This window comes from Cupressus sempervirens, chromosome 1, assembly GCF_028749045.1.
Source record: "Cupressus sempervirens isolate cs-2001-9-10 chromosome 1, ASM2874904v1, whole genome shotgun sequence".
Taxonomy (NCBI): Eukaryota; Viridiplantae; Streptophyta; class Pinopsida; order Cupressales; family Cupressaceae; genus Cupressus; species Cupressus sempervirens.
In genome coordinates, this window is record NC_143118.1 from 144,562,875 (window position 1) to 144,634,963 (window position 72,089).

Consider the following 72,089-nt stretch of genomic DNA (forward strand, 5'->3'; position numbering starts at 1 on the left):
ATACCCCCAATTGGTGAAGAAGAAGCTCTCATATCACAACAAGGAATATAGAATCGTAAATGATGCCTTCATTTTTGTAATCATCTAGTTCATTGAGGGAGATTATGCAAAAAGGATGTTAGAAGAGGCAGCAACTAAGATTATGAAAATAAGTGCCTCTGCATCTAATTCAAGACATTCACTTTCTTATGCATAGTAGGTAGAATTTTAAATCCTAAGAAGCTCCTAAGGTATTCATGTGATAGAATTATTTTTCTAGAGATTACAGGACAACTCTCATCTGCATATGATAGAGTAAGGAAGAAACATAGGAAGACCTAGGTATGGTGCATCACTATAGGCCCATTTAGTGTCAAGAAAAAGTAGGATATCATGACTTTTGAGTTAGAATGGGATGAGTATCACTTGGAGGATTATAACTCCCCTCATCCATGTTTTGATAACATTGGTAGAGTTTAGTACTTGGCAGGGAAATAGGTCAGAAATGAAGATGCCATAGAGGATCATTGGAAGAATGTAGTAGATGACTATGAGATCTGAATAAGGGATTATTATAGAATGACTCTTTATTTGGCAGGCAGTGCCTTGAAAGTCAAGGTCCCATTAAATATTTTGTAACAAGACACTGAAGAGGTCTTAGATCCCTTATATAACTAAGATAAGATATATGATCAGCCTATCATGAATGTAGAGATTAATATATAAGAAAATGTGGATCATATTAATTATAGGGTGAGACATATCATCCCATTAACCAAGGAATGGATTAAGAGACCATTAAAGCTAGATCCAATTCCACAAACAATATTTTTCTAAGCTAAAACCCACCCAATGGAATATAGGGGACTAAAAACAACAATGTTGACATTCATAGCCCAGTCTCCAATAAGTCTAGAAATGGTTCATTAGCTTGATAGAGAAGTTGGATACTTCATGCCACAGAAGGGTAAGAATAAAAGGAAAAGAGCTTCCCCTAAGAAAGATGAGCCTAAAGAGGAGGCAACTCAAGTACCTAAGACCCAAGGGGCAACAATTGTAGAAGTCATTCAAACTCAGATAATCTACTAGTACTACCACTAGAACAAGGGAAAGAAGTTGAAGAAGAAGCACACAAAGTTTCTTCACCTACCCAAGAGGAAAAAGAATCTCCATCAACTCCCAAGAAGAAAAGATGAAAACTATAGCTAAAATAATAAGGAGACAAAAAGTCATAAAAAAGGTTATTCCTTTTACGTCGGTCCTAGAAGTTATTCTAGAAGAAGAAGAAAAGGATGACAAAGAAGAAGAGGATAACCTTCCCTTTAGTTAAAGGACTCATCTTGCTAGGGCTATAGAGAAGGAGCTTCACTATAACATTGGCATCCATTCCAACACAACCTATTTAGGATACAACATTAGAGGATGAGTTACAATAGTGGATTTATGAGTAGGAGGACCAAGTGGTTGATGTCTTTAAGATGCTAGATTTTGATTTCATGCCTAGATAGGCACTGAACTAGAAGGTGAAAAGATAAGGGATATATCAAAAAATCAACCTCTACAAGAGGATTGGAGTTAATTACTTTCTTCTCCACAAGGACCTCTAGGTGCCCCACCATCACCAACTTGATGTATCTTTAGTGGATCAAGGTTTAGCAACTCCTCTCCCTTTGGTCATTGAAGAATAGGTGCAACTAGTACAAGAAGAAGAGACACAACAAGGACCCCTTGATGAAGTATCAGAGGAGGGGTAAATAGATGAGGAACCCCAATAGATTTCCCAAGATAAAAAGGTGACGATTATGGACTCAACAGACGCATAGATGCTCAATGTAGATCTCTCAGAAAAGGAGAAGAGTATGGAGAGGGCTAATAAGGGAAAGGGCCTAGTGATACAAGCCCCATACTCATCTAATCATAAGTCTTTGATTTAATATACTCCAAGATAATTGAGAAAAGAGGTGATGGTTAGGGTTAAAAGACAACTATAGGGTTAAAAGCTACCTTCTTTGAGAAAATGTCAATAGCATCTTCTGAAATAGAAAATAATGTTACATCTGTGCTTGGCCAAATGAAGAAGAGCATATATCAAATCACTAATTAGTTGACCCGGTTGAGGTTGTCACACTGATAGAATAAAAAATTTCAAAGGAGAAATCATGGTCCCTGTAATGACAACAACTATGGTCAGAACTACAATAGGAAATTTAGGGGAAACAATAATGCAAGAAACAATTCTAATCCTATGATTGCAACAATGAGTTCCAAAGATAGAATCAACAATGGAATACCCATCTGAACAATGGAAGTATTCATGTGGATATTAATAACAACAATAACCAGTATGTGGACATCAATCAAAATGAAAATAATTAGAGTGTACAAAATGTTGATGGCACATATTACAATGGAAATCAAATAGTAAATCAAAATCCAATAGGAAATAACAATGGGTCTCCCATGAAATTCAATACTATGATGCTCAAATCCAATGATTATTCATAGAGCATAGAAATGGAGCAACCATCCAATGAAGAATTCTCTTTTCCATTCTATTAGGAACTAGATACTCAACTTGAAGAAATTTTTGCCTTCTACAATGATAATCAAAATACTTATAACTTGAGAAGTCAAAATGAACCTGTGACTGATGGTATTCCTCCCATATTACAACCAACTCCTCCAGACCTAAGGGAAACTAATAATCTAGTACCTATCAGACCCTTATATGGAGGATAACAAAATCAAAATTAAGGAAATGTGCTTATAATCTCTAAAAATCCTACATGGTCTACTAAAAAATATAGTGTAGTGGAATATTTGAAACAAATGAAGGTCAACATGTCCATGTTCAATATGTTTCAAAATAGTCCCCATTAATGAGAAGCACTGATGAAAAATCTTGATCATACAAAGGAACCCCATAGTAAGAATATTGTTTCACAAATGAAAATATCTCAAGAGATCAATGCTTTGGAGGCAATACCAACTATGTTTAAAGACAAGGTTGAGGTGCCCCATTCTTGCTTAGCATCAAAATATATGGGAAGAATCTTTGCAATTGTCTAATTGATTCAAGAGCTTCTTGCAATGTTATGCCACTTTCGATAGTAGAAAGGTTGGGCATCACTCCTCAGCCCTCTAATCAAATAGTGATACAATTGGATAAAACATAAGTAAAGGTCATTGGTGTGTTGAAAGATGTTTGCATACAATTGAAAGTGGACCCTCAAATTCAATACATCATTGATATACATGTGGTTGAGATTCTTAAAACATATGGATTGATATTAACCAAAGAATAGAAAAAATGCCTAAGATGATGCTTTTCTATGGATTTTACTCAATTGTTGTTACCTTGCAAATGGTTAAATAATTAGATAAAGACCGATGTAGAGCTAAAATTAAAAAACATGATTACAAAATACAATGCACAGAATGAGGTGGCATTCATACAATCTAATTTAGGCTCTTACAAAGTGATGGCTTTTGATACAACTTCAACTCAAATATGAAATGATCAAGATGGAAGATCCATGTTTCCAATCCCAAAGAAAGAGACCATAACATAGTTCATAGAAAACATGGTGGCCAACTTACAATGTTGCATAAAGTTAGTCATTCAAAGTTCAAATGTTCACATTCCCAAGAAGCAATTGCTAAATTATTAATGCAAATAATGGAAATAAAGAATGGTAATGGTCCAAAAGAAATATCCATAGAAAATCAAATTTCTACAAACATACTTGAATTTGTGAAAAAAGTTGGAGAGGAAATTGAAGATCTCAATGTATCATATAGTGATACCTCTTCAAATGGTGGAGGTTTGGTTTTTTCCCCACCAGGAATTATCAAAGTCCAAAGAAGGAGATGATACATAAAGGATGGACTTTATTATTCATTCATCCTAAACCCAAAGTGGAGGAGATTATAGAACTGATTAGAAAAATTCAAGACAAACAAGACAAACATACACTTCCTATATCAAGAAGTAACAATGGAAAATCATCAAGTCCACCCCATGAGAGATTACAAATTATTCCCAAGAAACAATCATTTTAGGCCCAACTGAAGGAAAATCTAAGGATGAACGAGCATAAATCTAGGAAGCCCAAAGAAGATCTGATCTAGACAATCCACTTCGACAGTTCCAAATGTAAATTGGGAGCTGGCGTAGGTATTCAGTTAATCAACTCAAAAGGTAAGCCTTTCTAAGTAGCATATTGATTACAATTTAGATGTACTAATAATGTTTTAGAGTATGAAGCATTGATCCAAGGACTTCTTTTTGCATTGGAGAAAGCAATCACAACTCTCATAATCGAAGGAGATTCCCAGTTGGTTATAAGACAAGTGAAATTGGTATGCTCATACAATAATAGGAGGTTGCTTATACAAAATGAGTATGGGATCTAATTGATGATTTTGAAGCTTTGGACATAAACTCCATTCCAAGGAGGAAAAACATGGTAGTAGATGCTCTCTCTATCTTAGGCAATGCATTACAATCAATTAAGAGAACAAAATTGAGAAGATTTTTAGTAGAATTGGTTGTAACCCCATCTATCCTAAACAATATTATGATTTTCTAATTTTTTCAAGATGATCAACATATACTCAAATTTATCATGTGCAATGGCCACTTTAAAGGGAAAGATATTGATGACTCTCTAGATGAAAAACCTGAGGATGATGAACTTGAAGATGAAGATGAGATTCTCAATTTGAAAACCAACACTATTCCTAAGGGCATGGTTGAGTTGGAGTGAATTTTTTATTATAATGAGTTAGAACTTAACAAGAGAATGGTCAAAGAAAATGGGATCGAAGAATGTGATTCATACAATCTAGGTACCAATGAAGACCCAAAAATGGTAAGATATTGTAAGGCATGCAATGCTCAAGAAAGGGAGGACATGCTCAAATTGCTCACAAAATAAAAGGATGTCATTTCCTAGAGCTATGAAGAGCTTAAAACATATGATCCTAAAATCATTATGCGTGACATTATGTTAAAGCTAGATTTCAAGCCTTTTTGACAAAGGAAAAGACCTATTAATCGCATTATTGAACAACTAATAATGAAGGAAGTTAAGAAGTTTCTTGATGCCAAGATCATCTTTCCCATACACAATTCTACATGGGTGCCTAATTTAGTGCTAGTGAGGAAAAAGACTGGAGAGATTCTTCTTTATGTATATTTTCATAACTTGAAGCTTGCATCTCAAAAGGACAATTACCCTTTCCCTCACTAGATAAAGTACTATAAATTGTCAATGGATCCAAGATGATGTCTTTCTTGGATCAACATTTGGGATATAGCTAGGTGATGATTGAGGAAGTGTTCAAGATAGGTATTCAATAGATGTCATAAATATGGCATATCACTCAATCCCAAGAAGTGTTTGTTTGGGGTTACTAAGGAAAGCTCCTTGGCCACATCATCTTTGAAGCTGAAATCTCCATTGATCCTAATAGAATTGAAGCTATTTTGAAGTTGTTACCTCTTCCTAGTCAAAAAGAAATTAAGTCTTTCTTTAGGAAGATAAATTTCATATGAAAGTTCAAAAGCAGATTTGTAGAGATAGTTTGCCCCCCTAATGATTTACTCAAAAAGGGAGAAAAAAAAAATGGATTTCAAAAATTAAGAAATCATTTGAGGATATTAAAGTTGCAATATCCATGACCCTAGTGCTAGTGAGTCTAGATTATGGACTACCTTTCAATATATTCTTTTGGTTTAGAACATTCGTGTGCTTGGATTCTTAAGAAAAAAAGGATAAAGAAGATGAAAGACCCATTTCTTTTATGATTTTCCCTCTAAAAAATGTCAAGTTAAATTATTCTAGCCTTGATAGACAATCCTTTTCTTTGATCAAAGTGGTAAACAAATTCTACCATTATATACTAAGGAGCAAGGAATATGCGATTGTGCCTGATCCTGTGGTTAAGACATTACTGATGCAAAATGAACTAGGTGAAAGGTAAGGAAAATAGATGCCAATCCTTCAAGAATTTTGTAATAAGGAAAGGATTATCAAGAATGATAACTGATAACTAGATCAACAATGAGAATAAATTCAGATTTGATGACAAAATAGATGTGGAAGGTCAAAAGAAGATTGTAGCATCTCAAGTTGATGTTGAAAAAGGTATAATAATAAATGTTTGGTAGTAGGATATTGTTTACTATCTTTTAAAAAATTAGTACCCCAATTGGATGAATACTTCACAGTGTAGGGGACTCAAAATGAAGTGTGAATCTTACATGCTACAAGATAGGAAATTATACAAAAGAAACTATGAAGGGATTTATCTAAAGTGTCTAGGACGAGAAGAAGTAAAGGAACTCTTATAAAAATTTCACAATAAATATGGTACAAAGCATGCTTCAATAGGGGCTACTACCCATATGATTTTTAGATTAGGTTATTTCTAGCCCACAATCTTCAAGGACACTTTTGAACATGTGCATACTCACCACATTTGTCAAACTAGTGCTAATAGAGATAGACATCTTTCAATACCATTACAACTAGTGTTTGAGGTACGCCCCTTTGCAAAGTGGGGGTTGGATTTCATTGGTCTAGTGAACCCACCATCATCAACTAGACATACCTTTCTTCTCACACCTACTAATTACTACATGCAATGGGCAGAAGCTAAGACTTTCAAAAATTGTATGGCAAAGGTGGTTATAGACTTCTTGGAAAGACACATTGTTACCAGATTTTAGATTCCATTCTTCTTAGTATGTGATAATGGATCAGGTTTTGCATCAATATTCCTTAATCAATGGCCACTAGAAAATTTGGTTATTATCAAGTTCTCCACAAATTATTATCCACAAGGGAACGATGTGGCCAAATCTACAAATAAGAACTTGATCATGGTAATAAGACATTTGTTGAAGGAAAATCCTAAAGATTGGCATACTCAATTGAAATATGCACTATGGATAGACAAAGTCAGGGTCAAGAATGCTTTGGGAACATTTCCACATCTAATTTTTTATAGATAAGAGCCAGTATTCCCACTTAACCCCATGATCACAGTTTTGAAATTCATGAGTGGGTACATTAAAGATGCTAATAGGGTTTGCATCAGATTGATGAATCTCTTAGAAATGGATGAGAAATAGATAGCTTCTTTAGAGCATATGTTGAAACATCATGTTGTCATTAAGAGTTGGTGCAACAAGTAGGCCATGATAAAAAAAATTAGAATACCCTACCTTGTACTTCTGTGGGACAAGCCAAAAGAAAAGTTGCACAGCCACACTAAGTTTCAACACTTGTAGATTGGTCCTTAAAAAATCGTGCAAAAATTCTAGGAGAAAATACTTTTAGGTTGATTTCCATACAAGGGGAATTGGTTTCATTTCCAATCAATGGGTAGTTCTTGAAACACTATTTTGAGGGAAAAAAATAAAAATTTAAAAAGCTATTCTACAAGTATGTTTATTTTTGCAAGTGTTTTTACTCTCAATTGTGTGTTTACTTTCAAAGTTGCATCAGTCTGAGGGTTAGGTGCACTCAAGATTTTATCTTTACATATCTCATTTAAACCATTTTTTGATTTTGACTTTTGGGAAGAGGTATTTCTTTGTCAAAATATTTAAATGATTTTGTTTCTTATACTAACTAAAGAACAGATGTTACTTGTAGTAATAGAGGACTTTTAGTCTTGAATTCACAATTGTAGATCAAAAAAATTTCAACACTTTGCAAATTTAAAGTTCAATTAGCTTAGGTGTTTTTGAACAAAGGTCAATGGTAGCAAGGGATAGTCCAAACCCTGCCGACTCAAAAAAAAGGGTCCTCTCGAACAAATTGCTAAGATCATTGTTTGGTAGGAGAGTTTCCATAAAGTTCTTAAAAGAGGAATGCAAGGGATATTAACTAAATATTGAATCTAAGAAATGACATCAATATCTTGGCCACATAGTTAAAGCGTGGTCAGGGTATAGAAAGAAAATAAAAAAAGAAAAATGGTGTTAAGAATGAAAGATTCTACAACATCTGAGAAAGGTAACCTAACTATAGCGATATGCACTTCAAATAGGAAATCCAATATAGAATAATTGCTTCATCCAAGAATCAAATGGTGACATGTGAGCTATGTGAAGAAAACATTTAGAGGATTGCCTAGGACTTCAAATGAAAAGTGATAACCCATTAAGAGTCTTTAGGACTAATTCTCTCATATGATTAGACAAGTGATTGATAAGTGTATTTCATGAGGGTTCACAATGAATTAACTAGTGGGGTGAAGATTGTTTCCAATCTGTTGGAAGCTTTTGATAGATTGCATTCTAAGATGTTGAAGAAAATGGATACACTAAACTTGGAGAATCAGGATTTTGAGGTTTTTACTATGAAGTAACTCAAAATATGCTTGGAGTATTTAGGATTTAGTTGGTATTTGACACATATTAGAGAAATATTTACTGATGAAGAAATACCTTTTTCATTTCTTTCCCTTTTGTCAAGGCTATTTGTTGTAGTTTCGCAATGCACACCCTATTTCTACTAGAAATGGGTACCCCCTAGTTTAATTTTTTGCGTTCTAGTCCCCTAGTCTGGGGTTTGAGTCTTTTTTAGGGGTCTACCTGATGTCTAAGCTTAGTCTGGCCCTCTGTTTGAAAATTCAATTTACCAAAAATTGGAGTTTAAGGTGAAAATTTTAATTTTGTATGTAAAAGTGTGCATTAGTGCATGTAGCACACCTAGCATACCCATCAAGGTATGCTAGTGTGTTAAGTTGAGTAGTGTGGAGCACTTCTCTTTCAATGTGTACACATGTACATGTGTGCACCCCCAAAGGGTGCACTCCATCTTGGGCCTATAAAATCTCAGGATCCCCCTACTTCTCCACATTCACTTTCTCCTCCTACACTCCAGTGAACATACCTCTACATCTTGTGAGGTGCACCCATCTTCAAAAACCTGCACACACAAACACAAAACACTAAGTTAGAAGGTGTGCACCTTGCACACCTATCCAAGGAGCACAAGGTGCACACTTTTTTTCACAAAAAAAATAATAAAGCATTAAAAAATGTAAAACATTCACCATAATGAAAGGTGTGAATATGTGTCTTGACATTACAATCATGTTTGTTATTAGTGACATACACTTATTTAGATTGTAAGTATCTATTGAGCACATTGTATAGTTAATAGTGTTAACCAAGCATTTTTGGATCTAATGAGTTCTACAGTTGCTAGTGAGTTCAAGGGACAGTATTTAGTTTGTGCTAAGCAGTTACTACTAAGGTGTTGATTAGTATTATAAACTAAGCATCTCAATGTATGCCAATTTTATCAATGCAAACCAAGTTGTGTAGTGGTTACCGAGTTCGCAGTTGATGTGATGTGAGTCTAGTTTTAATCAAGCCACTCAATGTTAACCATGTGACTTAGCTTATACCAAGCTCATAGTGATAGCATTGACTGAGCTATGTAGTGTGAATCAAGTGATTCAATTTTTATACCTAGTTTCACAATATTTTCCAAGTCACCAATTCAGACTGAGTTGAAGACTACTTGGAAGTGATCAATATGGACTGAGCTTCTACTACTAGTGAGTACATGACAATGTCGAGCATTGATAGTGGATTTCAAGTATTAAAACCTCATCGAGCTAGTCTTTAGAACCTAAGTTCCTGTAGTTGGGTTGACTTTGTGGTTTTTGCATAAACTTGTATTATGGCTAACTTTGTAATTTATAAATTGGATTGGTATATATGTAATGTATTGTATCACATCCAATGTATAATATGGAAGTAATTTAATAAGCATAAAAGAGTAGAAGATTTAATTACAAGGGCTACAACATCACAGCAAGGTGATTACTATACTCAAAGGAATCTCATTCAACAAACCAAGTTGCAGATCAAAGATCAACTACTATTTCATCCTGATAGGTAGATCAATCAAATCCTTTCACAAGATAGACATAAAAATCTTATGTAAATCTCTTTACCAAGTGCATACTTCATTGTATGTTTGTAAATCCTTTTGTAAGGTGGACCTAGTAGTCCTTATTGCTCCTAATAGGGAAAATTATCAGAAGTGGTTATTGTAAGCCTTAACAAGCCAAATTTATATTGTAGTACTAAAGCTTATGGGTATCAGCCCCACCCCATTTTTGCTTTCTACTTGGAAGGTTTCTAGGTCAAAATATTGTGTGTCAAAGTGTTATGAATGCTTTAATGTTTTACGTTTTTTCATGCATTCAATTGGATTAAGTTTTATTGGTTATTGATTCACCCCTCCCCTCGCAGTAACTTATCCTATCATAATATTTGCAACAATTAGTATCAGAGCTTTTTGGTTCTGAGGAAAGAAGTTTAACATCTTGAGAAAAGATCAAAGGCTATGGAGGTATTCAGATTTGACAAGGCTATTGACAATGAGAATCTAGATTTTAAATTGGCTATTGGACAACTCAAGAAAGAAAAAGAGAAACTCTCTCCATCACTGAAAAGAAGAAAAGATCTTGCAATCCAGATGAATGACCAACTCTACATTGAAGAAAGAATTGAAGACATCCATTCAAGAAATTTAGATGAAGTTGATGAAGCAATCAAAGAACTATTTGAAGAGAATAGTACTCTTCAAGAAAAAGTAAGAAAACTAAGAAGAGAGTAAGAAGTTCAATCAATAAGATTGTGTGAAGTCATTGAAGAGAAAAATAGGATAAAAGAAGTGATAGAAGGAAAGAACAATGAATTTTAGCACATATCCCTTTAATAGAAAAACTTCATTAATCATCTCACCAATGCAAATGAAGAAATCATGAATCTAAGATCAGAGAATGAAAGATTACAGAATGATCTTAACATTGAAAGGGAAAACCAATGCGAGGATGATGAAATCTCAAGAAAACATGAATCAATTGAATGAGAAAAGCCATTACAAACAAAAGGGAAAAGAAAGAATTAGATATATAGAAGAAGGTGAATTATCCAAGCAAGGAGCTCAAAAGAATCAAAGACCTACTTGCAGTCACTGTGGTAAGATAGACCATACATCAAACAAGTGTTGGAGTAATGAAAAAGACAAATTCAATGGAAAGTGCTACAATTACAATCAGCATAGTCACAGGGTAGTTGAATGCAATGAGAAACCTAAGTTTGAAGGCAAATGTCATAAATATAAGAAGCATGGGCACGAATCCTTAGAATGAAAAACTAAAATATTGAACCTAGCAGAATAGATTGTGAAAGCTATGTTTTGTCGAGACTATAACACTTGGTGCAAATTTCATTACTATGGAGAATTTGGACACATTGGAATGAATTATGTAAAACAACATATGAGGACAAGAGACACTACCAAAATATGTTTCACTTGTACATAACTTGGTCATCTTGTCAAGAACTCTATGAATAATGGAAGAATTGAAGATGAAAAGAAGAGAAAAGCTAATAACATTAGAAAGCAAATGAGATAGCAATGGGTTCCAAAATATTCTAAGAATACAAGTTTGAGCAATGACGATAATGTCACTCAAGAATTGGGTGACTCCACCATTTCCAGTTGATCTCTCATAGGAGAACTGGGACTAGGATTCTGAAGATATCTCACATTAGTTCTAGTTAGCAGAATGAAAGATCCAAATTAGTATTCAAGATGCAAAGGGATCACCAACTAAATTGGTGCTAGTCTTTACTGAGTATGGTTAGATTGCAAATCTTACCGAGTAAGGTCAGGTTGTAAGACCCTGTTGAGCAAGGTCAAGAGCTAATATATTTGTTGTGTGGTTACTGAGTCGTGAAAGACTCTGTCAAGAATTCAATGCAAGTTAAGTGGATGAAAGTCTATTGTTTAAGAAAATAATCATACCATGAATTTATGGAAAATTTTGATGAAAAAGGGAGAAATCGAAGTCATTTCTCACGCAAATTTTTGAGAGCTATCTGTGCAAGGTGATCTTTAGAGAATTTAAGTGATTTGAGAAAGTTGTTATTAAATATTTTTGTATTGTCTCAAAACTTACTAAGTGAAGATGGCATCCATGAGTAGAAAATCTAAGAAAGGTGTAGATATATTAGTTTGAGGGGTGGAGTGGAAGGCACCAGATTTTAAGCTAAGTCCTTTCATTGTAGAAACCCTAGATTTGAGTGGAGCGCAGTCACAAATTCCACCAAAGGTATTGTTGATCAATGATATCTATTCACATTTTAAATGTGTTATTCAAGATATTGGAACATTGGAGATGGATGAATCATTTAAAGAATTATGTGTTAATGGAATGTTGAAACTAGAACATCAACATCTTGAAACTAAAGGTTTAACTCACATTCTTCATATGCCATGAGATTTTCAAATAAAATGGATAGGATATATTCTCACAATGTGCAAAATGGCTAGATATGGTTGGAAGAACCTATTTTTAATAACTAAGAAGATTATCCACAAGATCATTGGCATTCCCATGTTGACAAAACAAAAAATGACCAAAACCCTAAGTTGGGTTGAACTGGAGATGAAAACCATTGTCGAGTGGGATGGAAGCGGAATTAAGATCAGTTGTGTTACTAACATGGAACTCAAGTTCAAGATACATGTCATCACTCACAAGATTTATAGCTCGAGAAAACTAAATAGTGTGTCATGAGAAGTAGTGGATTTAGCATACAAAGTGGTCAAGAATAATCTGTCACTTCACCTTTCTGAGTTGATGCTAAACCAATTCAACAAGAACATGGAGAGTATTAGAACTTCCAAGAACAATCCTTTTAAGTTTGGTTCACTTTTGAATTGTCAATTTTTTATATGTACAAAAAAATTTCCCATCTAAAGCTACAGTAGTTTGGAGGAAGGATGTACCTCTTCTTTATCAGATTAATGAGTATATAGCTAAAATTAGAGAGAACTATATAAGTATTATGGACAATTACTTTGATGCATTCAAAGAAAAGATGAATAGCAGATTCAAGATTCCTAAGAAACTAGTTGATGATTACAAAAATGATGTTTGTTTCATGGTTGATAGTGACATAGTACATATTTAGATAGTTAGACCAAGGACAGTATGGATAAAACCTCTTGGTTATGAGGTAAATATAGATGAAACTAAGGACATTATTGAGGCATTGATTAATGAGCCTATTGACCCTAAAGCTACATAGTTTGGCACTTATGATGAGTAAAAGGCTAGAATTGAGCTTGAAATAAAACACCCTTATGTAGTCAACAAAGGAAAGAAGAGAATTTCCAAACTGAAAACCAGTTCCACTCTTCTATTGACTGAAGGCAAAGGAGATGATATTGAGGATGAAGAAGCAAAAGATGAAGAGAACTTAGAGGATGAAGAGCCACTGAAGAAGAAAGGTAAGGTAATTATTACCAAGCCTACCAAGACATCTACTGTTGTGTTTACAACAAGATCATCTAGGAAAAAAGAGGATAAAGAAGGAGGAGATGTAATATTTAAGAGGTCTCCACCTACTTTTGAGGAAAGGCTAAAAGTTTTTGAATCGGGATCAGCCATACCAAATTTCAAAGCACTAAAGTATGAGACTAAGTGTAATACACCAAGATTGGCTCATTGCCATTATACCAATTTTGGTCTATTTCTGATAATTTCTAAGTCCTATTCTAATAGGCAATTCTCATTCTGCTATTTGCTACTTGACTTAATTGTCAGATGCAGAAAACCCTAATCTACATTCATCATATTTCTTATTTAATTCCTATAGTATGCACTCATATTAGTCACATTAAACCTACTTGATTTAATTATAATTTAATTATTAAGTATTTATACATTAATTAAATTATAATTATATCCTAAAGCTAATGTACTATGGAATTAAATTTATTTAATTTAATAAATACGCCTATCTTGATTAATTAAATGTAATTATTTAATTAAATGGGAAAGGTATTTCTGATTAATTAAATGAAATTATTTAATTAAATCGAGTACTTACTTCTAATTAATTAAACAAATTTATTTAATTAAATGGGAAGCCATTCCTAATTAATTAAATGAAGTTATTTAATTAAATAAGAAAAGTGTCTCTAATTAATTAAAGATTATTTAATTAAATAGAAAAAGTAATTATGAGAGCATATCTCATTTTATTAAATTAAATATCTCAACAAAATCTCTCTTCAATTCAAAAAGGGAAATTTCCAGTTCACTATTGATCAAAAATGAGTTAAATCAGTTAACTCCTTTTTCTACTCAAATTGAATCAGTTAACTCCTTATTTTACTCAAATTAAATTTGTTAACTCCCTTTAATTTGGGAATCTCCCTTTATGACTGAACTTCACCTTTAATCTTGACCATTGATTGAAATCGACTCAACCATTGATGGATTCCAGGAAAGTCTATTTAAGAGACCCTCATCTCTTCATTTTGAGGAGGTTGAATGAGAATTTGCATCGAATTGTTGTCAGATTGTGCATTCATTTGAGCTCCCTACTTTCATATTTATTTTCTAGTTTAATTTTCATCTAGATTTAATAATGCATACATTTAGTATAATTTCTTTTACATGTACTTAGATTAAACGTGCATAATCCATTCTAGATTAATCTGCATAATCATATAGATTAATTTCATTTCAAATCCTTCATTCTTACAGGGTCTGGTTGCTTAAACACCTCAGATCTGAGGATATCTAACAAGCAATTCCCTTTAGATAGAAGGCAACAGGTCACTTTGTAGGTTGATTTTTGGATGAACAATCCAATGTTCATTCCGAGATGAATTCGCAAATAAGGACTATGTTGAAGTGTGTGTGTTAGCAGAGGCCACATATTCATGCATACACTAAGACTATAGAAGAGCAAAGGAAAATAGAAGATGTGTTAATATCTAAAATGGGAAAATGGAAGTATTCCCCAAACTAGCTTGCTCAATAGCTTCTAAGTGATCTAATGGAGAAGATAAAGCTAGGATGGGAGAATGCCATGAAAACTGCAATAGACATATATGAGTAGACCCTGAAGCAATTGATGATGAGTTTTGGTAACAAGGAGGTAAAGGAATCTCTGAAGAAAAATGAAGAAAAAATTACTTTGAGGTTCAACACTTGTCTTATATTATTGAATGACTTGAACATGTGGTAAGGAATGCTACAAACACATGGAAGAATATTTATGTTCTTCAAAAGAAAAGTGATTTTGTTGTCAATGTCAATGACAAGGATGAAGGTGATGATGAACAAGAAAAAGATGAGGAAATTGATAATGAATAAGTTACTCATTATGACAATGTAGATTATGATGAAGAGGATTAGGGACAGGAAGCTACCAAGGAAGAGTTTCTAAATGTATAAGATACTAAGGAGACCAACCTAGAGAAAATTGTTGCAGTGATCATAGCCTCACTTTCTCATTCTCCAAGAAAAACATTGAATACATCAAGCTTGGAGAAAGCTTTAGCAAGATTGATTATGACTAAAATTGAAAGCACAAGAACTCAATCAATCTTTTCACCCATCCAACTCAATACTTCATTGACTGAAGTGACAAGCACTTATCTACTAAGCAGCCATCATTTGACTCTACGTTAGTTTTGGTAAATCTAGGTATTTCTACTATAGGTATTTTGGCAATAAGTGCAGTATTTACAGCTTGTCCTACTATTTCTACAATTGTTTCCAATCTTGGCATGTAATTAATAAGTACAAAGACAGTTAAGATGAAGTCTCAACTAAGTACAAGATTTTTGGGTAAAGGAAAAGAGAAGGAAGAAGACATAGATATTGATGCTAAGATTGTAATTCCAAATTGGGACATCTCAAATCTCAATCTTGATTAGATGGATTTTTTTGGAGAAATTCTTTAGAAGAAATCCAAGCAGTACAGGCTTAGAGAAGAAAGGAACAAGGAATTCCAAATAATAGAATATCCAAAGAATATCCTTGCAGAGGCATTAAATATAGAGGTTGATACTTCTCAACCAATTTTGAACCAATTAGCAAAGGTAGTCCAAAAATTCAATAATAATTTGAATGGACAAGAGAAATTGTTGCAGAGAACTAAGAAGAAGTTTGAGAATAAACTTTTGGAACTTATTGCTCAACAAATTGCTATCCATCAAGTAGAATTACCTACTTTTCTAGGTTCACTGGAGACCTCTTGTAACAATTTTTCTTCACTATTCAATAAACTCTATGATATATCAAATTTCACTAAGGAAATAAAAGAAAATTTGTTGAAGATTGATGAAGATCTAAAGGCAAGTGCACAGCAATTACAACTTGACCCAAGCTACAGCTCTACCCATTTTAACAAGATCAGATTCCTAACTAATATGTAGGCAGGCTTGCTAAGAGAAGAGCAATAATAAGAACTACATTGATAGATATATAGGGCATGATTCTCCCAAACATGGATGCATTATAGAAACACATTGCACATGCTAAAATGCTCATCCATGACAACAACTTCTCCATTGCAAACCACATGATAGAACTGTCAGAAGAAGTGCAAATTGCATTACACACATGCAAGGTGTTGCAAGAGAATTGGGATAAGATATTGGTGTTAATTTTGAAGGTACATTCAGATTTCTCTTCACATTTTAGCATTACTATATAATATATATAACATACATCTTTGGCATTAATGTCAAAAAGGGGGAAAAGGTGTATATTGTGTAAAGGGGATAATATGTATAGAAAGGAGGAGAAAATGTATATATCAGATGTGAAAATATGTATAGTATACTATATATTATGTATGGGGGAGCATTATAATATTATTAATGTATAAATACTCAGAGGTACATCTCATACAATTCCAAATTTGAAAAACCTCAAAAATAGTATACTCCACCAAGTCAAAGACATAAGGTGGTGGATAAAAGATGTTCTTGAACATTTTGAATTCAGTTTTGATTGATAAGTATTTTTGTTGATAATGCCAAAGGGGGAGATTGTTGACATTATAGTCATGTTTGTTATTAGTGACATATGCTTATTTAGATTGTAAGTATCTATGGAGCACATTGTACAGTTAATAGTGTTAACCAAGCATTTCAGTATCTACTAAGTCCAAGGGATAGTATTTAGTTTGTGTTGAGTAGTTACTACCAAGGTGTTGATCAATAGTATTATCCTCTAAGACTTTCTTCTTTGGCTCTTCTTATCTTGTCATCTCCTCCATAGATATCTTTTAGTTTGTTCCACATTGCAAAAGTAGTTTTGGAATCTTTTACCTCATCAAATTTAGCATAACTAAGAGCAGATGAAATATCAATCATCAAGATATTATCATTAGGATTAAACCACAGACATAAATAATAATTACATGCAAATATAAACCATATTAAAAAATAATAGATCACATAGAAAAGAAAATGAGACACCAAGATTTAACGTGGTTCACCCAAACCCTGGGCTACGTCAACCAAATAGCAAGTCCAATATTTTTATGATCTAGTGATTACAACTTCATTAAAATCTATAATCCCTTATAGCTCAATACTACTACAAGAACCAATTTTCACATCACCTTAAGAAACAATCCCTAACCCTAAGCCCTTTTATACAACTATTAAACCACTTTAGGGTTATAATTAATAATTACATGTACAATACTTCCCTGATCAGTCACCACAAACTAACAATCTCCCACTTGGGGTCTAATCAGACTCCACACTAGACAAAAATCTCCCACATGGAGATTGATCTTGTAGCAATACCACTACCACATGGGGCTCCCACTGGATCAAACCATCCTAGACTATGTTGTTCATTGAAGGTGATTCAGTCTAGAAGGCCAACCAAAGCTAAAGAGGAATTCAACTTCTCCCTTATCACTACCTTTTTAAACATATATGTTGGATTTTCATCTGTATGTAACTTGTCAAGCTTTAACTGTCCATCATCCAAAATGGATCGAATGAAATGGTATTGCAACTATGTGTGTTTTATCTTTGAATGCAGAGTTGAATTCTTCACAAGATGAATGGCACTTTGACTATCTATAAAAAAATAATTATCCTTCTGAGGATGTCCCAATTCTTCCAAGAAGAACCAAAGCCATATCATCTCCTTAACTACCTCTATAGTAGCAACATACTCTACCTCAATAGTGGATAAAGTGTTTACCTTCTGTAACCTAGAAACCCAACTCGCGGCTACCCCACCAACAGTAAATGCATAACCTGTAGTAATTCACCTGGTATCAATATCCCCTACCAAATTTGAGTCAACATAGCCCTTTAAATTAGTAGTAGAGCCCCCAAAGTGTAAACACTTAGTGGATGTACCTCTTAAATATCTCAAAATCCATTTGACTACATTCCAATGCTCAATTCCTGGATGACTCATATACTTGCTAACCACTCCCACTGCATGTGCAATATCTGGCCTTATACATACCATAGCATACATCAAGCTTCCTATAGCTGAAGCATAGGGTACTTTGGACATCTTATCCTCCTCTTCTTGTGTCTTGGGACATATCTCCTTATTCAACTTCAAATGACTAGATAAAGTTTTGTTGATAGCTTTAGCATGCTCCATAGAGAAATGTTGCAACAACTTCTCAACATAATTAGCCTAAGATAGCATCAATTTCATGTTCTTCCTATCTTTTCAAATCTTCATACCAATGATTTATTTTTCTACCCACAAATCCTTCATAGAAAATACATGTGCTAACTAGCATTTTCAGCCCCTTAATCTAATCCATGTTGGACCTAGCTACAAGCATATCATCAACATATAAACATAAAATAATGTAGCAATCATAATCCAGCCTCTTAAATTAAACACAAGGACCTAAATGACACTTATTGTATCCATGCTCATGCATAAACTTGCCAAATTTTAGATATCATTGCCGATGAGCTTGCTTCAAGCCATATAAACTCTTCTTCAAACTACACACTAAGTTCTCCTTACCCTTGACCTCAAATCCCTATGGCTAAGCCATATATATCTCTTCATCCACCATGAAGGAAGGTTGTTTTAATGTCAAGCTACTCCAAATGCAAATCTTTAGTAGCCACAATGCTTAAAACATTACGAATAAAAGTTATTTTAACAACAGGGGAAAATATCTCATCAAAATTGATTCCTTTTTTTGGTGCAAATCCTTTTACAACTAACCTAGCTTTAAATATTTTCTTACTTCCTTCCTCGTCTTTCAACCTATAAACCAACTTATTCTGTAAAGCCTTTTTACTTATAGGCAACTTGGATAAATCTCATATCTTATTTTTCTGCAAAGAGTTCATTTCTTCTTTCATTGTAGACTCCTACTAAATCTTAGTATCCACCTGCATAGCTTCATCAAAACATTTAGGTTCACCAGTATCAGTAAGTAAAATAGAATAAAAAGAGGGAGAGAATCTTTCTTGGGGTCTACTCATCCTTGTTGACCATCTAACATTCACTGGTGTGTGTGGTATTTGTTGTTGCAGTTGTTGTACATCAGGAGGAATTGTTGGAACATTAGCTTTTGGAGTATCATCGAGTACTACATAATCATCTTCTTTCTTCTCATGTTGCTACAACAGATCTTTGTACAACACTTTCTCATTGAATATGACATCCTTGCTTCTTACAATTTTATGATTTTTAAAATCCCAAAGCCTATAACCAAATTCATTAATGCCATATACAGCAAATACACATTTCTTTGGCTTAGCTTCCAGCTTGTTTTTTATTTTTAGAATCTATATGAGAAAATGCTTCACAATCAAAGGTTGTGAGAAAATAATAACTCACCTTCTTACCAATCCACGCTTCCTTTGGAATACCACAACCCAAAGGAGTAAAGGGAACTCTATTAATCAAATACATAATAGTATTGATAGCCTCCACTCACATGTGTAAGGGCAACCCAACATGCAACCTTATGCTCCTTGCACACTCCATTATAGTCATGTTCATGCATTTAGCCACTCCATTTTCCTTTGGATTCCTTGGAATAGTTTTCTATCTATGAATACCATTAGTGGAGCAGTAATCTTCAAATTCATGACTACAATACTCACCATCATTATCAAATCTGAAACATTTTAATTTCTTACCACTCTCATTTTTAACCAAGCATTTTCATTTCTTAAAAATTTCAAATACATCAAATTTATGTCTCAAGAAATAAACCCATAATTTTCTAGTTGTATCATCAATGAATGTAACATAATAATGATAGCCACCAAGGAAAGATACTTGAGCCAATTCCCATACATTGTTATGCACAAGCTCTGATTTCTCTTTTTTTATTTTCCTTCCTAACCTTCACAAAACTCACTCTCTTTTGTTTTCCATACACAAAACTTTCACAAAAAACCATACTAACACATTTTATACCCAGTAAAGCTTTCTTTGAATGAAGTACTTTCATACCTTTCTCACTCATGTTCCCAAGTTTGTTGTGCCATAGTGTTGTATCAAAATCTACAACAACTATTTGTTCTCCCTACTCAACTACAACAATTGTTCTTGAACATTCATTTTTCTCTGAAATAATTAAAGTAGAAGGAATAATATGACCTGCACAATGATATAAGGTGCCTACTTTCACAACTTTTTTTGCTACAAGGGAACCTTTTAAAACCTTCCAATTGTTATCATTAAAAGTAACTACACAACCCTCATCACCATGTTGCCCTACTAAAATTAATTTCTTACTCAGCCTTGGAACATGTCTTACCTCATGTAGTAGCCAATGATTACCATTTTGCAACTTAATCTAAACTTTTCCCTTTTCAACAATCTGACAGGATTCATTATCCCCCAAATAAACAAGTCCAAAATCCCCTTGGACATAATCAATGAAATAACCTCTATGAGGTGTAGCATGAAATGAAGTGCTAAAATCTAAAACCTAGGAATCATCAACACTTTCTAAAAATAGAAGCAAAGCATCCTCTTCAAATTTGTTACTTACCACATTTGCCTCCTTGTCTCCATCTAGTTTATCTCCTTCATTTTTCTTTTGATTCCAACAATCTTTCTTTTTATGCCTTGATTTCCTACGATACCAGCAATCATTTGGTCCTCTCGATTGAGACCTTCTCCCCTTAGGCTTTCCTTTTGATTTCTCACAATTTATAGACTTGCTTGCTCTCTCAGTCATTTTGCCTCTATTTTGTGTGTTCAAAGCACTTCCTGATGTAGATCCACCTAAGGTTTTCCTAAGAGTTTCCTCACTCAAAATAACACCAACCACATCATCATATTTTAAGGTACTCGATCTAGGAACAAAATTACTCACATCCATTACCAAGCCATTCCAACTTTTAGGCAAAGAACACAAAATCAAGAGAGCCCTGATTTATTCATCAAAATTAATTCCCATAGAAGATAACTGACTAGTAATAGTATTAAACTCATTTAAATGATCCACAATAGATCCACCTTCTATCATTTTCATATTAAATAAACACTTCATGAGAAATACCTTATTTGAAGTGGAGGGCTTTTCGTATAGTTTCGCTAGGGTTTGCATCAACTCTTCTGTCATCTTTGCTTTTGTAATATTAAATGCCACTGATGGTGCCAAGCATAATCGAATTCTTTCAAGTACCTTTTCTTTCTAAAAGATCTCATTCACCATTTGATATAGATCCCTTATTCTTGGTTTTTCATTTTAATGGCTTCCATAAATCCTTCTAATAAAGATAGTCCTCCATTTGTATTTTTCATAACTAAAAGTTCTGCCCATTAAACTTGTTAACCCTCAGCTTACCCTTATCTACCATTGCTCCCACTCAACTATGAGATTTTTCTATAGAGGATAATGGAAAAATAACCTCACTCTGATACCACTTGTTAGGATTAAACCATGGATAGAAATAAAAATTACATGCAAATATAAACCATTTCAAAGAATAATAGATCACACAAAAAAGAACATAAGACACCAAGATTTTACGTGATTCACCCAAACCCTAGGATATGTCCACCAAATAGCAAGTCCAATATCTTTATGATCCAGTGATTACAACCTAATTACAATCCATAATCCCTTATAGCTCAATACCACCACAAGAACTAATTTTTGCATCATCTTATGAAACAATTCCTAACCCTAAGCCCTTTTATACAAGTATTAAACTACTTTATTGTTATAATTAATAATTACATGTCAGCCCAAATTTTTGATGAAATAGGGCCTAAATTTATTTATTTTTGGGGCGATAGCCTGAGCCCCAAAGAATTTATGAAGTATGTACAATACTTCCCTAATCAGTCACCACAAACTAACAATTATTATTGTTCTTTTCAATAATGTCTTCAACTAATAATGTTCCAGTTAGAGTCTTATATTCATCATCAAGATACTTACAACTTGAATCACTAATGGTAGGCAGATGTAATCTCATAAATCCTTACCATGCTACAAAATTGTCTCTATTCAGCTTGGGAATCTCTCTTTTGTAAGACATCCTAATCTTTAGCTTAGGCCCTTGAAACCTTCTCTGCAAGCACCAAATGCTCTAATACCAATTGTTGGAAATATAATATGAGTAACTAAGAGGGGAGTGGTGAATTAGTTACTACAAAATAATTCCCAGATCCCTTAGATGTCAGTACAAAATGCAAATAGATAACTGATTACTGCTCTAGTTTGACAAAACACACAGAATGTTGTAACTCGGTAATAATTGGATTAGCTTGGTAAATGATTAACAAATAAACCTTTAGATGTTATCTCTGATTACCATTATTTCAACTTTGTTCCAAACATATAAAATAAAATAACATGGACACATTTGACACTAGGATTTGACATGGAAACCCAATTTGGGAAAAACCACCAATAGCAACTAGTTACTGATTTTCACTTTTCTAAAGTGAACTCTATTAGGAGCCAACCCTATTAAAGGTTAAAAAACACACTGTTAGGTATGACTTTGTTAAAGGATTTAATCACCCTATTAGGAGTGGCCTAGTTAGAATTCTTGAGAACAATTCAATGGAATTGCCACCTTGTTAGAGGATTTGCAAATAACTATTAAGACAACTCTATTAGGAGATTTAGATTACTGTTACAATGGTTAGAGAGTAACAATGAGATGACCTAATTTGACTATAACTAATTTTCTAATTTTAGATCTCTGTTATGGCTTGTACTTGGTCCTTCCTGATCAAATATGGCTTTCTTGCTCCACAAGGATATCTACTTATCCTTCAAATTCACTTCTACTCATCATTAGATCTTCAATAACATCTTCACAATTCACACATTTTCTTCCACTTTTCACACATATTTTAAAATCACAACTTAACTTTATACTTATATCTTCCACTTTGTCCAGTCAGCTCAAATCCAACTTACAATAATTAATATTCATCACCTTAGTCGGCTAGAATCAATAGATAAATCAATTAAGCTTAATACAAAAAAATAAGTAAATCCTTCATTAGTCAACCCTGCTTGGTAGAAACTAACTCTGAAATGATTTCTTTTGTTAACCAATAGAAGCTTAGTTAACACTGCAAACTTACAAATGTCCTTTGGCAACCAAGTGAGCTTGGTTAGCACTAGTTCCATCAACTTTCCTTAATTTCCTGAGAGAGTTCGGTTAACACTTGCTTTCTACAACTTTTCCTTCGACACTCGACTGAACTTGGTAGACACTACCTTTTGAACTAGGAAAACACAAGAACGCTTGGTAGACACTAAGAACTATCTTCACTACCTAGGTGAGCTCAACATATAGTGATGGCAAATGATATGGAATTTGTGTAACATCAAAGACAACACACAATTAACTAATTGTATCCAACAGAATCCATCATTAATATGATGACTCATAGATATAATCAATATCTTAATCATTAACCATTAGTAGTTCAAATGCATGAAAGTAAACAACAATTCAAGAAAGAAACCAACACACAAATAATGAATAGATTTGGTACCATAGAAAACCCTTGGTTAGAGGGAATCATTATGGTGGAGATGGAACCCACACCTTTTTCACTATAGTCAAACAGATTTTCCAATTGGGCTTTAAAAAGTATTTCCTTCTAAGAAACTCACCCTATAAGAAGTGACTAATACGGTGTTAATTGTATCTTTATCTCATTAAGACTACTTTGCTAAGAGATTTAATCCTTCTAGTATAGGGATTCAACTTGTTAGAGTGTTTGATAAAATTTCATAAACATACTTAAATGTCTTGTGAAAGACTTTACAAATCTTGTAAAAATGATTAAGTATTTGTACAAGATGACCTATTTAGTGCTTCTCCCTTAAGCTTATCATATCCACTTATTACTCTGCCCTTTCACTATGATTCTTTAAATATTGTATGTTGTTTTATTATTTATCTATCAATATTATATTTATGGTTTTGCAATCATTGCATTGTTCCTTGCAATAAAAAATTAGCACATAGACTTTATCAAATATCTTAAAGACACATATATTGCCAAAAATGATGTGATATATATATATAATTATTCTGATGACATAAAATAGAATATAGTATATATATAATTTAATAAAAAGATAAAATAAAATTTATATTAAAATTTCATGTTCAAATCGGGATTTAGTTGCTAAGACTGGATGAGGCCTCTTTAATAAATTCATTCAATGTATATGTCATTCAAAATTAGTAAAAAATGATTTAAAAATAGAAATAATAACATAAAAACCATTGAGGCATTCCACAATCATATAATCAATCTAAATTATCTTCCATCAGAACTATATTAAATCCCTTAAATGTCTTCTCACTTATTAAAAAGATCGCAACTTGTCTTCTTTTGAAGCAAACTATGGTTATCATGGGAGAACTCTAAAATCTCTTTATCTTTCTCTCTTTTTCATTATTTTTTTCACTGCATGCTAGTCTCTTTGCATGATTGTGCTCAATCCTGTTTATCTTATCCTCCACAACACTAAAATGTATTTATCATTCTTATTTGTTGCACCATAATCCTACCTCTTGTAAACTAGGTTTTGATTTAGGTGATAGTAAGAAAGTCTCTTCTCCCCTAGGCTGAAAAAGAAGTGCACCCAACAAAGAGAAAGGGGGTAGAATACCCATTTTTTCAAGGAAGCATCCTAGAGATCATCATAATGAAAGTAGAAAATCTTAGGATAATGTGTAAACAACAATGTAAAGATGGAAACAAACCCTTTTCAAGTCAAGAAAACAACCTAGAAATCAACCTAAGGTGATAGAACCTTCCCATTCCTCTTTATCTTCTTCTTCCTCTTGAGTCATCTTTCTCTTTTTGGCCTCCTTCATCTCACCAACCTCCTTTCCCCAAACTTTCTTATACATTGTATACTACATACCCTTGATTTTTTTGTATAGAACTTTTGGGAATGAATGTGGATGGCTTCAAAGGAGGAAGAGAAAAAGGAAAGAAAAGAGAGTAGGAATATTTCAGCAATCATAGGTGGTTATAATGATGATAATGATGATGTTCATAGAGATGATTTTTCCCTAACTTTTCAAGATGAAAGGCCTCATGTGAAGAGAAGGCTGACAACTAGAGAGGAGGAATTCAGCATTGAGTATTCCAAATAACTCAAATGATACTCAATTTTCCTTATTAAATATTTACTTCATCAGAAGACTGTATACTATAAAATTTTAGGTCTAATAAACCTCATCGTCACAAAGTATTCATAAATTGGTTATTTTAATATAACTTATCCCTCACCTCTACTATGAATCTCAAACATGGGATTGCTAATTCCTCTCTCTTATTGCTTCGAAAATCAGCCCTAAACTCCTTATTTTAGCCATAATTTCTTCCTCATCCAATTAAGAACTTAAATTTATGGTAAATATCTCTCTAAGGGCTTCTATTTTTTCTCTGGCCATTATTATTAAGCAAACTCTTGAGTTGTGTGAAAATAAAATGCATGGAAAATGGGAATCTTTTTTAACCTTGATATTGGTGTAATGAGCTCCCTAAGAACTCCTATGTGCGAAAAAAAAAAAAAAAAAAAAAAAAAAACTAAGAATTATTCTAGCTCTAAAATTAGTTAATTATAGTCCTTTCAAACCTAACATCCCCCAAACAAGTTGGTATCCTCTTTTATCTCTTAAAAGGGACTATATAGAGTGAGAGGAAGTGCACATTTGTAAACTCACCTAGACATACTACATTATAAGAATCAAGTTACAAAGTTTAAAATAAATATGGAAGCCTTCAATACTAATCAAAATTTCAAATGAAAAATGGTAGAAATTCATTGGGCTAAATGAAATATCTAGGTTTTGGAGAAGCTAGTTTCTAACAAAGCCAAAGAATGGCTTTACAAAGACATTGAAAATAAGGCTAAGGAATGAATGATGGAAATAGCCAAAACAATTGAAATTGCAAGGCTTAATGAAAAAGAAATTGAAATTATCAAACAAGAATCCAAGAGTTTACCATTGGAAGATGAGATCACTAAATTTTTTTTTTAAATCAAAATGTTCTTGTGAGCAATACTCAAGAGTTCACAAACCATGATACAGACTCTATAAAAAGTACAACCTCAATCATTTTGATACTTTAAACAAGAGCATAAGTGACTTAAGGATAAGTAAAGAAAGAAAAATGAAATAGATTTGTCGACTCAAAGTAGCGTCTAAGATTAGGGGAATAAAAGAAGTATAAATGATTAAATTTTCTAATTCTCCTAGTCATGTTAAAGATGCTTAGATACAAAGTCTTTTGGTATATCATTCTAATGAATGAATTAAATTTGTACAAATCAAAGGTAGGCGATAAAGGGATTGAAGTCTCTTCCTAATAGGTAATTATTTTGTTGGTTCTCTTTTTTATTGTTAATATTTTTAATTATTTATGCCTTCTTTTTTTATCAATCTCACATCTCATGAGATTATTTTTCTTTGTCTTGATGATGATATTGTAATAAGCTTTATGGGCCAAGAGCCCTCACCATGCTAATCTAATAAAAATTATTAACAACACTTTGATTCATAAAATTCTCAAATGTAAAATCGATTAATAAATCAAATAAACTAAATCATCACAATTTTCAATCTTAATTGCAAAATATAATTCAATTGTATTTTTGTAACTTTCACTATAAATTTTAAAATATAGACATCATGCAACTCGTGTATAATCAACATAATAAGTTATCTACTTATATATGAATCAACTACATCTATTTTAAGTTCAAGCATATTAAGACAAGTACTCATCACTTTGTGGCACTGTACTAACATAACATAAATTAGTATATATATTTTTAAAATATTACTATATAATAAAATTACATGTGCATATGTGTGTGTATGTATGTATGTATGTATGTATATATACACACATCTATGTGTGTGTGTGTGTGTGTGTGTGTGTGTGTGTGTGTGTGTGTGTGTGTGTGTGTGTGTGTGTGTGATGTGTGTGCGTGCATATCAGTCATATATCTATATCTACTTTTCTTTTCTTTTTTATCTTCTTATCCTATCTTACCCTTTCTCTTTGTGCATGTGTTAATTTACCACTCTATCTCATAATAAGAGTCTTTATCTATCTCTCCCTCTTTATCTTCTTCTATATCTTCTTCCTCTCTGTATATTTGTATCTTTCATTTCTATCTCTCTATTTTTCATTTTTGTTTGAATATATCCCTCTCATCCTCCTCCATCTCTATCACTATCTCAATATATATGTCTCTACCCCATTTCCTTCACATCCATCTATTTCTTGATCTTTATATCCATATCTAACTTGAACTAAAATGTAAGTTGAAAGAAAATTTAAACAACAATGTGAAAAATATTTATTTTCTACAACTACTAAATTGATTAGCTTATTCTAGAATTTCTATTTAGGCCCCATTTGGCTATGGGAATAGGAATTGTTATTCTGGAATAGAAAATGAGAATATGTATTCCTATTGTATGTTTGGTTAGAAAAAATTGAAATTGGAGTTTGAATAGTAGACGAACCAAGTTGATAGACCAATTCTCCTTTTTCTTTTCACTCTTGACATATGTTTCATTCTAAAGATTGCTTCTTGACAATTATTCACAAGGGAACCATAATGGGGATTAAGGATGGAACCTGGATTGAGTCTTTAATAGAAACAGGGTCCAATCTTGCCAATGTAATATCTTGATTGACCTTGTCATTCTTGAAAATCAGGTTCCCATGAGATTCCTCATTCGGCCAGTGGAGATGTAGGAAAGCTTAATAGAAGAGATAGCAAAGATGGAGGTTCTTAGAATGATATGCGATGGTATGTTTGCTTTGGCTCACCCTTTCTCATATCATCTACAACCAAGAATAGGGGAAACACTAGAAGAGCACAAAAAGTGTGAGGCAGAATTGAATGAAGAATTGTAGTATAAAGATTTGAATCCATATGACCACATTCTCTGATTTTTTCACAATTTCATTGTGTACAAGTCGAAGATTATTCATGAAGGGAAAAAGGAAAAGGATGTTCAAGTTCCTTGTGGTTTTCTTCATCAGTGAGGTCATAAAGTGCTTCATATCCTATTACTGACTTGAGGTTTTGACATGCGCTCTCAGTATTGAAAATCAATGCCTCTAATCCAGTAGTGGTTTGTGGAAGAGTGATGCCTCTATTCAAAATTGAATAGTTAACCAATTTCTATGAGTGCAGGACTCTCGATGGTTGTGTTCATGGACACGGACTTGAAATTTTCTTCAAATATGAAAATGTAAAATTGGAATAGGAATACATATTTCAATTCCACTTGTTTAGATGGAATTACAAATGTTCAATTTTTGGTCAAATTTTAAACATGTATTGCTATTCTCAATTCTAATTTAGTGCACCCAAACAAAAGATTATAAACTCTAAGAATTTACATATACCTACTCCAGTCTAATTTCCACTACCAAACAGACCCTCAGAAAAATTCTTTCATTCCTTCAATTGCTACAAAGCACAAAAGGGTCGGTGGATATATTCCTAGCGTAGACTTGCATTTCTTTGAACTTTTAGTATGCCTGCTAATCCAATCTCACGCACTTTCGGTAAGTTGTCAAAGCATTTTGTCAACCAAATGATCCAGTCACGATCACTCACCCGCAGTCACATTTTGAAGCAAGCAGACAGTAGCACTGACGAATTAACAAAACATGAAGTGAGTTTCAAAACGTGTCAACTGCAGATCCATCCCATATAGATTGGACCGCGTTCCATAAAGCTTGGAGTGATGTACAACATACAAAGTTCCAATATAAAACTTGTTATTTGTTTTGTGTTAAATGGACAAATGGCTATTGTTGATACGTTCGAGATGGTGTCAACTTTGAATGAGAGGAAACACGAGGACTAAAATTCACGATTGAATATAGAATTAACTCCCCATTTGTTTGTGCATGGATATCTATATATAGCAGCTCAATATTGTCCTAATTCACTATCTTCTTCTTCAAGTTTACAAATGACACACCTTTGGGTTTCTTTGATATTGGTTTTATTAGTCCACACAATAAGTGCAGATCCAGATGCATTGCAGGATTTCTGCGTAGCTGACACTTCATCATCCACACTCTTTATGAATGGGCTGCCTTGTATGAATCCCACCAAATTAAAGCTTCTGCAAAGCACTTTACTACATCCTATTTGGGCGCCCAAGGAAATACATCATCCAATCCATTTGGAGTGAGCGTGACTTCCACAACAACACAAGCTCTCCCCGGCATAAACATACTCGGGATTATCATGGCTCGAGTAGGTTTTGCGGTGGGAGGAGTTCTTCCCCTTCATTTCCTCCCACGAGCCTCTGAAATCATCTTCGTTTTGGAAGGAGTTGGGTTTGTAGATACCACCAACAAGCTTTTCTCTGTAGAAATGAAAGCAGGAGATGTTTTTGTGTTTCCCAAGGCCCTCCTACACTTTGCTGAGAACGTGGGAAAGAGCCCTGCCTCTCTCATGGCGGCTCTTAACAGTCAGGCTCCTGGTAACTCTGTCATTCCCTTGGCCACTTTTGCTTCCAATCCGGCAATTCCCATCAATGTTTTGTCCAAGTCATTCCAAATCAACGCTTCAGAAGTGGAGAACATTAGAAGGAGTCTTGGTGGCAGCTGAGTAGCTGTTGGATTTAGTGTTACGAAATTCTGACTTCCATAGGTGTCATTGTTGATGGTTCATTACTACCTGCTTATTGATGTTGTTGATTTGCCAATAAATAAGATTGACCCGCTTTCTAGATGAAATCTTATTAAGGTGTGAAAAATATACCATGTTTCTATATATAAGTAGTGTTAATTTATAGATAGTATAATGGATACTGTTATGTTGTTTAGTTTGATTGAAAATTTCAAAATCAGTTTTCTGGAATTAAAATGCTATGGACTATTGTTGTTGTTAGTGCGAAAATCTTATTGCAATTAGTAATTGTTTATCTTGTATTTTAGAGATTGTTTAACTTTCAAAAATAAATTCACACAGTACATCGAATAACAATACTATCGTAATTATTTTACAAAAATAAATACAGAAAGAAATATACAAAGCAATGAACACTATATTTTTGGACAATTTATCCCTAGAAAATTCTGTGAGAGATAAAAAATAGTGTAGATCAGAAATATATTAAATTTTGGAAAATCAAGAGATACATAAAATTGTTTGTCTCTTACTACCAAAGCTTCAACAATCTCCCGATTTCTCTTGTTGAGATCCTGCAACTGCCACCCTTGCTAACATTGTGAGACTATTTGCTAAAATAACAAATTCCCTTGCAAGTAACACTACAAATGCATCTCAAAACTTGTGTTCTCCAAATACCCACTGACCCCCTTTTATAATTCTCTCATTTGAACTCCAATGGTCGATATTTACTCTCAATCAACAACTAAGATAAATAACAACTTAACAACAAATAAAAGTTTGGTTACAAGGTGTCCATGAAAGAGTCAAGTAATTAAATAAATAATTACCTCTACTCTAAATTATTATTATTTATTGGGAAATGGATGAATAGTTGTCCAAGCTACCCAAAACTAACACTCCCTCTGAGTGAGGAAGTTGTTCTACATGGCACCCAACTTATATTTAAAGAAGATTAATTTTTCCATCCCCATTGCCTTTGTCAAAATATCTACTACCTATTATTTTGTAGGTACACATTGTAGCTGAAAAATCCTAGATTGTACATAATCCCTAATAAAGTGATATATGATATATGTATACTCAGATTTATCATGAAACATTGGATTCTCGTATAGCATAGTGCAACTTTCATTTTCAGTGTGTATCATAATATTCTCAACCCTCTAACCAAACAAGGCTACTAGAAACTTCTAAAATTGTATAGCTTCACATGTCACCATGCTAGCTTCTATATATTTTACTTTTACAAAACTTGGAGAGATGGAGTTTTACTTCTTGTTGATCTAAGAGATTACTCCTAATCCCACTCTGAAGAAACACATTGAAGCATTTCTTTTGTATCATTTACTTCCTACCAATTCTTATTAGTATAGTCTATCAACTTGATTCCTTTGTACCTTGAGCATATTTAATCTCTTACTCAATTGTACCACAAAAATTACATAGCACATGATTGATCATTGTCCAATGCACTCTCTTTGGCTTAGCCATAATCTAAGAGAATTTATTGCAAAGGCTATATCTAGCTTGGTGTTGACTAACTACATGACATAACCAATCAACTACTTATATAACTAGTGAGGTCTTATCCTTGTCTCTGCATGTGTCTACCTTCCTCCAATTCATGATTATAGCTACATACATGGCTTTACAACCCTCCATCCTAAAACTCTTCAAGATTTCAATGCAATATTCCTCTTGTTTAAATAAAATCTCTATAGTTTTTTTGCTACACCTCCATACCTAGAAATTAGTACATGTATTTGATCGCATGGTCATCTCATCTACACTACAAATGAGATCACATCTTGACTAGAAGTATGTTAGAGAAAAAGGTTAATTTCATTTCATTTATTAAATTACCTTTTCTCTCTTCTTAAGATTTCACTTTATGCACCTTTCATTTCTATTTAATAATTAATTAGTAATTATTAAATGTCATTAACCTATTAGGTTACCTCTTTTAGTTTTTTGATCTCCTTCACAAGGATTGATTGGTTGTAATTTCTTTCATTTTGTTTTGCACAAGTAAATATAATTTTCTTGTTTATTGAGAAAACCCTTCTCTCTCTCTACTTTTCTTTCTTCCTTGTAACAAGTTATTGGCATATGGGATATCTAAGGCCTATGGATTTTTTCATCATCAAATCCTACATGGCATCAGAGCCTTGCCTGCAGTTGCCTATTCTTGTCTAAATAAAAAGAACAATGAGGGTTTTACATAATAGATCTTATATTTTTTGGGTATTTTTTGTGAAAAAAGGGGGGTCTCTGATTCTTGGAGCACTAAATTTGAGGCCAAATAGACCTCAAGGTTGGATTCTAAAAGCATCAAAACCCCCATTTTCATATAAAGTTTGTCAATTTTGGAAAACATTGAATTGAGAGGAATTTTTTATTTTAACAAGGTCGTACGGTCTCTACATGCAATCTAAGGTGCTCAAAATCAATAAAATCACAAAAAAATCATTTTGGGACGACACAATTAGCAAAATTGGCTAGTGGTCATCAACATTGCTAGTAGTCCCAGTAACTGCCAGTAGTCTCCCTGACTACTATGGCTCCCAACCACCCCCTACTACTCTGCCAACCACCGTCATCACCACTAGCGGCTCTTCCCACCTACTGCTCCACTAGCCACCACCTAAGCAATGCTTTTTTATTTTATAAAAAGAATTCCTTTATAAGGCTATTTCAAGGGCCAATGTAGTTTTTTCGCGATATCTTGAGCATGCGAGAGTCTTTCTTCGATCCAAAAGAAGCATTGAAAAGATGGTTTAAAGTAAATGATACCTATTTTTATGCTTGAATTTCATTGATGTATGTCATCTTCTAAGGGGCATAACTTGTTCATTATAGCTTCATTTTTTTATCTGAAAAAAATGCCAAAAAATCTTCTCAAGCCCTATTCAGATTCCCTACTATTTTTCATCAACATTCCTCAAAGGTACATGTGATTCTAAATGAAAGTATTTTTTCTTTCTTCTTGTTTATGCATTCCTTCTAGAAATTGGGGTTCAATTTTTTGTATTGTGGAGGGTGTTTTGTATTATTGTTTATGTTATTTACATTAGTAAACCAGAACTTTTTCAAAAATAATGCAAAACCTTCTAAAAAAAATGGTTAAGACCTCCTCTTGTCTAGAACTTTTGATCCCTCATAACTATCGCACATGGAAGACCTTGATGACATGACTTCTCTAGTCAAAAGGGTTGTGGTCTTGTTTAGATGTAGTGCAACTAGTTTTACAGATTTTTTTGAGGTCATGTAGCACAGGAAAAAAATGGATGAGGCAATAGGATTGATTACTTTATAGGTATCTAACAATATACAGTTTCATCTTAATGGGTGCAATACCCCTCTAGCTATGCGGACCAAGCTTTATGGCTTGTTTTGTATGTTGAATGAGTTTAGGGAACTTCAAATTGAGGTAGAGCTTACCTCTCTTATACTAGATTCTTTTCATTCCATTGAGGACTTCTTGATGAAGTTTAATCAACAAAGACCTTTATTGCAAGGTTTGGGAAGACCAAGAATGACACTAAGTACATTTATCTTATTCTTCCTAAGCTTCATGGAAACTTTTAGATTTTTGCTTCTACCTTCTATTCCACCAAAGATTTTTTGGGCAATAGATTTACCATGCCATTCTTTGAGGTTTTTTGTGATCATTTGACTCAAGAGAAAGCTAAGCTCTCTTAGTTGGATTCTCTCACAGACACACAGTCTTATGCATTAGTAGCTTGACCATCTTTAGGGATGAAGGAGAAGACACAAAAATCTCATTCTATAGAGTCTCAAATTGATTCTAGCACTCACAGTTCATTAGGGCCACCTCCTCCTAAGGGGGGTAAATGAAGGCTAGAAAGATTGAAGTTTACTTATTGTAATAAGCCTAATCATGATGAGTCACATTACTATGGGAAGAAGTTAGATCGATATGCCAAACAGGTTTCAGATTTGATTTCTCTCCTTCAAAGGAGCAACATTGATATTCCTTCTACTTCTCACAAATATTCTTCATCATCATCATTTTAGTCAAATGGTAAAGGTATAGGAAAGGGTCATGCACTATGTGCAACTACTATTCCTCATTCTTCTAGATGGTTACTGGATTCAAGTGCTTCACACCATATGGTATCTTCTCAATTATGTGCTCTCCTCTTTTGAGGCTTCTCTTACTCCACAAATTTTGATGGGGAACAACACTATAATGACTACATGTGGGAAAATTTCTATTGACATTAATGATGCTACATTTCATGATGTACTTCTTGTACCATCTTTATCCTCTAACCTTCTCTCTATCTATCAAATTACACACAATGGGACATGGAAGAGAGTTGAATTTGCACAAGATTCAATGCACAACAAAGATATTGAGATGGAAAATATTATTGTTGTAGGGACTATTGATCATGCTTCCCACCTATATTCCTTCTCACATTTTGGTACACCATCTCTACTATCAAAGACTCACTCTCCTTATTCATGAGAAACTACTAAGGTGAAGTCAAGTCACTTAAACTTATGTGTTGTTCCTAAGACCAGTGTTGTGACTTCCACACCTCCACCTCCTATTTAGATTCCATCTTTCACAAGATTACTCTTCAGCATTTTCTACTATTACAACTCCACTCATCCAACTACCTACTACAATTGTTAAGCATTTATCAGAGGACACACATCTTCTCTTAGATGACAAATTCAACACACTTGTTATCCCAGCTCCATTGGAGATTCCATTTCAGTATTCTCATGCTTTCACCTTTGAGAATCAGTTAAAACTTCTAGCTACACCTTACATACATATGTTTTATCATCCTTGTCCACTACTTTTATTTCCTTCAAATTGGAGCCACATTGGTATGTTTATCGATGCAGGAGTTCTTCCATTCTGGGGGGGCTATGGAGTCTCAAGCTTCTATCATGGAGGCTTTTATTGTACTTATGGTCTTGAGAGATTCTCTTGAGATTTTTCATTTGTGCATCCTTTTCTATCTCTTTTTAGAGTGGGGGTTTTTCCACTAGACTTCTCTATTTCTCTGTTTCATAGAGATTTGATTGTGATTGGGTACCTCATCAGGCCTTATTGCTGGGATCTAAGTTTTCTTTCAGCATTATAGTTTCCTTGCATTATTTGTAGCTATATTGTTGCTCATCTTAAGGGGGTGCTAGAGCAAAAGGTTAAATTTTATTTCATTTATTAAATTACCTTTTCTCCCTTCTTAAGATTTCACTTTATGTACCTTGCATTTCTATTTAATTATTAATTATTAAATGTCATTTACCTTTTAGGTTTCCCCTTGATCGGTTGTAATTTCTTTCATTCTTTTTGGACAAGAAAATATAATTTTCTTGTTTGTTGAGAAAACCCTTCTCTCTCTACTTTTCTTTCTTCCTTATAACAAGTTATTTGCATGCATGATCTCCAAGGTCTATGGATTTTTTCATCATAAAATCCTACAAAGTGTACTTGGACATAAGAGAAAATGTCTCCTAATAGTTGATTCCTTCCATCAGAGAGAACCCCTTTAGGATGAACCTTGCCTTGTATTTCTTGATGTTACCATCTATAGCATGCTTGATCTTATGGATTCATCATGATCCAACCACCACCTTATCTATTGGTCCATGAATTAGCTCCCACACATCATTTTTCATTATTGAGGTACATATTAATCAATCATCACATCTCACCACACCAAATGTTATGTGGCCTCTTGATAGCTACAAGGCTCACTATCTACCAACTAACTATATAAGGCCATATAGTTTTTAAACTCAGTTGGTTGTCTCTATTATCTAGTACTACTCCTAGGAGCTCTCACTAACTCTTAAGTATCTCTTTGTGTCTCTTGAACCTAATGGTTCCTACTATTAACTATTAAAGATGAAACATCAACATTTATGTCTTATTGATGCATCTTTTATTGCACACGATGATCCATAATCTATGAACTCTCAAAACCTAAGTTTGTGCTTGTACATATAATTAGTAATCCCTAGAGCCTATATCATCTGCTCACTTTGATCATATATTGGAAATTCTCTAAACCTTCTTAATGTCTTTTCCTCCATGAATTTTTCATCATGTTTGACTATAATCATCCTAATCAATGGATTAAATATTTGATATGCCTTTGAGGTGTTACTATTCTTGACAAAGTACCCCCTCTATATAGTCTGGTCTAACTCAATACATGTTCCCTTATAATGTAACAATATGTCAAAGTTCCAAATATCCTAAGCTAATTGACATTTGGCATCTTCCATGTGAAAGCCTCCTCTAGTGTCATCTTACCGAATACCTTATGTGATACCCTACTTTGTATGTTTATTTTTTGCATTCTACATGCCTCTTCTCACAAGTAGAATGGCATGTCTTGGTCATGTATCCTAGCCCTTTTTTCCTTGATTATAGAACAATTTTGCTTCCTTAAAACCTCATTTTCTGTGGGCTATAACAAATAGTCCAATCCCTCTTGCTCTTTCCTTGGAATAGAACTCTAGGAACTCTTTTCCTTTGTATTTGTTCCTATTGTCTTTTTGAAGAACTTTTATCTTCCTCCCTATTGAATTTTGCACAAGAACCTTGAACTCTTAGAAGCAGCTAAAAACATTGTCCTTGGTCTTCAAGAAGTATATCTAGGTCTTCCTTAAGATATTATCAATAAAACACTTGTACATTTTAGAAAATATGTGACTACGTGACTAAAACTTTTAGTCACAACACTAAACATTTTAGTCACATGACTAAAAGTGATCATATTTTACTATTTTTTTTGCAATTTACAATTATAGGTGACTAAATAAGGGATTAATTTGGTCACTATGTGAAATCACAAGATCAACCAAATAGAAATAACTAAATAAACACAAACTATGAAATAAACTACCAAATAACAATTAGTCATTTGTATGTCCTCTCAAGTCACTTTCTCTAAGGTCTATTTATTAATGGATTAGGTTAATTTTATTTTCCATAACTCATTCATGGCCCTCAAGGACCTTATCTTTCTCATAGTAATGGTGGTTTCAATTTGCATCTTCTAGGATATAAGATGCATTGATAAATGGATTGGGAGATTGTAATCGTCATTTTGGGCTTTTTGATCAATATTGCAATTGATTTAGTTTTTTTCTAAGAGGCATATCAATAAATGGGTATTGGATTAATAATTTTTCTCTTCTTAATTTGGTTCTCTTCCATTTATATTACTCATTTAGATTCTTAATTGTTCATTTTAATAGTCATAATTTAAAAATGAATAATTTATAAGCAATAATTAAAAATATAGTTAATTTTTTTGGATAATTTATTACCTAATTAAAAATATATTCAACATGTAAATGTTATTATTTTTATACATTATAAGAAGGTGGGTATGCATTTTCATTTGAAGGGAATTTTGGGAAAAAAAAATTGAAAATTGATGAAATAGTTTTAGCCACTTTCCCTCTAGGTTAGGAATATATGCATTTTCTCAAGGTTTTCTCCATAAAAGCCTATTTTGAAGTCTCATACGTATTTCATTCTGACAACTCTTTTTGTAGGCATTCATCTTTTCTAGAGTTGACTGCAATATTTTTCAACAACTAATCTCCATGTCTATAGTTATACAAAATACCTTGTATTAAAACACTTTTTTGTTAAATATTATAAGTTCTAATGTCTCCTTTATTTTAACAATTCTTATTATTTAATAAATAAATGAGAAATATTATTTGAAAAAATAACATGAGTCAACTATTTAAATTAAATAATATTTCTCAAGAATAATATTATTTGTAAGAATAGGCAAGAGCCTACAACACAACGATAACTTGTGAGCCTCTCATGTGGGAGGTCTTGGGTCAAATCTGCTTAGCACATAAAGAATTAATTACTACAAATAACAATAATTAATCTAGGCTTCAACCGTTTACCAATCCAAAAAAAAAAATCTTTGTAAGAATAATAATATTTAATAAATTGTATTACTTAAATTATTTTTTAATTATTAATGATCTTAAATTAAAAAGAAAACCAAAAATTTTTTAAAAATCATTATTTAGGAAAAAAAAGAATGGCGGCAAAGAGTAGAATAACTATTATGGCGGAAAACTAAAAGAGAAATGGCAACAAAGGGCTAGGGATCACCATGTAGTATAGGATAGGGCAATAGATTTGGAGTATTTTTTATTCAGTTCATCTATAGAGCTACATCTATGTAGGCCGCCATTTACACAAAGTAGGAACGATGTGAGAGCTACATGTCTATAATTGAAAATTAGAGGATTGTATAGTTCTAAATGGATATTTTCATGCCATGGTTGCAGGGACTTCAATAATGAAGGTAATATCCATTGTATTTTTTAAAGTTTCTATTTATTGTCATTGATAAATTATAGGGTCCTCTTATTTCAATGGTTATGAAAATTGAAAATCGTTGAAGGACATTCCTTCACTCCCCATGGTTCATAGAACTATGTACCTTCCAAATCAACTACACCTTACAAGGCAAGAACTTCAAGTCAAGCATGAGAAGGATCTACATATGATATTGAATTTACCATTGATGTTGGTGGACCTAGTATTATGTGTAAACTGTTACAATCAACAAATTTAGATTTCAATCTCAATTGTCATATTTGCCTTGTAAGTCTCAAAAATATTTTGTTTTGGATTTTCATCTCTTGTTTAAGTTATGCCATGTGTATTAGGTCCTTTTATAATTCTAAATTAATATTAATGTGGATTAATATTGATATTATCTTATAGGATACTACATTTGAGGCAATTACTTTGGGATGTGGAGATATTTTCTACAACAAGCGTGCATGTACCAAGTAAATTAAGGCCCACCTACTAGATAAATAAATTTATATTTTCATGTTAGAAAGAAGATATCTTTATAAAAAATTGATATGTAGAATTTGAGGCTAGGTGTAGAAATAAAAAATGATGATTATGTATTGTAAAATTTAGATTTATTTAATCTAGACTAAATCTGTATTTGTGGTGACTTAAAATGTGTGATCTCAACATCATATGTGGCATTAAATTGAGAATCCTTAGAATTTTGATACTTTTAATAAATTCTTGTCAGTAACATATTTGTAAATGGAAAAGTTAGTGGGTATGTGCATGATCATGGTGTGCCAAAAAGTGGTAATCTAAAAAATATGTAGTTTTGAAATGCCTCAAAGCATTTCAAAATCTATTCTAACTTTTTTCCCACCCATCTTGATACCAAACCAAAATATTAATAGCTTTATAAGGGCTACTATTTCTTTGGATACCAACTCTACATGGTCAACTTTAAAAATGTCCTAAAAACATGTTTTTGGCCTGTTCTTGTGTATTTTTTTACTTGAAATGTGTGTCTAATTACTTTTTTTTCACCTAAATTTGATGACATGAAAGGGGTTTCTTTAGGATGTTCTTGTCTTTCCATAAATTTAATGTCTATTAAATTACAAGTTTAGTAAGTAATTATTATTCATTTTCTAATGAAGTTACACATAAAGTGTTGATTGACACACTAATTGAAAAACAAATATAACTTTCAAATAGTATAACATTGTTGAAATCCAAAAGATGTGTCACATTATATACTTCTTCTACTATAAGGAAAATAAAATTAAAATTAAAATTTGTAAAGTTTTGAATTAGTTATGATGGTCAGACACGAGAGTTTTTTTATTTCAAAAATACTATAAGAGAAAATTCGCAATTAATTATTTATTTGGAAAAAAAAATACCCAAAAATATGTGTCACATCTAGGCATGAGTCTACTTCTTATATCTAGAATCTTAGTAAAAAAATTATCATTTTATTTTTATTAAGGTGGTCAGACATACACCTACTTATTTATTTTTGTTCTAAATTGTTTGTACTATTGCATTAAAATTAAAAATTTTGTCCAATCAATCTTTTCTTTCTTTAGATAAGGCCTAGTAGTTCATAAACTAAATTCAATTTTCTACAGATTCTTTTTTAACAAATTTTTTATTTAAATTCCATAACAAGTTTTAAATTGCATGTCAACTTGACATAACCCTGATTTTTTGATTTTTCATTACCACTTAAGGGCATAATTTGGTTGACCATGATCCTAAACATACCCTAGTGATACTAAAAACCATTATTAGAGCTTGCTAAAGTTTGGTGTGAAAGTCAAGTAAGTCCCTTCTAACACCTTGGTCAAATGGTGTTGTTCAAATGGTGTTGAATTGGCTCATAAACAATGAGTTTCCTTCTCTAGTACAAGATAGAGCAACTTCTAAAGAACAATATTAGACTTAGAAAATAATAAATTTTCCTCAAACTAGGTAGAGCACCAAAATACTCCTATCCACCAAGAGTCTAATATCAATTACTTGGTCCTCCAATGTGTACTTGCCATGGAACTTAACTCCTTTCTATACACAATAACCCTCATTATGATCATAGTCCAACCAAAATTCCATGTTTTTGATTGTCTAAATTCAATACCTTCCCCCTCATTTCTCATATATCCTACTCTAGATTCCTAGTTTAGACCAACCACTTTGGACTCCCAATTTCCCATCAACAAGGGAATCCTATTACTCTATAATAAATGTTCCCATCCAATAGAAATCATGACTATCTATATATTCCCCCTATCTCCTTTTCTTGTAGATTTTCCCACACCCACCTTAGTTATTTGGTAGTCCTTATCTCCATATCATTCCTTTTCTAATCTCTTATTAATTATCTATTTTTCATACCTATTTCCTTCAACATCTATGGGCATAGAGATCATGTTGATTTTCTTTGGTTTTTGCATCGAGGTAAGGAAATATGCCATGACTTGGAGGTCTTTTGTGATAGGCTTGGTCACCCACATTCCCTATAATGTCCCTAGTCTGACTTATTCAAATGCAAAGACTTCTTTCTACCTTGATTTTTCACCTAGTGATTACAATATAATCAGAATACTTGATGGATTATTCTACTATGAAATGACATCATCACTTGCTATATAATTTTGAGAATTCTATGGGAGTATATTTGATTTATTTCTTTTTATTATATCAAATTCTTTAATGATATCTATATAAATCATTCATAGGATTCCATGTCTAATCATTGATTTATCTCTAATAGTTCACACTCCATTGATATAGCTTTATATATCTTGGTTCTTATAATTATTTCATTGACCATCCTAAGTCCTAATGGTGGTTTAGTTTGAATCAGATTAGTACTTTTCCTCTAATATTGACTACTTTCCTAAATTTTCCCATTGTATTTCTCTTTTCCTAGAATGAAAGGAAGACTGTGACAAGTGATAGAATTAGGTTTGAGAAATGTTCTAGCTAATGAACAACAATACTTTGAATCTCTACTAGTATGTGAATCTGATTCTCTCTAACAAGAATACTTGATATTTCAATAAGGTTATTGATAATGTTACAACTACCATATGGTGGAAGTTTCCTTGCTTATCCAAGATTGACATTACTTTCCAAATGAGTTTTTTTGTCTCAAGCTATGTGTGATGATGAGGCATGTAAATTAGGATCGATCTAATAAGGATTATGTCAATATCAATATTGAAACTAGTGTGGTAAGGAGTGGTCTTATTTGATAGCTATGTCTAAATATATCATGTTTAATAGTCTTAAGTAAGACTTAATAGGTCTTTTGAATTAATAAGTGATCTCCTTATGGATTAGTTGGTATTTGACTAACTTTTTGTTTTTATGTCTTCTAGCAACTTATAATAGATGATTACTCAAATCTTAAGTCATAATTGATGTTTTTGGTAATTCAATTCCATTAGACATAATTATCATTCCCCATTACATTGTGTGGTCTTTTCCCTAATTTTAGATTACTATAAATGATATTGTATATATGTGTAGATATACCTATTGTATGTCTACCTAATTGGATTGCCTACAAAAAAAGTTGAATGCTAATTTCAAATTGGATGTTTTCCTAGATGGTTTTCTATTAGCTTCCAAAGAGATCTTGAGAATGCAACATCTACCACAAGTACTTATAGGTTCAAATGGAATTCAATCACAAGTGTCTTTGATTGGATATGTTTTTAAACAACTTCAACTTTTAGTTAAAAGATTAATAATCCTAAGACAAATCTTACAAAACAATTCAAATCTAAAGACCTATTAACCAGTTATTCTTCTGAAACAAACTTTACAAATAGAATTGTCAACTAATTATACCAATGTTCTATATACTTCTATACAATCTAAAACATGTGTCTATTCTTTACAAGAACAATCAAGCCAAAATACTTGAAATTTATGTATATTGTTATATGATCTGAAACATGTGTCTAGATTCTTAACTCCACAATTTGTATGCAACATACTTGTGTTATCTTGGCTTTGACATTTTTGTGAATGCTTATAATTCCTTATAGCATAGTTTGAAGAAGACAGTTAGTTTTCAAGATGTAATATGCAATTGCAAGGAACACCAATGTTGATGATTTTGATAGAGGAGAGCTCTAACATAACACAATTGGTTTGAAATTTCCAATCCTAAGGTTTTGAGAATGCAACATTCTTAATGATTGTGAAAACTCTAGGAGAACTTTTGCGGCATTTTCCTATTCTTCCATCATCACCTCAAAAAGCTATTTGATAATCAGGACACCTAATCTTGAGGTGATAGGATAGGCTTAGTTTGGAGTTGCATGCCTTGCAAATCTAAGAATTGAGTATTTATCCTAGTTTTTGAGAATTGTAGGATAGTGTGGATATTTTTCACATGATTATTATATCAAGGGCATGGGGGAAAGTGTCTTTTTATAAGTAATTTATGCATGATTAGTTTAGAAAAGGCATGAGGCAAATCATTTTCTTATAAGTAATTTTTAAAAAGTGAAGTTATCATGTTCTTTTCATCCAATACTTTTTAACCTTAGGGATCATAATTTTTTTGAAGGTCCCAAGTCTTTCACTTCAACTTTATAGCTACTTTCAACATGGGCTCATTGAACACTATTTGACTCTCTTTATTGAAGTGGTGGGTGAAAATTTCTAAATGATTCTTTGTAATAATATATTAAAAGTGTGATGGACTTTCAGTGGAGGTAAAGTTCTACATCAAACTCCCACTACTTTGGCATTGTGTGCATAGACATTGCATGTAGCTTAGGGTTAGGGGATATACTAAATGAATATATGAATGCCTTGGAATGGTCATGATATAGAGATGGAATAGGGAATTGCATTTTTCCTATAACTTAGTGATGTTAAGAAGTCATGGTTAAATGTCACAAGGGTTACAATGATCTCAAAGGTATAACTGATGGTGTTTTTGCATAAGATTTTTTGTGGTCTCAAAGGGTATGCATACTACTTCTGCACAGATTTTCTTTCATTCCTTGATAAGCATGGGGTGATTGTGTGAGAGGAAAAAATAGTTTTGGACAACATAGGTGTCCTGGTGATAATTTAAAAAGCCAGGAGAAGAAGAAGAAAATGAAGAAACAACAAAGTAGATCAAAATCTTCTTCTAAGAAAGTGTATTGTTTGATGTTATTATTGTCATTTTATTTATTATTATTTTCTTCTAGGGATTTATAAGTAGTACTACTTGAAATTAGCAAGGTAAGGCTCTATAATCTTGGCAATAAGCCAAGATAATCAGCTTTTTTCTCATCACAATAACTATAGTTGTTGATTCTATAGTCTCCAGGTCTCTCCTTACCTTCATAGTATTTTTAAGTCCCAATGTGCTCTTTCCATCTTGTTTTCTACATAATTAGAAAGGACCTATAGACTGTTGCAAATAATAAATTGCATTCATTCAAGAAGAGTGATGTAAAGCTTGAGAAAAAGTTAATTTTTATTTATGCAATAAAGGATTATGGCTTTAATAGAGTGGTAGATGGACACTCTTAATTCATAAATTTGTGAGCTATGCAGTATGGAGAAATGCACAATGATCTATTTATGTATAGACTTGTAAGGAGCCTCATTTTAGATGTTTCTAGATAAATGAAATGTGTGGGACAATATTCTAGCATTCTATAGAGCATGCACACAACCATTGAAATAAAAATATATAGAAAATAAAAGCAACAACATAATGATAAAGTATAGGCAAATTGTAACATTACAAATCTTAGTATAGGAAGTATTGGAAAAAATAGTATGGAAGCACTTCCTTCATAGGCAAAGTAGTTTCTTTGAGATAGAAGAATTACCATTTGCAGTATCTATGTTTCTTTTATCCTCATTCCTCGCCATGTTTCTCTTTGGAAATAGAAATGCTAACTGCAATGACACAATAAATTTAAAATGAATATTTTGAGTTATGGGTGTAAAAGATTAGTCCTTTGACATTAATGGAAGACAATAAAACATAAGAAACTTTTAAAAACAATATTAAAAAATGACCATCATAGTACATCATCAGGGATTGTGTATGAGTTTAGCTTTCTTTTTTATGTAAGAAATGATGTGTATGTTGAAAACAATTGGTTAATTGCATAATATCTTTAATGTTACAAAAAATGTCATATCTTTACTAGGCAATGTATATCAAGCTCACTCAAGTGATGAAGGTAGTTTCCTATTTCTACTGAGAATTCCAATGTTTGCCAAGTTTAGAAGGTAGTGTCTACCGAGCTCAATCGGACATCAAAAAAAATTTCACAGAAGTTGAGTGTTAACCAAGATCACTTAGGTAACAAAAGAAATGTTAAATGGAACTAGTTTTAATAGGGGTCACTCGATTACCAAAGGAAGTTAGTAAAGATGCAAAGTTAATTGAGTTCACCTAGTTAACAAAGGAAAATAATTTCCAAGTTAGTGTCTACCAAGGAGGGTTGGCTAACAAAGGATTTTCTTGTTTTGACATATTGAGTGCAATGGATTTGTTTGTTGGTTCTAGCCAAATGAGGAGATGAATATTAATTATTCTAAGTTATATTCAAGCCGACTTGAAAATGGATATGATATAAGGTCAAGTTGAGGATTGAATGTATGCATGTTTATGGAAGAATAGAAGATGCTAAGAGGAAGTAAATTAGAAGGATAAGCAAAATATCCTTGAGGAAATGAAAAGATACATTTGATCAGGAAGGACCAAGTATTTGAGCCAAAATTGAGATCTTTAATCAACAATTCAGTTGTATTAGTAAATATATTGTCCTTCAATAAAATAATGAAATAAAAGGACTCTTAAATGCGCAGAGAGAAGAACAAGCAAAACTAACAGTTGGATTAGTTATCATAGGTTGATAACCCTCCTCTAAATTGATAGGTACAACTCCCTTGTTGAAAGATTTACAATGAATTGAATAATAGGAAATATCTTTAACTTGAAGATACCAAGGGTTTCTAACATTCATTCATAAACATGAAATGAATGCAATTGCTAGATTTAGATTAGAATAAAGAGAGATGGATTAACAAATAACCACATGACCATTCATCCAATCTGTCCTTACATTGCATAGGAAACAAAAGAAAGAATTGTCTATTCTATAAATTACAAGTAACCACAAGACTACATTGAAAGTACGAAAGATGTGACCACAAGATCAACATCAATCCGAGAAAGATATATTCAAACAAAAAATTAGATCAACATAACCTTCTCTTCATTTTATATAAAAAACAAAGGAAATCCCATGATATCCTTTCCCTGAGATTCCAAGCAACTTATGTAGAAAATCAAGTATTCTCCCCTATTCCCCTATTACAAAATAGAAAATATGCCCTACCCACTTTTGACAGCCATACGACATGCCTAAAAGAGAAGACCCATTTTTCTTGAAAATATGGGCATGTGCAAGATCATGGTGTACCAAACTATGGCCTTAAGTGGCAGTGAAAAATCAGCAAATCAGGGTTATGTCAACTTGACACATAATTTTGAAGTGGTCATGGACTTTATATCAAAAAGTTGTAAGAAAATAATCTGTAGGAAATTGAATGTAGTTTCTAAACTACTAGGCCTTATCAAGAGAAAAAAATAATTGATTGGTCAAAAGTTTGAATTATAATACAGTACTACAAAATTTCAAGGCAAAAATAAAAAGTAGGTGTATGTCTAACCACCTTAATCAAAATCAAATGATAATATTTTTTTAATATAATTATAGATATGAAAAGTAGACTCATGCATATTTTTTGATATTTTTGTTCCAAATAAATAATTAAATATGAATTTTCTACCAAAATTTTTTTGGAAAAAAAAAGTCTCGTGTCTGACCACCTTAACTAATAGAAAATTTTACCAAATTTAATTTAAATTTATTATTTCTTATACTAGGCAAAGCATAGAATGTGACGCAACTTTTAGATATAAAAATTGTTATACCGTTTGGAAGTTATAGCTATTTTTCAATCAGTATGTCAATCAACACTTTACAATAATCTTCATTAATAATTAACTAATAAATACTTATCAAACTCAGAATTTGATAGAAATTATATTGATGGAATCTCAAGAGCGATATTAAAAAATGTTTTTCATTTCATTCAATTTCGATCAAAATAACATTGTCAGATGGCTACTCGAAGTCTAAGTATTGCTAAAACCCTCTTCAAACATGTCATTTGGGTTGACTAGGTAGGCTTGGTAAATACCAAGCCTAATCGGATATCCGATTTGAAATAGGATATCTGATATGCTTCGGCAAAATTTGGGTAGGAAATTTCAAATCCCAACCCATTTTGGAGGGAAAATTGCATTTAAAAATTATAGCTTATGATTTATAAATTATTTCACTTATATTACTATGTAAAGACGTATATTAATATATTATATATATATAATAACGTAATGTAAAGATAAAAAATATAATCTATTAATATATAATAATATATTATGTTAATCTTATCACAATCTATAAATATAATTTCTATTATTATTATTTTTACTAAATATAATAATGTAATATATATATTATATAATTTTATATATATATATATATATATATATATATATATATATATATATATATATATATATATATATATATATATAATATGTATTATACATTATTATATTAATATGTATAATAACATAATATAATATATATAAATATATAATATGTATTATATATTATTATATTAATATGTATGTTATTAATAAATATATATATATATAATAACGTAATATATATGTATATTATTAATATATATGAGTCAAAGGGGGTAATAGGTCAACCATTGACTCCCTTTGACGCATTAAATGATGACATATGTCCCTAGGGCTCCTAGGACCCCTAGCGACATATTACAATGGTTAATATGGGTCAAAGGGCATCATAGGGTGATCTATGACCCCTTTTGACTCATTAAATGATGACATATGTCCCTAGGGGTTCCAAGACCCCTAGAAACATATTAAAATCATTCATATTAGTCAAACGGGGTCATAGGGTGACTTATAACCCCCTTTGACCCATTAAATGATGACATATGTCCCTAGAGGTCCTAGGACCCCTAGGGACATATTAGAATCGTTCATATGGGTCCAAGGGGGTCATAGGCTAACCTATGACCCCCTTTACCCATTAAATGATGACATATGTCCCTAGGGGTCCTAGAACCCCTAGGGACATATTAGAATTGTTCATATATGTCAAAGGGGGTCATAGGGTGACCTATGAAACCCTTTGACACATTAAATGATGACATATGTCCGTAGGGGTCCTAGGACCCCTAGGGACATATTAGAATGGTTAATATGTGTCAAAGGGGGTCATAGGTTGACCTATGATCCCATTTGACCCATTAAATAATGAGATATGTCCCTAGGGATCTTAGGACCAGTAACGACATACTAGAATGGTTAATATGGGTCAAAGGGGGTCATAGGGTGACCTATGACCACCTTTGACCCATTAAATGATGACGTATGTCCCTAGAGGTCCTAGGACCCCTAGGGACATATTAGAATGGTTAATATATGTGAAAGCGAGTCATAGGTTGACCTATCACCCCCCATGACCCATTAAATGATAAAATATGTCCCTAGGGGTCATGGTTAATATGTGTGAAAGGCAGTCATAGGTTGACCTATCACCCCCCACGACCCATTAAATGATAAAATATGTCCCTAAGGATCTTAAGAACCCTAGGGACATATTAAAATGGTTAATATGGGTCAAAGGGGGTCATAGGGTGACCTATGACCCCCTTTGACCCATTAAATCACGAGATATGTCCCTAGGGATCCTAGGACCCTTAGGGACATATTAGAATCGTTCATATAGGTCAAAGGGGGTCATAGGGTGACCTATGACCCACTTTGATCCATCAAATGATGACATATGTCTTTAGGGGTCCTAGGACACCTAGGGACATATTAGAATCGTTCATATGGGTCAAAGGGGGTCATAGGTGACCTGCGACCCCTTTTGACCCATGAAATGATGATAGATGTCCTTAGGGGTCCTACGACCCCAAGGAACATATTAGAATGGTTAACATGGGTCAAAGGGACCTATGACCCCCTTTGATCCATTAAATGATGAGATATGTCCTTAGGGGTCCAAGGACCCCTAGGGACATATTAAAATGGTTGATATGGATCAAAGGGGGTCGTAGGTTGAATGCCAAGATATGTCCCTAGGGGTCTTAGAACCCCTAGTGACATATTAGAATGGTATATGTGGGTCAAAGGAGGTCATAGCGTGACCTATGACCCCCTTTGACCCATTAAATGATGACATATGTCCTTAGCGGTCCTAAGACCCCTAGGGACATATTAGAATCGTTCATATAGGTCAAAGGGGTTCATAGGGTGACCTATGACCCCCTTTGACCCATTAAATGATGACATATGTCCCTAGGGGTCCTAAGACCCCTAAGGACTTATTCGAATGGTTAATATGTGTAAAAGGGGGTCATAGGTTGACCTATGACCCCCCATAACCCATTAAATGATGAGATATGTCCCTAGGGATCCTAGGACCCATAGGGACATATTAGAATGGTTAATATGGGTCAAAGGGGGTCATAGGGTGACTTATGGCCTGCTTTGACCTATTAAATGATGACATATGTCCCTAGGGGTCCTAGGACCCCTAGTGGCATATTAGAATGGTTAATATGTGTGAAAGGGGGTCATATGTTGACCTATGACCCCTTTTGACCCATTAAATGATAACATATGTCCTCAGGGGCCCTAGGAACCCTAGGGACATATTAGAATGGTTAATATGTGTGAAAAGGGGTCATAGGTTGACCTATGACCCCCCACGACCCATTAAATGATGAGATATATCTTTAGGGATACTAGGAACCCTAAGGAAATATTAGAATGGTTAATATAGGTTAAAGGGGGTCATAGGGTGACCTATGACCCCCTTTGGCCCATTAAATGACCCCCTTTGACCCATTAAATGATGAGCTATGTCCCTAGGGGTCCTAGGAACGCTAGAGACATATTAGAATATTTAATATGTGTGAAAGGGGGTCATAGGTTGACCTATGGCCCCCCACAACCCATTAAATGATGAGATATGTCCCTAGGGGTCCTAGGACCACTAGTGACATTTTAGAATGGTATATATGGGTCAAAGGGGGTCATAGGTCTTATTAAATGATGACATATGTCTCTAGGGGTCCTAGGACCCCTAGGGACATATTAGAATGGTTAATATGGATCAAAAGGGGTCATAGGTTGACCTATGACCACCTTTGATCTTTTAAATAATGAGATATGTCCCTAGGGGTCCTAGGCCCCCTAGGAACATATTAGAATGGTTAATATGGATCAAACGGGGTCATAGGTTGACTTATGACACCCTTTGACAAATTAAATGATGACAAATGTGCCTAGTGGTCCTAGTACCCCTAGGGACATATTAGAATAGTTAATATGTGTGAAAAGGGGTCATAGGTTGACGTATGACCCCCCATGACCCATTAAATGACGAGATATGTCCCTAGGGGTCCTAGGACCCCTAGGGACATATTAGAATGGTATATATGGGTCAAAGGGGGTCATAGGGTGACCTATGACCCCCTTTGACGCATTAAATGATGACATATGTCCCTAGGGGTCCTAGGTTCCTTAGGGACATATTAGAATCATTCATATGGGTCAAAGGGGGTCATAGGGTGACCTATCACCCCCTTTGACCCATTAAATGTCGACATATGTCCCTAGGGTTCCTACGACCCCTAGGGACATAACAGAATTGTTAATATGTGTGAAAGGGGGTCATAGGTTGACCTATGACCCTCCACGACCCATTAAATGACAAGATATGTCCCTATGGGTCTTAGGACTCCTAGGGACATATTAGAATGGTTAAGATGGGTCAAAGGGGGTCATAGGGTGACCTATGACCCTTTTTGATCCATTAAATGACAAGCTATGTCACTACGGGTCCTAGGACCCCTAAGGACATATTAGAATGGTTAATATGTGTGAAAGGGGCTCATAGTTTGACCTATGGCCCCCCATGACCCATTAAATGATGAGATATGTCCCTAGGGGTCCTAGGACCCCTAGTGAGATATTAGAATGATATATGGGTGAAAGGGGGTTAGAGGGTGATTTATGACCCCCTTTGACCCATTAAATGATGACATATGTCCCTAGGGGTCCTAGGACCCCTAAGGACATATTAGAATCATTCATATGGGTCAAACGGGGTCATAGGGTGACCTATGACCCCCACCTTATGACCCCTTTTGACTCACAAAATGATGACATATGTACCTTGGGGTCCTAGGACCCCTAGGGACATATTAGAATGGTTAATAGGGGTAAAAGGGGGTCATAGGTTGACCTATGACCCCCTTTGATCAATTAAATGATGAGATATGTCCCTAGGGGTCCTAGGACCCCTAGGGACATATTAGAATGATCAATATGAGTCAGACCTATGACCCCCTTTGATGCATTAAATGACGATATATGTCCCTAGTGGTCCTAGGCCACCAAGGCACATATTAGAATGGTTAATATGTGTGAAAGGGGGTCATAGTTTGACCTATGACCCCCCACGACCCATTAAATGATGACATATGTCCCTAGGGGTCCTAGGACCCTTAGGGACATATTAGAATGGTATATATGTGTTAACACCTATGACCCCCTTTGACCCATTAAATGATGACATATGTCCCTAGGGGTCCTAGGACCATTAGGGACATATTAGAATGGTTAATATGTGTGAAAGGGGGTCATAGGTTGACCTATTTCCCCTGACGATCCATTAAATGATGAGATATGTCCCTAGGGGTCCTAGGACCCCTAGAGACATATTAGAATGGTTAATATGGGTCAAAGGGGGTCATAGGGTGACCTATTACCCACTTTGACCAATTAAATGATGACATATGTCCCTAGGGGTCCTTGAACCCCCAGGGGCATATTAGGATGGTTATTATGTGTGAAAGGGGGTCATAGATTGACCTATGACCCCTTTTGACCCATTAAATGACGACATATGTCCCTAGGGGTCCTAAGACCCGTAGGGATATATTAGAATGGTTAATATGTGTGAAAGGGGGTCATAGGTTGACCTATGACCCCCTACGACCCATTAAATGATAAGATATGTCTCTAGAGGTCCTAGGACCCCTAGGGACATTAGAATGGTTAATATGGGTCAAAGGGGGTCATGGGGTGACCTATGACCCCTTTTGACCTAGTAAATGATGAGCTATGTCCCTAGGGGACCTAGGACCCCTAGGGACATATTAGAATGGTTAATATGTGTGAAAGGGGGTCATAGGTTGACCTATGGCCCCTCACGACCCATTAAATGACTAGATATGTCCCTATGGATCCTAGGACCCCTAGTGATGTATTAAAATGGTATATATATGGATCAAAAGGGGTCATAGGGTGACCTATGACCCCTTTGACCCATTAAATGATGACATATGTCCATAGGGGTCCTAGGACCCCTAGGGACATATTACAATTGTTCATATGTGTCAAAGGGAGTTATAGGGTGACCTATGACCCCTTTTGACCCAATGAAATGATGACATATGTCCTTATGGGTCCTAGGATCCCTAAGGACATATTAGAATGGTTAATATGGGTCAAAGGGGATCATAGGTTGACCTATGATCCCCTCTTATCCATTAAATGACGAGATATGTCCCGAGGGGTCCTAGGACCCATAGGGACATATTAGAATGGTTAATATGGTCAAAGGGGGTCATAGGTTGACCTATGACCCCCTTTGATGCATTAAATGATGACATATGTCCCTAGGGGTCCTAGGACACCTAGGGACATATTAGAATGGTTAATATGTGTGAAAGAGGGTCATAGGGTGACCTATGATCTTTCACGACCCATTAAATGACAACATATGTCCTTAGGGGTCCTAGGACCCCTAGTGACATATTAGAATGGTATATATGGTTCAAAGGGGGTCATAGGGTGACCTATGACCCATTTTGACCCATTAAATGATGGCATATGTCCCTAGGGGTCCTAGGGACATATTAGAATGGTTAATATGTGTGAAAAGCAGTCATAGGTTGACCTATGACCCCCCACGACCTATTAAATGATGAGATATGTCCCTAGGGGTCCTAGGACCCCTAAGGACATATTAGAATGGTTAATATTGGTCAAAAGGGGTCATAGGGTGACCGATGATCCACTTTGACCCATTAAATGATGACATATGTCGCTAGGGGTCCTAGGACCCCTAGGGGCATATTAAAATGGTTAATATGTGTGAAAGGGGGTCATAGGTTGACCTATGACCTCCTTTGACCCATTAAATGATGACATATGTCCCTAAGGGTCTTAGGACCCCCAAGGACATATTAGAATGATTAACATGTGTGAAAAGGGGTCATAGGTTAACCTATGACCTCCCATGACCTATTAAATGACGAGATATGTCCCTAGGGGTCCTAGGACCCCTAGGGACATATTAGAATGGTTAATATGGGTCAAAGGGTGTGATAGGGTGACCTATGACCCTCTTTGACCCATTAAATGATGAGCTATGACCCTAAGGGTAGGACCCCTAGGGACATATTAGAATTGTTCATATGGGTCAAAGGGGGTCATAGGTCACCCATTAAATGATGACATATTTATATACTATTAATACTATTGTAGCATAATAATAATAATAATATAAATAAACACTAAATATTAATACTATTATATCTATAGTAATAATAAGAATACTATTATAGTTATAATAATAATATTGATACTATATATTAATACTAATAAATCAAAGTCGGTTTCCCTCCAATTATTATTCTAATATTAATACTAATATAGCAAAGGCTATTTTCCCTCCAAATCTCATTGGATAAGATCGAATATCCGATTGTAAATCGTATATCCAATTTCCAATTGCATATCCAATCTGAAATCGGATATTCAATTTTTCCTGGCACTAGTTTCCTACATATCCTTGTCCCTGCAGACCCGACAACATCACTTTTTCTATTCTTTTTTCACGATTTTTGTAAAAAAGTGCATGTTGGGGCCCAACCAATCGAAAAAAATTCAAAAATATAACCTTAGGTGTTCGAATTTTTCATCTCAATGGGGAGCACCAGTCATCGAAAGGATAAATGCAAAAAGAAGATATCCAATGAAGACATTGCAGCATATAGGGAAAGAGACAAAATGGAACACCGAAGAAAAAGACAAGGTATGCTAAATATCAGTCAAGTTGGTGATGAATTAGTCGAAGGTGAAATCATATGGTCAGATAATGAGTATGTACAATTGGAGAATTAAAATGTACCTATTGAAAATGATAATGCTGAAATTGAAAATTTAGAGAATCAAAATTTTGAAGATGAAATGCTACCAAGTCATAATCTAAATTGCATAATTGACCATGTCAAACATGACAATGCACAGGAACCTAATGCACAAGAATGTTACATATCTCCTAATTATAATCGACATGAAGGCTCTAAAACACCAAAAATGGATAATTGAAATTGATGAAATGATTATTACTAGTTTGGAAGGGAAAAAATCAGAAAGAACCATTCGGTTATGGGCTTCAAGACTATATCAGATTTTTTTGGCAACAAGACAGTGGTAGAGCAATGTTAGCTTTTCATGCACTTATTAAAGATGCAAAAGATGAGACCTATGCTTTCCAAATTGAAGATTCCTGTCAATAAAAAGTTGGAAAGAAATGCCATTATTGTGAAGAATCTTTTCAGTGCTCTCAATAGCATTGAGAAAAATAACAGGGAGAAGGATAACAGAGCTTCTTGAAGGATTATTACAACCTCTTTGGTAAGTCATCATTTGAGAAAGGGTAGATATATGATACAAACTTTTATTGATTTGAATCTAAATCGTACTACTTTGAGAAGAGCACTTAGTCAACGAGAGAAAGTTGATGATCCTCTTCAAAATGAAACATGGGCATTTGGTGGGAGACTTCCACATTTTGATAAGAAGCTATCTAATGATGTGAAGGAAGAAATTACATAATTTTGGCACTCTAACTCACGAGTATCACCTAATGCTAAAGACATGTTAAAGTTGAGAATTGGCCTCAGAGACCACACGCCACATCCTAAACACTATTTGGAGGTAAGTCAAACTATGTTGTTCAAACAATTTAGAGAGAGTCATCCAAGTCTTCATATATCACAAAGTGCTTTTGAATCTTTGAAGCCATTTTATTATGTTCTACTCAAAATTCAAAATACATGTTCTTGCAAATATCATGTTGAGTTTTCTATGCACTATGAACTATTATGCTCCATCCATTCTACTTTGCATAGTAAAGAAATGTTGGAGGATTGCGGTGCTAGTGAACTTCAATAATCATCAAGAGACTTGCTATATCAAATTTTATATCATAATTTCTCTTATAAAAATGCTTGCTTAAATGAGAAGTGTTCAAGATGTGGTGGCTTATCCAAATTTGACACATGTTTTCATGAGGGGTGCGGACAAGATCTTGGAAAGAAAATAGTTGAAAAAAAGGTATATGAAATGGTGAAATACACATTGAAGAGTGGAGGTGAGAGTTCTAGATGTGAATTGGTTGGAAAAGATATCGGTGTGGCTAGTTTTATTTCAGATTTCAAGGAAAATCTTTTTTACAAGTATGCGAGACATAGTCACAGGTCTAAGTGGTTGGATGAACAATTTAGAATGTGCAAGGAGACTTTTCCCATTGGCACTATTATATCTGTTGTTGATTTTGCTAAGAACTACATATTGCAACCTCAAAATGAGACACAATCTCAGTAGTACAACTCTATTTAGATTGCTATTTTTGTTCACATAACATATAGACATGCCCCTGATAGTGCAAAAGATAATCGAAAGATTATTAGAGAGTATAATTTTTATATGAGTGATGATAGATCTCACTCTCATGAGTTTGTGCAACATTATTTCAAGAATTATTTTGATTTCTTACAGGAGCATGCAATTGCTATGGATAGACATATCATTTGGTTAGATAACTATGCAAGTCAATACAAAAATGCTCGCATGTTTTATTGGTTGTGTATGATGCACGTAGAGAGAGGGGTGCCTCATATTTGGAGTTTTTTTGAGTCTGACCATGGAAAAGGGGAACATGATGGAGTGGGGGCATGTGTGAAGAGAGCTCTAGTCAAGGAGCAATTGAATATTTTAGTAGCAGAGCTTCTTGATGCTCGTAGCATTGTTGACTAGTGTAGTTTAGCATTATCACAGGGAGGACTCTTGATTCAGTCGTATGCAGGTTCTTTTGGTTGGTTGAGGAAGGGTCCGTAGCTGATAGATTAGATTGTGCTATAGTGAGATACTCATAAAAAATGCTTTCATTCTGGAGCTCTGATTCTAGTACATAGACCATTTGGACATGACAGCTAGCTTGCTTTTGTCTTAGTTGTTTTTAGTGTGATTGGGATCATTGTGATTCAAGTGAGTGGGTGGACACATGGGCTCCACATTAGCTTACTCCATTGTCTATCATATCCTTTATCAAAAATGATGACATGAAAAGTTCACTTGAGCATAACCATCTATCAGATCTACTTGAGCCAGGACATGTCTTTGCATTAGTTGCACCACAAGGGAATGATGAGAAATTTGATTATTGTTTAGCACATTGTGTAAGAGGTTAACAAAAACTTGCACAACCAATCACAGATGATGATGGATTCACATATCCTACTGGTTCAGTGGTTGTCACTGGAACATGGTTGCGGATATACATGCTTAGAGGGTACAAAATTCCTGCATTCGAAGACTATCAAAAGCACAAAATAATTCTCATATATTCACATCTTATTATAGCAACAAATGTAAAGTTTTTGAAGCATCAAGGAAGACTAAAAGTAAAAGAACTTTTTACTATTGCTAATGTTGATCATGAAGCCCTGATGGAGACCCTAAAATAGAGAGAGGACCCTATTGGAACACTCGACAAGGTATATTTACTTCTTATGTTATTTTCTTCATAATGATTCAATGAACTAATGATTATCTTGTTTAATATAATAAGTTACTAATTTTTTTATGATATTGAAATGTAGGTACATCATGAAGAGTTGGGGGGGGTGGTATTGGGGAGAATTCCTAAGATTTATGATGTATTATGACTTAAAATGTGAACTTTTTTTGTATATAGTTTTTGTAATAATGAAAAAGACAAGTTAAATTAGTTGCACATTCTAATTTGTATTTTAATAGGTTCTTTGTAAGGAATTATAAGAGGAAGATATTGAACAAGTTCTTGAAAATCATATTTTCATGTGATACAAGGCTATAAGGACAATTTTAAGAGCATTTATAACTATATAAAAGATGCTTGCCGATATCTTATTACAAATTTGGTTTTTTCCTTATTTGACATAAAGCTGACATTATGATTATTAAAATTATTTTTATCAAACTAATCAAATAAGAAAAATCTAAAAAGTATGGATGAACAATTGGAATACTTGATTTCTTCCATTTTGCAACGAATCATGGCATTTGAAAGCATAAAGAGTCATAATATTGTATAATGTTTTGAAAGACTTTCATATTGAAAAGTTGTAAAGGACCATGAGATTTGAACTTTAGTAATTTCTAAGTTTTCATGGGGTAAGTAAGTCATTACATAGGTCCTAATAAGGTCTCATAATAATCTCAAGTCATTTCATAAGTTGAAACATTCAATAAGTCACTTAAAATTTAGCTTATTGCTTTAGAAAATTCAAATCTTGAATGTAACGGCTACATGAGCATTTTGGAAGGAAACTCTATAGTTTAAATTTTATGAAATACAGGGAACACTAGCACAAAGTACCTAATCATTTTTCTTTTCTTGATGTAATATGATCTAGGGATACATCTAATGATCTCCCTGTGACCATCCACATTTGTAATGGACACAAGACCCCATGGTGCAACTATAAGCTTTGGCCATCAATTGGTCCAATAAAGTGGATTTTTGGTAAATACCATGTATTTTAGGTAAGTCTAGATTTTTAGAACATTATTAGGGTCCCAAGGAGTTTGTAGAGTCTATTTTCAATAAAACTTGTCTTAGCGCAAAAATTGCAAAAAGTTGCTTAGCAACTTTTGCAATTTTCTTGACAACTTTTCAAAATCTAACTCCTAATGGCTAGAACTGTTTGAATCATTAGTGCCATTAGCTCTGGGTGGATGGGTGAACCCTAGTGACACCCTTGTTCCAACCACAAAGACCATCTATCGTCCGTGACCACCCCGTACCAAGGAGTCCCCAAGGTTCTCCAAGTGCATTTTGAGGTTGATCTTCTGAGGGTCATAACTTGGAGCTCATGAGGGCTATCGATGAACTATCAAATGCTATAGGATAGTGATGTTGAGGTCTAAAATAACCTATCTCATTTTAGAAAGATTACATTTCATTTGGATTCAGCACAACGATCTCGCTCGATGCCAAAACTCGCAGTGTGCCTCAGTTCATAGGTGCACCATAGCGTAACTTTGAAACCGTTGATCGTGGCATCACATTGTCAGCACCATTAGCTCTGGATGGGCGGGTGAACCCTAGTCACACCCTTTTTTTGGCCATGGATACCATCCATTATTTTCGGCCACCCCATACCGAGGAGTCCTGAAGGTGCTCTAAGTGCATTTCAAGGTCGATCTTTCGAGGGTCATAACTCAAAGCTCGTGAGGGTTATTGATGAACTGTCAAATGTTGTAGGACGGTGATCTTGAGGCCTAAAATAACCTATCTCATTTTCAAGAGATCACATTCCATTTGGATTTGACACAGCGATCTCGCTTGATGCTAAAACTCACAGTGTGCATCAGTTCATAGGTGCACAATAGCATAACTTTGAAACCGTTGATCGTGGCATCGAATCGTCAGTGCCATTACCTCTGAATGGGTGGGTGAATCCTAGTCACACCCTTTTTTTGGCCATGGAGACCATCCATCATTTGTGGCCACCCCGTACCGAGGAGTCTCCAAGGTGCTCTAAGTGCATTTTGAGGTCGATCTTTCAAGGGTCATAACTCGAAGCTCGTGAGGGCTATCGATGAACTGTCAAATGCTACAGAATAGTGATATTGAGGCCTAAAATAACCTATCTCATTTTTGAGAGATTAAATTTCATTTGGATTTGACACAATGATCTCGCTCGATGCCAAAACTCATAGTGTGCCTCAATTCATAGGTGCACCACAATGTAACTTTGAAACCACTGATTGTGGCATCAAATGGTCAGTACCATTAGCTCCAAATGAGCAGGGGAACCCTAGACACACCCTTCTTCTAGCCATGGAGACCATCCATTATTTGCGGCCACCCCATACCGAGGAGTCCCCAAGGTGCTCTAAGTGCATTTCGAGGTCAATCTTTCAAGGGTCATAACTTGAAGCTCGTGAGGGCTATTGATGAACTATCAAATGCTACAGGATGATGATGTTGAGGCTTAAAATAACCTATCTCATTTTAGAAAGATCACATTTTTTTTGGATTCGGCACAACAATCTCACTCAATGCCAAAACTTGCAGTGTGCCTCAGTTCATAGGTGCACCACAACGTAATGTTGAAATCGCTGATCGTGGCATCGCATTGTTAGTGCCATTAGCTCTAGATGTGCAGGTGAACCCTAGTCACACCCTTGTTCTAGCCATGGAGACCATCCACCATTTGCGGCCACCCCGTACTGAGGAGTCCCCAAGGTGCTCTAGGTGCATTTTAAGGTCAATCTTTCGAGGGTCATAACTCAAAGCTTGTGAGGGCTATCAATGAACTATCAAATGCTTCAAGATGGTGATGTTGAGGCCTAAAATAACCTCTCTCAATTTCAAGAGATCACATTTCATTTGGATTCGGCACAACGATCTCGCTCGATGCCAAAACTCGTAGTGTGCCTCAGTTCATAGGTGCACCATAGCATAACTTTGAAACCGCTGATCGTGGCATCGAATCGTCAGTGCCATTAGCTTTGGATGGGCGGGTGAACCCTAGTCACACCCTTGTTTTGGAGATGGAGACCATCCATCATTTGCGGCCACCCCGCACGGAGCAGTCTCCAAGGTGCTCTAAGTGCATTTTGAGGCTGATCTTTTGAGGGTCATAACTCGAAGCTTGTGAGGGCTATTAATGAACTGTCAAATGTTGTAGGACGGTGATACTAAGGAATAAAATAATCTATCTCATTTTTGAGAGATCACATTTCATTTGGATTCGACAGAACAATCTCGCTCGATGCCAAAACTCACAGTGTGCCTCAGTTCATAGGTGCACCACAACGTAACTTTGAAACCACTGATCTTGGCATCAAATTGTTAGTGCCATTAGCTTCGAATGGGTGGGTGAACCCTAGTCACACTCTTGTTCCAACCATGGAGACCATCCATCATTTGCGGCCACCTCAAGGTGCTCTAAGTGCATTTTGAGGTTGATATTTTGAGCATCATAACTCAGAGCTCGTGAGGGCTATCAATGAACTATTAGAGGAGACAAGTTTGTAAGAAGTAGTGGCTTAGTGTTTTATCTAAAATAAGTTAGTGAGAAGGCTTTATTAGAGGGTCTTGGTCAAATTAGAGGGTCTTGGCCAAACTAGTGGGGTGTCTACCCACTCTCTAATTTTAGAGACATTTAGGTTTTGGAGGGAGATTAGGGGAGCTCTACTACTACTATCCTTACCCTAGCTTGGACCAAGGTTGGTATCTCAAACTTGCTTCTTTTCCATTTTTTTCTTTTAGCATGGTTAAGCAAATATGCAAGTGTGGAGTTTATCAATGGAGTATGCATTGCATTGCATTATGGAGTAGCATTCTTGTGAGTGCTTGAATGGTGTTCATTCCATGTAGATTAGTGTGACACCATTGTGCATCTTGTTGTATTGTGTGGAGTATTGTGAGTATGAGGTTTGGATTTCCTCTATTTCCTTGTTGTATTATGGGGGTTGTATTATCCATTATATGCCATAACCATTCATATCTTGCTGGGGGTGATAAGGAAAGTATGGTGTAGAAAGAAAGTTTGAGGAGTTACAGATGATGTTAGTGGGTTTGGAGGAGGAAATGTGGAGGCCTCGAGAGGGCATTAAATTGTTGATTTATGATAGCCCCGAGAGGGCATGAAATTTTCTGAATTATGATAGCCCCGAGAGGGCATGAAAATTGTTTATTGCAGATATGGTTTGGTATGGCAAGTCTCCATTTTAGAACACACCTTCACCCTATGTTTATGGTTCCATATGTGAAGCCATTGTGAAATAGCCTTGGGGGAAAATTGTTCAAGTTTGAAATGTAATGTTTATGCATTGAAAGATTGTGATGCAGGAGCATCTTGCATGGGAAAATTAAATTATTAGAAAAAAAAAATTGTGCAGGAGAGAGAAAGTGATGAAAATAGAAGGAAAAATAATTTAAAAATAAAATAAGGGAAAAAGGAGAAAAGAGGAATTTCTATTTTCAAGATGCATAGGTGGCGTAAATAGAAAAATAATAAAAATAGTTGTCATTCCATTAATTGAGGTGTATAGGTGGCAATTTAGAAGTTTGTGGAAAGCTCCTTAAATCATGTATTTAATATTTGTTGGGTGATTAGTTATATTTGGGTGGGAATTTAATATTTATTTAAAGGTAGTTGTATTTACCTTTTATCCCACATTGGTTGTGTTTGTAATGTCTTGGGTTAGAAGTGCCTATTTAAGCAAGGCTTATTATCATTTGTAATCAAGTTCGAAAATAGAAGCTCTCCAAATGTATTCTCTTGTAAGGAAGCTCTCAAGGTGTAGCGAACAAGCTCTTTTTTTGTAAGCTCTTCTAGTTGGAAGCCCTTAGTGAGGAAGCTCTCTTATATTATAAGAGTTTGGAGTATTTCCATTTGGACAATATTGTAATAAATTGCAAGTATTAATAAAACATGCTTTGAAGCATTTTTGTCATCTCTTTGTCTCCATCTTGTTGTGAACTTGGTTGTGAGTTGGTACTGGTGTGGTCGCCCTTCATCATGCATCAGATTGTATGTGTATCCCAGTTTGAGCCTTGTTCCCTAGCACAGGGGTGGTCTCTTTGAGGCCTATGGTTGGGTGGAAACCATCCATGGTCCTTGTTATTTTTTTGTGTTGCATATGAAAATTTGTGTCCAAGGGAGCAATGGAAATGGATTGGAATGATCATCTTGCAGATTGATGTTGGATGAGAAAACTTGACATTGTGCCCTCATTTGTGAAGGAGGATTCACCAACTTGTTCACATTCTCAATGATCATGTTGGACAATGTTCATGCTACTCATTGTCCATATCTTTCAATGTTCATGTTCCTTATGATTTTGAAAAGTCCCTTATGTTGCCCCATTGTGATGGAAGGAAATTGTATCATTGTTACCTAATGTACATGTAGAGGAAATGATTGATAAGGTTGTATATGCATATTTCATTTGGAGTTTATATTGTTATGAAAGCATTGGTATGATTCACAGATTTACTTTGACATCATTGTTATCATTTGAAAATGTGAAAGAAAGTTTTCTCCTTGTTGTATTGTAAATGACTAGTTGATAATAACAATCCATAGATGTTATGTGATACCATTGATTGTATAAATTTAAAACTTAGTAGATTGCTTACAATCTTGTTGTGCACTCAATAATTTGGAAGGAAAATTTTATGTTCATATCACATGCACTCAATAAAAGCCAAGATTGATCTTGACCACCCTTCTCGAGTAGCCCCCAACATTTCCTAAGCCATCATAATGCAAAAAAAATTCTCCACTCCCCAAGACATATTGTTAAATCTTACATTCATTCTAACATTTCATGTCAAAAATTTTATCCTTGAGCTTGCGTCCTTGAAAAGGGGTTTCATCCCCATTAATATACTTGGGTGCATAGGAGAAAGGGTCTATGTCACATCCTTGTCTTATGCACTAGTCATCCCCTCCTTGTAGTAGTTGTCACATGTTCCCAAGCATAGGTAGTCGACTTGAAATTTCTTGCAGCAGTGGTCATGTGTTCCCAACCATAGGTAGTCAACTTGAAATTAAGGGGGAGTGGGATAGCAAGGGATTTGTACTTAGGAGAATTTAAAGTTGACATTTAATATGACTTGTTCACATTAGGATTTCTGATTGGAGGGATTGGAAAAAGATGTCCTAAGGCTTGGATTATTCAAAATTCTGCACATGGCCCATGTGGGTCCTTGTGGGGACCATGTTGGAAGAAATGTGGCCTTGGTAAGAGTTAGGGAATCATGAGGATTTAAGATAGATAGGAGATTCACCCTTTAGATTTGTTTTTATTTTTATCAGATAATTATTTAATCATTTCAAGTCTTGGGTAGAGGATAATGACACTTAGTGTATTTGAGCTTAGTTTAAGGGTAATGTTTATATCAAGGAGCTCATTTAGAAACATGTAACAATTAAACCATATGATAACAGAAAAGCTCAATATAGGAAAACAAATTAAATGAAATAAATAAGTTTACGAGAATTTATATATAATTGAACATGATGTTAAGTACAGAGGATCTAATTAAATTAGTGTTAAGACTGTAAATTAGGATAGTTGGATGTAGATATAATAGGGTTAATATGAAGTAATTTTTCGGGATGATGGGATTGGAGAATCAAGGATAAGGATGGATGGTGGATTAAAATAATAACTCAAATCTAGTTTTGTCTAGTCAGTAAAACACATTGATAGATAAGAGTTACTAGATAGAATTGAATGCTTGACAAACCTGTGCAGATGTTGGATTTAATGTAAAGTGAATTTTATATTTGGCTTGATGGAATGTTAGTTAGATAATGAATGTTGTGGATTCGATTGAAGATATTAGTAGAATATCAAAGTCGATAGAATATATATACCAATTTGAAAATGTAGTGTAGGAATAAAGCATTAGTTAGCTAGTATGTAATAAGGGTCAATAGGCATGTCATTAGAGGTAGCTCGTCAGCTCATGTACCCTATGTATAATTAATGATAATATGATTCATGTACACCACATTTTACTACGTTAGTTGCATGAAATGATGAATACATATATTTCAGAATGACAAGGTATGTTATATACAAACGTTATTTATACACTTGCACCTAATCCTTGCATAAACAATTCATCTAACAAATTTAAATTGACACACTCAATATGATGATGTAGTAGGATGTGTTTAAATACTGATCGTGAATTATTATTGAGTTAAGTACTTTGAATTGGCCCTTAGACTTACTAAGAGTTTCTCATTTTATGTGCTTACTAATTCGTACTATGAAACTACTTTGAATCTTAACATACTTTGATAATAATAATATTGATAGTGACAAAGTAAGCTTATGGTGAATAATTAGATGTAATAATGTAAAAAGTAAATGTAATAGTATAGTAATTATAGTAATTAAAATAGTAAATGTAAAAGCATGGCAATGTAGCTAGATTAGTTAGTAGTTGATTAGCTAGATAGTTAGTAATTGTCTTTTGTTAGAGTGAGTTTAATTTATGTATTGAAATAGTAATTTTTGTGTTTAGGAAACTATAGTGAGTGCTAGTTTGGTGAGGAAGCAATGTTGATAGAATGCATAAGTATGCCTAAATAGAGTAAAGAAGGAGAAAATGACTCAGTATTGGTCCAATCTTCGAGAGGACTTGTAACTAGTAAGATATGGATGCAAGCACATGATACACATTTGGCACATAAAAAAAATTGTTTATTCCATAAGTTGTGTACATTATGTGTTGAATGATGGATACTATCAATAAAAGTGGCCCCTTCTCCATCATGAAGACTTCGAAGCTACCTTTGGGGCATCTCTTTTCTAATTTCCAATGGTTAGATCTGATATAGTGTGGTAGACAAGTGTACATTTTCTTATTTGACTAAGGGTGCTCATGTGATGAGTACTAAATCTAAATTCTCTAGATACGTGTGTTTAACCGATTAAGATATACTACACTTTCACACCATATAGTAATTGTAACATTAATAAATATTGTAATGATTAATGAATGTGTGTACATTGGTAATGAGGATAATAAGTAATTCTAATCCCCTTCCCTTACATGCTAGAATCACAACCTAGTCCATATGATACAACCGAGAGACCTTAATAGAATATTACTATCAGAGGCATGTTAGGATATGAATTACCTCACTAATTTATGAGTGTTGTATCTTGAACTAGCTCTTTTGACTCATGATGCTAACTTGAACTAGACTGTCATCCAATCTATTTGAAAACCACCTATGATTAAAATGTTACAACCAGATGACACTATCCACATGAGTCTTGAACTCCTATTCAATGATAACCTTGTTTCACAATATGTAATTTCTTATGCAACTTCATAAGCTACAAAAAAAAAAATTACGTTTTTACTAGTAAAATTTAGGGCATGACACATGATCCACGATAAATTGAACAATACTAGATACCAAATTAATACGTATATCATTGTGCACATAAATGAAAAAAATATATATCAAAATACATGTATCCATAGAAAAAATTTTACACAAATATATATCAAAGATCATGTATCCATAGACAAAGTACTCAAATATATATCAAAATACATAGATCCATATAAAAAATGTGGCTGATCATGCCATCAGAATGTGTATAATATCAATGTTTCTGTATACAATGTGGTATATGCCATCTCAAAATGTCTCATGATGCATCCTACGACAACTATACTATCCTAGGGTGCTGGTGGATGATCAAAATGCAGCCTCTTTGCTGCACTATGTGGATTGGATGCCTCCTACATAAACAAAAAAGGAAAACCCAAAGTTAGACTACTAAATTTATATGATTCTACATATCTAACATTGAATTACTCAAATGCATAATGATTTTTTTTGTAATGGAGATTAATACTATCAAAATTTCATAATAAATACCTCTCTCATCGACCTCTTATGCCAGTCAGGAGTCCTCTCATATGCCCTCGGCAATGCTGGTACCTCTTTGATTGTGGGCTATATATGTTCAAATACCTTTGTCAAATGAATCTACAATTTAAACTATAATATTATAATTCATAGCATGCTAAATTTATAACATATTTAATCATGAATTCAAACTAAAACTTACTATTGTAGGCTCCTGCTCAGGAGTGAGTGGCCGCATCATCAAATCTACATAACTCTCCTGTCGGACTTCCTGTGCATTAGGAGTCTCCTATGAGATACAAAATAGCAGTTGTTAATATCACGGAAATCAGTTTTGAATTTATTTATGAAGATAAGGATAATAAAAAATAAATGATACTTATACATACAATGGGGCTCTCAGTGCGAATGGAAATCCCTGATGATCTACGACGTGAAATCTGTACAGGCTCATCAATAGTAGTGACGCCCTATATACAATAAAGAATGAAATTAAATGGGATTACCAAAAAAAATTTACAAGAATGCATCAATATTTAATCAAATAGAAAGTGCCTAATTACCTTTCCTTTGTCAATGCATACTGGCTCACCCTCTGCACTTTGTCCCTCCGGGACAGGTGCTACCTGCAAGATAAAAGAAAGATTAGCAACCATATATGCTACAATATCAAATAGGGGAAAAAATGCGAAAAAAACATAATGTACCATAGATGTCTCAAGGCCAAATGAAATGGCCAAGAGCATGGCATCATCAATCTATCTGAGCTCCTCCTCGGTCATCAACTAAACATGAATGAAGATCACATACATATAAAAGTCAATATGGCTTAAAAATTAAAATTACTCTATTATAAAAATTAACTTTAAATCACATATGTCATAACAAAAATATATATACACGTACCAACACCGAAGGAGTCCATGCCTCTACATTCCCCTCCTCTCTCGCATCAGGGTCTGAGCCTCTGCGTGTGTCTGGTGTATCCTCGTCTAATACAAAATGATACTCAGGAAGATCACCTATGGGACCCAAGAAAATATTCTTGCACGTAATGCATGTGATGAGCTAGCCGATGATGAACTAGCACCAGCATCATCAACACAAGGATGCAGGATTGACCTAGCCTGAGATATCATTAGGCTACTCAGCCTATGAATGGCTATGATAGTCTAAGAGCTAGCCTCTATCATAATATTTGGATTCTTCACTCAAGGAGGAGGGAAGATATTAGTGGGGGGGACAAAAGTGCCAGCTTTCTTCCATTGGGAAGAGGGTCTATCCTGAGGAGCTCCTAGTCCTAAGCCCATGTTGGGCTTCATGCTCCAATAGTTCACTTTAAGTTTCAACACAAATTCAGCATATAATTTTCTAAGGAAATGAAATGGTATGTCTAAATTTCCATGTGGAGGGATATCCAAGACCATCCACCAAAGATCCCAAAAGTTTGCACGTATGGTGTCATTTGTGCACCATTTAATCGATAGTTTGGATTTTTTTAGGTCAACTGGTAAACCCATTTTCAAGTTCACAAAAAGGCTGGCCAAATTGTCTTTGCTTATGTTGAGGGCCGCAACCTCATCATAATCCAAACCATCATCAAACATCTCATGCATTTGATCATGCCAACAAAGAGCTACATTTTGTTGGTTTTTAAGGGTTTCAATGTTATCCACTATGATGTCTAACGTGGATAAAATAGGAGCCAATGTGGGTACATTATTATATGTTCTATGCAAACCTCTCAACTCGATGAGATTTTCATTTATCAAATCCTTGATTTGAGGAGGGTTTTGATGGGGTAGAGGATCATTTGGTGGACAGTTTTGTGGGGGTACTAGATCATGTGGTGGGGGGTTATGAGGAATATTATTCCCTACCTCAGTGTCATCATTCTGATCAGCCATTCCTATTGAATTGTAAAATGTAATATATATTTTAAAAAAAACATTAATTTTAACATTTTTTTCAAAAAACCCTAGATTCAACTAAAAAAAAAAAATGCTAAAATCTATCGAATTTAGATTAAAAATTAGTTTAAAAAAAGCCATACCTCAATATTCGATATCTGGTCGCACGCCGATACTAGCCCCCAAAATGTGAGAAATAAGGGCCCACAAGTTAGTTCCTTTTTTTAAATGTGATGCCGCAAGTATTGGATATCCGATATAATATCGGATATCCAATATTGAATCGGATATTCGATCCCCCATTATATTTTATATATAAGATATATAACATATAGCTTTGAAATATTATATTATATTATATTTTATATATTTTTATATTATATTATATATATATTATATTACATTAATATATATTATAATATAAAATATTATATTATATTATTATATTATATATATTATATTACATTACAATATATTATAATATTAAATATTATATTTAATAATATTATAATAATATTATATTTAATAATATTATATTATAATGTATTATATTGTTATAATATAATGTTTTTATATTATTGTAATAATGTCATGAATATCGGATATCTAATATTAAATCAGATATCCGATGTTAAATCGGAAATCCGATATTAGATTGTATATTCGATAAGGCTCGGCCTTTCCTTCTAGGCTTGGTACCTGGATAGGTGGAAAAAAGTCAGAGCATATTTTGAAGCACTTTTAGACATGTTCAAACTCTCTTTTTTTCACATCACCACTTTTTGGCACACCGTGATCCTACACACACCCATATGTCAATAAATAATCATCCTTGTGACTTCTCGATTTTTCTTTTCATAACTAAATCTTGGAATTATATTTTCTCTTTCCTCTTCAAGTTCTTAGAATCTGATATACTTATAAACTTTAAAGTTAATAATGATATATCTTAACATATTTAAATTATATTTTAGCAATTGACATTTAAATATGTTAAATCAAAATCAAAATCTTTCCTTTGTTGGACAGATAGAAAAATAAACACTACTGCTATTAAAAATGGGTCATGTTTCAGGGGGCATATCATTTTCTTCCACTGTTGGATCGAGCTCATTTTTGGATATGTTTTTCCAAACGTAATTTTTCTACATTTTGATAGAAGCAATTGGAAAAATAATCATTGAGTCGAAAGATGTGAGCTACTGAATATGGGTCTATATGACTATTATAAAATCAGAATTAGCAAATTATAATTTGCAAGCACTTTCACATCCTCTACAATCTTCCATGTAGGTCTCTTCAAAGATATATATTTTGGTTGTCATGATCTCTGCCATGTAATCTACTAGACTTGATTTATGAATGTTGTGATATTTCTTATATTTAACATGCACATTAGATGGGCTAAAAAAATGCTGATGTGATACATCCATAAAATGTTTTGGAGGAGTAGTGAGAAAAACTGATGAAACCATGAATTATACTTCCAACATATATACATTTTATCATCATAGTGACAAGTTTCTATTTACTAATAGAACATGACATAATACCCCCAATAGCTAACATTCAAGTGGAAGAGCCAAGGTAGAGCCTTTTGAATCTTGAATCAAATCATTTGAATGGTTCCTTTAAACTTTGTACCTTGAGAATCTAAAACTGCCATTTTGATCGCATGAGCTTGAACTCTGAATCATGAATCTGAACTTTTGAACCTTCAAGTTTGAACTAATGAAACAAAATTTTGAACATGGCAAGGTGGACCTCTAAACTTGAAGCTTGAACTTTGATTTTTCAAACTCAAACTCAAACTCTAGATCAATGAACTCAATTTTGAACTTTGAACTTGAACCTTAGAGCTAGTGAATCTTGAACTCTAAACTTGAACTTTTGAACTTTGAGGTTCAAAGTTCAAGTTCAAAATAACTTTGCAAAAATACCTTCTTTGTAAATTTTAAATTATCACAACATCATTAGCAATAAAAATCATTGAAGATTCTTCCATGGCATCAAATTTGAAGTTTAAAATGAGGTAAAACTAGGTAACAGTTGGCTCTAACTGGTTATGTGGGCCACAAGGGACATAAAGAATTCAATAATCTCTAGTAAAGACCAGTGTCATTTCCATTGGACAATAGAGTCATGGAAAAAAATAGAGATCAAAGGGAAAACTCGTGGAGAGGGGAAAAAGTAGGAAGATAGGAAAAACCAAATGTCCAAACTACAACACCACAAAAGCAACAAACTAAAACCAAAACAACAAATAAAGAAAAAAAAACCAACAAAACTAAACACCACCAAAAACTTAGAGAACAACAAGTTATTTATAAGAATATATAGGTGAGAAGAACTCACCACAACAACCAAAGCAAAGGAAAAACTTACACAAAACCATTTGCTAACTAAGAGAAGAAGGATCTCTTTTGGAACAATGGGAAACTCTTGAATGAGATAACTTGGTCTAACCTCCACATGAGGACCTCCTTATTGCTGCAAGATAAGTTAAATGTATGGAAGAGCCTTTTGAACCATTGCTCAACTCTAAATAACCATATCTCATCATAGACTTCTACCTTTACTTGAGTCTCCAGTATAGAATTCTCAAGACCATCTTCAATTAGTGATTAAAAGAATTTAGGCTCAAAAATCTTCACAAAGAAACTTATTTCATCTATATTGTTAGCATCCATGAAAACCAAACTTTTTGAAAGACTTTCAGCATTAGCAACATACTCAAAATGAGGAAATGCTTCATCTACCATTGGATCAACATGAAATAGGTAAACTTCATCGAATTTTGTCACTACTATTTCAAAAAATATTTCATCCTAGAAAAATGTATTAATCAAATCAGCATTTGAATTTTTACCTCTGGAGTCTTCATACTTGATCACTAATAAGAGCTCTTCAATAATTTATCCCTCATTCAAAGAATCATTATCACTTGTAGCTGCTAGATTTGGAAATCCTCCTTGTATGCTATTTGTATTAGTGTTTTTTATCCCAAGAGAAAAGGAATAATCTTTCTCCTCCAAAGGAGATATCTAGAATAGAGGGTTATCTTTGTGCTCATAAGATTCTATTGGCAGGTATAAAGGATTAGGCTTGCTCCAAGTAACCTTATCCTTCAGTTCTATGCACAATTCCTCTATCTTACTTGTCATTGCATCTAGACTTAAAATTTCCTTGACTAGGCATGATGCATCATTATTATCCAAGAAGGTACCTTTGGAATATTCTTTCTTGATTGCTAACAAGAACCCATTAATGATCTCATCTTCATTCAAAGAATCACCACCTAACTAAATTTTAGATGTTTGAGCATGCTCAAGCTTATTTCCATCACACTATACTACACACATCTCAGCCTTTTCTTTCACTATTAAACTTATGGAATCCAAAGGACTAATATTTTCAGATTGCATGACTAGCTGAAAATATTCATTTTTGAGTTGGTGAGAGGAAGAAGAAATACCAACACTTTTATCCTTAGAAAGAAGAATGGAATCAAGAAGATTCCCTCCACTTATGCATTCAAACCCTTGCCAATTTGGATTCACCAATGCTTGTTCTTCATGAGGTTTATAGATTTCTTATTGGACCTCTTTCTCATTCATAATAAGGCAGTTGTATGAGAGGGATGAGACTTGAATAACTAGGGCCCCAATATCATTTTTTTCTAGCTCTTTCTAAAGTAGTTGTGCTATTTTCTTATATCCTTCTAGGCCTTTCAAACTATAGAACCTATGACACAAGCTGCTCCATAATAGGGTAGAAGTATGATTGTCTTCAAGGCTAAGATTGGTTTTCATAACATCTAAAATAATCTCTTTGTAGTACTTCCAAAATTATTGCAGCACTTTCTCATTGATTTTGTTGATTTCCAAGATGGTAGGGTTGGGTCTTTTCTTCTTTAAGAACCTTCTTTCAAATATGGTCATTATATAGAGTTGTCAATCTCCTATACACAAAGAAAAAATGAAGACCAAGAAACCAAAAAGCAAAAACTAAATCCTTGTTTTTGGTCCCCGGTAGAGTCACAAAAAATCTATTAGTAAATAGCTTGTCCTTCAAAGAAAAAATGAAATAAATTGACTCTTAAATTCCTAGAGAGAAGAGCTGTTGGAAATCTGATTGAAAAGATCATTGTTGAAGAAGGAAGATTGTTTGTAAATAGGGAGATTGTTGATAAAGAATGTTTTCAATCATTTTTTTGTCACTGATGTCAAACCTACTATTTGTTGTAATATCAATTACTTATAAGATCCAAGTACTATCACTTAGTTGATTGATGAAGAGGATTTAATCAACAAGATGTAACAAAAGTACCTAAGGGAAAGGTTGAGTTATGGTTTTGTAATGAAGTGTAAGGATCAGTTAAGAAAATGGTAAAATGATGTATTGATAATACACTTGAAGATACAGTGGTTGGCCAAACTTAGAAACCTTGGAAGAATAAGTTGTAACAAGGCTATCTACAAAGCTTGACTAAGTTCATTAGTGGGTGTTGAGCAAGCTAGTTCATGCTGAGTAGATTTTTAGTTAGTGCTAAGAAAAAGAAAAATCTGGTGTGTGTCGAGTGATGTAGAAGGAGCCGAGCAAGTTTAGAAGCTAAGAAAGTAATAGGTGTCAAGCATCAGAAAAACTTAGTGGATGCTAAGTGAATCCATAGTAGGTGCCAAGCATCAGTAAAATGTAGTTGGTGCCGAGTAACACAATATGTGTTGAGCACCAAAATTTCAATAGTGTCAAGCTACTACATTATTTGAAAAGTCAAAGATTTTCCAAATCTAAGATGACAAGTTTGTTACCTTGAATTTTGTGAACCAAATGGAGGACAAGGATGATGAGCTGGTAGCACAGAGTTTAAGGTAAACTATTTTTGGGAAAATTTAGGAGGATTCTTCATGAT

General features: G+C 33.9%; 1 pseudogene; it reads left to right on the forward strand.

Annotated features, from left to right (window-relative positions):
* The first annotated feature begins 29,321 nt into the window (after window positions 1–29,321).
* On the forward strand, window positions 29,322–30,096 carry LOC149576599 (germin-like protein subfamily 1 member 1 pseudogene; annotated as a pseudogene).
* Window positions 30,097–72,089: the final 41,993 nt, after the last annotated feature.